Source organism: Rhamphochromis sp. 'chilingali' (genome assembly GCF_963969265.1).
Source record: "Rhamphochromis sp. 'chilingali' genome assembly, chromosome: 15".
Classification (NCBI taxonomy): domain Eukaryota; kingdom Metazoa; phylum Chordata; class Actinopteri; order Cichliformes; family Cichlidae; genus Rhamphochromis; species Rhamphochromis sp. 'chilingali'.
Window position 1 is genome coordinate 34,485,406 of NC_137942.1, and position 61,205 is coordinate 34,546,610.

Consider the following 61,205-nt stretch of genomic DNA (forward strand, 5'->3'; position numbering starts at 1 on the left):
TCAGACAGACAGGAGAATAATGGCTGCAGAGAGTCCTTACAGTCTAACCTCAGAGGGAGGTAGATCTGAATGTCATCAGCAAAGGTGTAGAAGGACACATTATGTTTGCGCAGCACATCGCCCAGAGGGAGCAAATACAGAGTAAACAGCAGGGAGCCTAGAATGGACCCCTGAGGTACACCACAAGTTAAAGGAGCTCTGGGAGATGACAGTTCACCGAGGTGAGCAGAAAAACTCCTGTTATCCAGGTAGGACTGGAAAAACTTTAAAACAGTACCTTTCAAACCGACACAGTGTTCTAGGCGGGATAACAGTATGTTGTGATCAACAGTGTCGAAGGCTGCTGTCAGGTCTAAGGTTACTAGGACAGCAGCACAACCAGAGTCTACAGTTAAAAGCAAATCATTAAAAACTCTCAGTAAGGCGGTTTCAGTGCTGTGACGAGCTCTAAAACCAGACTGAAACTTCTCATAGAGACTGTTGTTATCTAAAAATGACTGGAGCTGCCTGAGGACAGCTCGTTCCAGTACTTTGGACAGAAAGGGCAGATTGGAGATGGGCCTATAATTAGAGAGTATAGATGGATCCAGGTTAGGCTTTTTGAGGAGAGGTTGAACAACAGCATGCTTAAAAAGTGTTGGGAAACAACCAGAGCTGAGACAGGCATTGATCAGGACCAGAAGGACAGGTCCAACTGAGTCCAGGACCTGCTTCAGAAGACAAGAGGGGATAGCGTCAGTGGAACAGTTGGTAGACTTGACCTTGCAGACTGTTTTATGCAGCTGAGAAAGAGAGATTAGCTCAAACTGGTTAAAAGCAGATTGGCACGAGGGAGAAACACAGGGTTTGAAAGGTGGAGGTGGAATGACAGACTGCAGGGAGGAAATCTTATTAACAAAGAAATATAAAAAGTCATTGCAGAGGGTGGCAGAAGGTGTGAGGCAGGTGGACGTATGAGGATCAACAATGGAGTTTAAAACACGAAACAGAGTCTGAGGTTTATGGACATTACTGCATTACTGTTTAGCACTCGTAATAACACAAACACTAAATCCTGCTTCTCTGTGCTGTTGTGTAGCAGTGTGTACACCTGAGACTGCCACCTGTCTGTCTGTCCTGCACTCTCTCTCTGTTTCTTTCTCTCTGATTGTGGAATAAAAGTATGAACATGTGTTTATAAGTTACACTTGTGTTTGAATCCTGCAGCTTATCACACATTTGATGTCCATGTGTGACGACTGCAAGTGTCCAGAGTGAGGACAGACTGAGGGACCCACTGCTGCACATCATCTGTGAGGCTTTGCAGCCCTGATGATCCACCAGGACAAACTCAGCAGTGTGTGAGGAAGAGGAGGAGGAAGAGCCAGCAGCAGCTGACAGATGGAGAGAATAGACAGACTGTTCCCTGTTTGTGAAGGACTGCTAGGAAAGTTTAACATAACTGTCTGTGCTGAATCAGTCTTATTAGGTAATGTTCAAATAATGTGATCATCCCAGTGTTTCCAGTGTGGGAGAAAGTACTCAGAGTACTCAGGGCCTTCAAGTTACACACTATGAAAGGCAGCAACAAGTTTAATGTTCAGAAACCTAAAGTCTGTATCAGCAGCAGAATGGAGCTAAAAATAAATGTTGGTTTCAGTTCTATGAAGCTTTGAGTATTTTGGATCAGTAGCTGCTGTGTTTGTTGCATCATATTGCTGTAATTGTTTATATGCTTTATATATTCTGAGCTAAGTTGATCTATAGTGTTACATCATATTCTATAAGGATGTTATGTGTTTGTAGACTTTCTGCCCAGTTTGACCCATTTAGCAGAAGTCAGCCTGTTTAAGGCTCTGATATCTATTCTGTGTGACTTACAGCAGTTATGACATGGTCTGATTTTCTCACCCAATAAAGGAATATTTCATATATCAGTCTACTCTTCATTCTATCAGAAACAGTTATCACAGCTCGTACATTTGCTTTTTACACATATATGTAAGCAATGAGCCAAATTTAGTAATGACAACATGAAGGAACAACATTTGTCTCTTATATATGATACACCTATATATGCACTGTCAAAGATACTTGTCTTTGAGTGAAGATTTAAGGTGATAAGACATATAAATAAATGCAACTTGAATCTTTACTGAGGCTCAGTATTTGACACAGAGTTCATGTTCACTGCTGTAATAGCTAATAATGATTAATATAATAACTATAATATTGGCCATATTATATTTACATTACCAAAGTGAGATGACTTTAGTCTCATGAACAACATCTAATTGTTATTTACTAACTAATCTTAAATAACTGTTCAGTACAGAAATGAAGCCCAAAAATCATGTTTTACTGTCCTGTGGTCTCAGCCTCAGATACTTATCAAATCACACAAAGCTCTACTAGAAACAAACAAACAAATCAACAAAATATGTTCTCCTTCATTTCTGTCAAACAAAGTTGTATGACACATTTCCAGCGGTTAGTATCGTGGTTGCTAGGCAACCTGGGAAGCGTGATGGAGACTAGTCCCATACAGACAAACTTGCCGTTTATTTTGCAAATCGAGCTCAACACTGCCCCTAGCGTCCTGGAGCACTTCCGTTGTGTTTTGGAGTTTGCAAGTGTTTTGGAGTTTGCAAGTGTTTTGGAGTTTGCAAGTGTTTTGGAGTTTGTACGTGCTTTGTCTCTTGTACGTGCTTTGTCTCTAGGGGCCACCGTATCTCTCTGTACTTTTTGAATAAAACTACACCTTGAGGTAAGGTAACATATTAATTTTTCATATATCCAATTGTGTATTTCTTTATGAGCTTCTCTTCTTGAATACTGATGTAGCCGGATGGGCTACTCGCCTTTCTTTTTTTCTCTCTCTCTCGCTCGCTCTACTGCTCTCGCTCTCTCCTGTGCTTGCTCTCGGCTGTGCAACTAGGTTAATTGGGAACCCACCTGCATATTGATTGCAGGGTGGCGTCAGCCCGTATAAAGCTAAGCCGGTGTTTTTCTGGATCATTCCTCCTGTGCATTCGGCACAAAGCAGAAGTAAATGCTGGCACACTGCGACGGACTGATCAGCAAGCGAGTAGATCATATGACAGCTACAGTGCGGCAGTTTCTGTTTTATTCCAGCGTTGCAGGGAGAGGTGCTCGAGTTATCTCCACCAGTGAGAGTATAACGCCTCCGGTCCTGGGGGTTTGATCGCTGCCTTCACCTCTCCGTGGCAACTCACCCAACCTAGCCGCTGTTGTGAGGGCTTCTCCTCGGTGGAGCCTGGAGGACTGTTGCTTGTAACCACGCTTCTGAGATTGGACTGAAGCGATCCTCTGCCCGAGTGTCGTGCTGGGAACTTTAAATCGCCTCAGTTGCTGGTCTCAGCCTGTGGGGAGCCAGACCGACTTGCGATTGAGGCTTGGACAATTACCACCAGCACGAGTTGTAGTTTGACCCGTGGGGCATAAGCCTTCCAGTGTGGTGTGTGTGCGTGTGATTTCTTTTATAAAAGTTATTAAAGTTTGTTTATTGTTTATTGTTATTATTTTTTGTTTATTTTAAGTGTGAATTTTATCATTTTTTTTGTTGTATTTTATTTTGAAAACCCAGAAACCGGATCTCATTCTAGCATTTAGAAGCTGCTTCCGCTCCTCACAGCGCGCGTTTGCACTGTGAGGGTAAGTTCTGTAATGAAAGGCTCTGGCATTTTTATGATTTCTGGTGTGAATGTTGTTACATAAGTTGCACATGTCGATGTATATAAGTTTATATTGATGTAAGGATATTACTGTGTAACCGAAACAAAGGGTGATTGCTGTTAAACAGTGTTTCTGCCATATTCATGCTCTTTGGCAGTAAGCTTTTGTCGGCCCCCTAGTGGTTGCTGCGCATAGCAAGAAATGTGTTTGGACTTACTGTTTTTCTGTGCTTTTTGTGATGTTGCTTTACATTGTAGGAGCTACAATTGCTGGTACCATCAGAAGACACCTGTTGAGTGTGTTTTATATCTTCTGCAGGTATGTGAGCTGTTAACAGTCATCTTGTCTGTAAAGCACAAGCAAGTGAAAATGTAGTGCGCTACTGTTAATTTTCCACTGCAGCGGTCTCCAACCGTTTTTGCGCCACGGACCAGTTTATGCCCGACAATATTTTTCACGGACCGGCCTTTAATGTGTTGCGGATAAATACAACAAAAATAAAACTAGTACCGGTACCGAAAAAAAGAAGATTTATTCATAACACACGTGAAAAGACCCAGGAAAACAGAGTTAACGATCAAAACAATAACAAAATAATGCTGAAAACCGATAAAAACCCTGAAAACCATACATTTCACACCTGAGCCTCAACTCTCGGGGCCCGGTACCAAACGACTTACGTACCGGTCCGAGGCCCGGGGGTTGGGGACCGCTGCACTACAGTGCAATGTTTAGCCAGTGATACTGTTTACTGAGACTTCAGTAGAAGGTATCCAGCAATGGTATGTATTACAGTCAAGGCATGCTTATTGTTCACGGAGCTGTAAATGGGCTGCCAAAATTTAATGAGATCATTCAGCTGTGCATAGTTGAGAAGAAACTGTGTTTCATAGTTAGGGAACTATGTTCTTGGTACAGGGAGCATTATGGTGGATTTGAGCTGTCTACCCCATCCACTAAAGAGCTGGCCATAATTGAGCTTGGTGACTTGGAGGACCCATATCCCCTTGCGGACTACATTGTGGAGGGACTACGCTTCGTGCTGTTAAGGGTAAATTTTCTTCAATAACATAGCCTTTAACATTTCTTAAATTTAGATTGTAAAGATTCTTAAAAAAGAGCAGAGGGGTCTCTGCTAGAGGATGCCTGACCATAACCTCTGGCTCTGGAAAGCAAACTCTTTGAAGGTTTCGCTTATAGTTGTGTCTGGCATGGAACAGCCAGACTCTCCATTGTCGTCCTGGAAGCTTCTTTCAGCCCTGGGAGACCCAGCAGCACACTTTCTTAGGTGACACTGAAAAGTTAATAAAAATAACACTGCTGGGTGAGCATACCTGAAGAATCATACAACGGCGCGAGAAATGTATGTGGTTTTAGAGCATGATAATGATAAACCTAACTGGAATGAAAATCCCTCTAGAGCTGTATTTATGTTCATTTAATATGCCATCATTTGGCTGTGCTTTTTCTGTTCGAGAGTAAAGGTTGTCCCATAATGGCAAGCCCTGTTCTCAGAATCATCTTTGGGGATGTGTCAGATTCCAGGAAAATGCATCTGGACTCTGGAATTACAGCAACATTATCAGAACTCCATATGTTGGTGAAGACATTCTTCGATTTGAAAGAACACTTCCGTTTGCAGTACGTGGATGAAGACTTTAATGTATATATGAACTTAACTTCACGTAGACAAACAGCAGTGTTTACACTTGCCAAGGAACTTCCAGCCCTGGGCCTTCTTTAGTTTCATCCTGCAGTGATGATACCCTATATACATCAACCCCTCATTCATCACAGGAAGTTCAACCAACAAGACAGTTTTCCTTGCCCAATGTGTTTGTGGTCCCTAAATTCACATATGACGTGGAATTGGAACTCCAGCAGAAAAACACAGAATATGAAGCAAATGGCACACTCTTCAAGCCTGGCATGAAACTGAAAGGAGTCATCCTTGATGGATTAGCTCAAGAAATGCTGAAATACACAAAATATCCTAAAGACTATCAATGTGAAGAGGTGGCAGCAGCACTAACAAGGACCCATCCTTGTTTAGGATCTAAGACAGGATTCTGGGGATGGAAACAATCTCTGAAGTACAAAATGCAAAACTATCAAACAAAGCTTGGGCGGCTTGGCGATCCTGAAATCCGTGTGAGTTCCTTAAAGCACAAACTGCTGCCAACATCAAAAAACCAAGAAAGGCTGAGGTCTATTATGTCCCTTTACCCCCAAAAGGTGAAAGCACTGAAAGCTTAGAAACTGAAAGAGTGGCTCTATTCTCAGAAATCAAAAAGCAGGACAATGAAGCAGTGATAAAAGCAAAAATAGAAAGAACCTTCTCCCATAGACGACTAGAGATTGTGGAACAGAGGCCAATGATCAAAGACTTCATAAACAGATGGCCTGCCCTTTTCAAGGAAAGTGATGTAAGTAAAATGATTGTGTATCAACAAATTTAAGTATTGTTTGTTTTGTCAGAGCTTTTAACTATATTACAGGATATTTTTCTGTAGATGGACTGAAGATTTGAGCAAAAAACCCTTTTGTCTGTAGTTTAGCCAACTTATAATAAATTTAAACTAAACTTTGGTGAAAAACGTAGTGGTCCTAGTGGTAAGGGTGGTGACTTGAAGCCCTTTTTCCAGCAGCACTGCTCAGCCAAAAAAGCTCAGTACAGTGTGGGTTAGCACAACTCACAACAGTGTAGTTGGTTTTCCCTGCCAAATTCGTGAAAAAAACAACCAAAAAACCCCCAGCTCTAGTTAAGGGGTATTAGTTGCAGTCATTATCTTTATTGGAGACAGAAATAGCACAAGGTAAACAGTAACCAGTGTGAAGTATAATTTAGGAACACTACAGCACAATAATGGGGGTGATTTTCAACATGAACCACAATGAAGCAGGTACTAAAAATTTGGGGGGGAAATAGCGAATCATGCTATTGGAAAAGGCTGTCTAACCGAAAGGCTACCATCAAAGTCATGCTGAGTAGTGCTGTGTAGGGAAAACCCCTATAACGGTATTATAAGAAAAGGCTAAATTAACTGTGAATGCTGTTGTCATGGAAAAGGACACGTCAAACTTAAAATTCAGCTACAAACAGTTTAGGTCTTGACAAACTTCACGGATGGTTCAAATTTTCAGAAACTTTAAGTGTGTTGATTCAACAGTCTGTATTTAAACTTTTAGTTTACTATATTTATGTATGTTTTATTTCCAGGTGAATGCAGAGTTCGCGCAGATCACTACAAAACCCCTGCAGGCCACTTTTTCATTAATTTCATACATTGTTTTAGTAAGTATCCAAAACATACAAGTTTCATTATATAATTTTTCAAGGGATCTTATATCTGTTTTCACTCTTATATGCTTTTCATACCAGTTTCACACAAGACAGATACAAACTTTATAAGATTTATATATATCTTTTCCATATGGGTTGGCTCAGCTGGACAACTTAACAGACAAGCTGATGCAAATTTTTGAGGGCAGCAAAGGAGCAAAGGGCCAAAAGATCAAGGATATCATGGCAATCAGTAGTTTGGTCAGTACTAATGATAAACCCATCAATTAAATGCAATCAACCAATTACATTTTTTTTCACCCTTGCATTAGTGTGATGACATCGACTGGTACGCTTTATTTTCTAGCTTCAATTTGAGTTAGGTTCATCGCACACAACATCCTTATATATTCAAATAAGACAATATTATTGTGAAATATGTATTATTCTTAATAGTCATTGTTGAAACGTGTACTGGAGAGCACTTTTTAAGGGGACAGATTCAGCAAAAATTCAATTTTTCATTCCTTTGGTGCTGCCATGTAGGTATCTACTGCCTCTATAAAGACGGTAAATGTGAAGAAAACATTCATCAATTTTCTGTCAGTGTTTCAATTCAGTTTATTTATATAGCGGTATATCACAACAACAGTCATCTCAAGGCACTTCAGAAAGTAAACACTTTTAAAGTAAACAGTAAGTAAACACAGCATTTTACAGTGGCTTGCAAAAGTATTTTGCCCCCTTGAACTTTCCCACATTTTGTCTCATTACAGCCACAAACATGAATCAATTTTATTGGAATTCCACGTGAAAGACCAACACAAAGTGGTGCACACGTGAGAAGTGGAACGAAAATCAGACATGATTCCAAACATTTTTTACAAATAACTGCAAAGTGGGGTGTGCGTAATTATTCAGCCCCCTTTGGTCTGAGTGCAGTCAGTTGCACATAGACGTTGCCTGATGAGTGCTAATGACTAAACAGAGTGCACCTGTGTGTAATCTAATGTCAGTACAAATACAGCTGCTCTGTGACGGCCTCAGAGGTTGTCTAAGAGAATATTGGGAGCAACAACACCATGAAGTCCAAAGACCACACCAGACAGGTCAGGGATAAAGTTATTGAGAAATTTAAAGCAGGCTTAGGCTACACAAAGATTTCCCAAGCCTTGAACATCCCACTGTTCAAGCGATCATTCAGAAATGGAAGGAGTATGGCACAACTGTAAACCTACCAAGACAAGGCCGTCCACCTAAACTCACAGGCCGAACAAGGAGAGCACTGATCAGAAATGCAGCCAAGAGGCTCATGGTGACTCTGGACGAGCTGCAGAGATCTACAGCTCAGGTGGGGGAATCTGTCCACAGGACAACTATTAGTCGTGCACTGCACAAAGTTGGCCTTTATGGAAGAGTGGCAAGAAGAAAGCCATTGTTAACAGGAAACCAGAAGAAGTCCCGTTTGCAGTTTGCCACAAGCCATGTGGGGGACACAGCAAACATGTGGAAGAAGCTGCTCTGGTCAGATGAGACCAACATGGAACTTTTTGGCCAAAATGCAAAACGCTGCACATCACTCTGAACACACCATCCCCACTGTCAGATATGGTGGTGGCAGCATCATGCTCTGGGGGGGCTTCTCTTCAGCAGGGACAGGGAAGCTGGTCAGAGTTGATGGGAAGATGGATGGAGCCAAATACAGAGCAAGCTTGGAAGAAAACCTCTTGGAGTCGGCAAAAGACTTGAGACTGGGGCGGAGGTTCAGCTTCCAGCAGGACAACGACCCTAAACATAAAGCCAGGGCAACAATGGAGTGGTTTAAAACAAAACATATCCATGTGTTAGAATGGCCCAGTCAAAGTCCAGATCTAAATCCAATCAAGACTCTGTGGCAAGATCTGAAAACTGCTGTTCACAAACGCTGTCCATCTAATCTGACTGAGCTGGAGCTGTTTTGCAAAGAAGAATGGGCAAAGATTTCAGTCTGTAGATGTGCAAAGCTGGTAGAGACAGACCCTAAAAGACTGGCAGCTGGAACTGCAGCAAAAGCTGGTTCTACAAAGTGTTGACTCAGGGGGCTGAATAATTACGCACACCTAGGGATGGGTATCGAAAACCGGTTCTTGTTGAGAACCGGTTCCCACTGTTTCAATTCCTTGGAATTGTTTGCCATTTTTGCAAACGATTCTCTTATCGATTCTAGTCGCCCCGAATGACGTCACCACGTTGCGGAGCGTCATTTACCTGGCAGGAAACATGGCGGCTCAAACACTAAAAAGTTTGGTTATACTTTACGAGAATGGATGACAACAGGGCAACTTGCAATACTTGCAAAGTAGATATTTCATTTAAGGGAGGAAACACTACGAATATGCAAAAGCATTTGCTCACAAAACACGATGACCTTAAATGAATGTCGTGTTTTTAATTCCGCTCCGGACTCGTGAATCTCAACCCAGCAGCAGCGGTAAAGTTTGTACGTCCTCTCCCGTTAATACGGCAGGTAAATAATCAACTAACAGTGCATATTGTTTGTGTTATATTACATAACCTGCCATTACTGTGCGCTGCATTTAAGTGACCATGATGAGGGAGAGACAGTCTGGCTCAGATGCTGGCAGTATGAACAAAAGTGATCGGTTTACACCACGGTTGCTCATAATTTCATCTCTATTGACACCCTTTTCTCAACGAGAAGTCTGGGCTCGGGAGAGCCTGAGTGCCCTGGAGGGACTTTCCCTGCCGGATACACGATGGACGGGTGGCAGAACTGGAGGATCATGTGCCTGACGGGACTGTCGATCGAGGACGCTGAAGATATCTATCTATTCGGAACCATGATAACAGGGTTCATGCTGATCGGCGTTGGCTTAGCCCTGGTTTATCGGAGAAATAAGAGAGCGGAACCGGCTGTTCAAACCCCCCCAAGGCTGCCCGCTGGAATCGAAATGGAACGAGGCGCAACCTCTCACAACGAACGTAATATGGTCAACACCTTGGAGACGCTTGCAGCTGCTGTGAAGGCTCAAAACAACACCATTGAGCGTATGAGGGGAAACATCAGAGAGAGGCCTGCTCAAAATGAGACCCTTGAGCGACAGTTGGAAAACATCGCGGAACGGATCACTGCAGCTGTGAGGTCTCAGAATCAAAAGAACGATAACACCATGGAACAGAAGTTTGATACCATCATGGGGAGGCTCGCGACTCTCCAACGGGAGATCGAGAGGCCAGTGTCGGAGTGTTAAAGAGCAGCCTGAAAATTCTCCTGGGCTGCTCGCATGAAATTAACAAAACCAACATAAACATTGCGGATCCCCATCACGGCGCCAGCTGCAGGCCCAAGGCTGGAGCCGAACAATCACTCCCTGATAACGACTGTGTTACGGCTATTCTTCCCATCCCATGCAAGGACACCTGGATTGGCTGGAGGACTGTTTACTTAGCCTGATAGGCCGAAGGACACTGTCTCAGCTGAACTATGGACACGCACACACATACACTTACACTGACAGGCACTCACTCATCCCCCCTCCCTTTCCAACGCCTTCGATGCTTGTTTCCTGCGAGGGAACGCGGCGGGCTGTGTGCCGCGCTGGAATGGTAGCGCTGTGCAGGGTGGCTGCTGTGTTCGCTTCGGATTACTCCTCACCCCCCACCCACCCCTGTGGCTTGTCATCTCTTCACAATGTTGTGTTGAGGACATTTATGTGCTTTTTTTGTGCAAAGGAGTTTTTTTGTTTCCTGTTCTCATGCTGTCCTACCATGGAAGCACAGCATGAGTAGGGGTCTCTTTTTCCTCTTGTACTTTCCCCACTGTAGTGTACATTTCAATGTTTTTTTCTCTGATTCTACCAATCTCCGACCTGTATCCCCATGTAATGTTTGTGCCATATGTGTAAGGTCGGGGGGAGGGTCCCATTTCACTGCAGGGCAACCTGCATGTGACGAATAAAGCTTTGATTGATTGATTGATTGATTGATTGATTGATTGATTGAGTTGTCGCTGCAGTCTACCAGTAGTGTTTCCTTTCAGGCCAGGATAGACGAATGTCACCAAGCAGTGACTAAGTTTGTGGTCAAAGGTTTGCACCCATTTGCCACAGCAGATGATTTTCAGTAAGTGAATGTGTCTAATTGTAGGCAGGGACATTACTGAATATTCTTGTGTAATTGCTACAGAATAATTTATGTTATACTTTGTTATTGCTACAGAAGAATATTTATTTTATTATTTTACATTTACAATTTTTTTCCTGGGGACCCTGTGACACCCCATTGACCTTAGCCATTCTAAGGTCAGTGAATCCCAGGAAGGCGGCAGGTCCTGATGGAATACATGGAAAGGTTCTCAGAGCATGTGCTGACGAACTGACCGGAGTCTTCACTAAAATCTTCAACCTTTCCTTGTCATCAAACACCGTCCCACCCTGCCTCAAAACCTCCACCATCATCCCCATCACCAAGAAGACAGCTGTGGCCAGCCCAAATGACTACAAGCCTGTTGCACTTACGCCTGTAGTGATGAAGTGCTTTGAGAGACTGGTCTGTCAGCACATCAGGGCCGGTCTGCCTCCCTCTCTGGACCCCCACCAATTTGCCTACAGGACAAATCGATCCACCGAGGACGCCATCACCATAGCGCTCCACACTGCGCTGAGTCACCTGGAGCACCGAGGAAGCTATGTGAGAATGCTCTTTCTGGACTTCAGCTCAGCATTCAATCATATCATCCCGGAGATCCTGGTCCAGAAACTGTCTCACCTGGGACTCTCCACCCCCATCTGCCTCTGGATCAAGGACTTCCTGACAAATAGACCACAGTCTGTCAGACTCGGCCCCCACCGGTCCAGCACCATCACACTCAGCACCGGGTCTCCACAAGGATGTGTTTTGAGTCCCCTCCTGTTTACGCTCTACACATCCGACTGCTCCCCTACCCATCTCTCAAACACCATCATAAAGTTCGCGGATGACACCACAGTGGTTGGACTCATCTCAAGGGGGGAGGAGTCGGACTACAGAGATGAGGTCAACAGACTGACTGAGTGGTGTTCAGTTAACAACCTCCAACTGAACACCACGAAAACTAAAGAACTTATCTTGGACTTCAGGAAGGGCAGAGCAGACCCGGCCCCACTTTACATTCACGGAGAGGGTACACTCCATGAGGTTTCTGGGCGTGCAGATCTCTGATGACCTCTCCTGGACTGCAAATACCACGGCGGTGGTAAAAAAGGCCCAGCAGCGTCTCCACTTTCTGAGAGTGCTCAGGAGGAACAACCTGGAGGAGAAGCTGCTGGTGACATTTTACAGAGCCACCATAGAGAGCATCCTAACGTACGGCATAACAACATGGTATGCAGGGTGCTCAGCTGCGGACAGGAAAGTACTGCAGAGGGTCATCAACACAGCCCAGAAGATCACTGGCTGCTCTCTGCCCAGCCTGGAGGTCACTGCAAACTCTCGGTACCTCAGCAGAGCTGGCAATATCATCAAGGACCACTCTCACCCCAGCAACCAACTGTTTGAACTATTACCGTCAGGCCGACGGTACAGGTCACATAAAACCAGAACAAACAGATTCAGGGATAGCTTCTTTCCCAGAGCTATCACCGTAGTAAATAAGCACAAAAACAATTGAACCTGCTTAGCTATACCATACCGTCACTGCCATTATATTATGCTGCTATTCATACTGTCATTATATTAATGCTGCTATCCTGTATATATCGTACTTACTATTGTTTGAGTACTTGCAATTATTTTATTGTACTTTTTATATTTTACATTTATATTTATTATTGAAACTTGCACCAAGGGAGTGGCACTCCAATTTCGTTGTACTCTGTACAATGACAATAAAGGCTATTCTATTCTGTGGATCTCTTAAAGATCTCACTGTTGAGTTTGTAAGGCCATGTTACTCCTAAATTTCTATCTTGTTCAAAGAGAAGATATAAAACAAAGTTCTAAGCTAACCGACCTTAGTGTTCTCCTTTTTTAAATATCGATAAGAGAATCGATAAAGAATCGAATCGTTAAACCGAATCAAAAATGGAATCGGAATCATGAAAATCTTATTAATCCCCATCCCTATGCATACCCCACTTTGCAGTTATTTATTTGTAAAAAATGTTTGGAATCATGTATGATTTTCGTTCCACTTCTCACGTGTGCACCACTTTGTGTTGGTCTTTCACGTGGAATTCCAATAAAATTGATTCATGTTTGTGGCTGTAATGTGACAAAATGTGGGAAAGTTCAAGGGGGCTGAATTTTGCAAGCCACTGTATCTACAGCGTGGGCCATTTATATGGATACACCGTAATAACATGGGAATGGTTGGTGATATTAAAGTCCTGTTTGTGGCACATTGGTATACGTGAGGGGACAAAGTCTTCAAGATGGGTGGTGACCATGGTGGCCATTTAGAAGTCGGCCATCTTGGATACAACTTTTTTTCAATAGGAAGAGGGCAGCAATAGCAACACCGCAGGAAAAATGCCAGCACAGGCATCCAGTATCCGTAGTTTCAGGTGCTGCACATCTCGTATCTTCACATCATAGACAATGGCCTTCAGATGACCCCAAAGATAAAAGTCTAAGGGGGTCAGAGCGGGAGACCTTGGGGGCCATTCAACTGGCCCACGACGACCAATCCACTTTCCAGGAAACTGTTCATGTAGGAATGCTCGGACCTGGCACCCATAATGTTTCCAGCAAGATGGTGCAAAAACTCAAGGAACGTGCCAGCTTCAGTGCATAAAGAGGGAAACACATCATCATGTAGCAATTTCAAATATCCAGTGGCCTTGAGGTTTCCATTGATCAAATCAAATCAAAATTTATTTATATAGCACATATTAAAACAACAGTGTTGACCATAGTGCTTCATAGTCAGTAAAAGCATGAGACAATTAAAACAAACAATAAAACAGGACAACAAACAATAGGTAACAACACAACAAGCTAGAACAGCCAACTAGTTAGAATCAAAAGCGAAAGTAAAAAGATAAGTTTAAAGACGTGATTTAAAAGACTGGATAGACTCGGCAGTACGAATATGAACAGGGAGGTTATTCCACAGTCTAGGTGCCACGGTGGCAAATGCCCGGTCACCTCTCGACTTCATTCGAGACCTAGGTTGTGCTAGGAGCCTGTGATTGGATGATCTAAGTGCTCTGTTGGGATTGCGGTCGTAAACGGGACGAAACTATTGAGGAAAAACAGTCGTATATATTGTTTATCATGATTCTGGTTCTACGTGGCCTATCAACACAATTTAATTCAATTCAAGCTCAAAGTCTGTTAGTTGTCCTTCGTACAAGGCTGATGATTAGGGGGTGCAGAACCTTTTAGTCTGTGGGTCCAAGGCACTGGAACAGTTTACCATGTCAGCTCCGTTTAGCTGACTTTGTGGATTCTTTTAATAATCAGTTACAAAAAAAATAGTTACAAACTTCATTCAGGCTGTTTGTTGACATTCTTTTGTTATTTATATTTTTGTGGAAGACAACCTTTTTGCCGCCCTATAAAATTTTTCTGCTTTTTTTTTTTTAGAGCAAGGGATTTTCAAGAAGCTTGAAAAGAAAAGTGACTGGACTGCTTTTGATTTCTTGAAGATGTTTCACCTCTCAGCTGAGAAGCTTTATAGGTTGAAGAAGCTTCAACTTCAACAATCCCAGTGACATGCCTTCTGACCGATGTAGAGTATATTTTATCTGAGTCTGGGAACAAGGGGAATGACTTGCCTATCAATAGGGGCGAGGTTCCAAAATCCCCCGTCGTGGTACGTGCATGTGGAGGCTCAGCTCGCCCTTCGCGGTATCTCGGCTGACGACACGAAGTATCACCATGTGGTGGCCTTGCTCAACCTGCTGGCCACCCATCGCGTGATGACCCTTCTCCGGGACCCACCCACCCAGGGGAAATATGCCGCCCTTAAAGAGATGCTTCTTCGGCGCTTCACCGGTTACCTAAGGCCGCGCTCCAGGCTTCCTTAACAGGCGACGACTGGGTCGACCGTCTTCCGTGGGTTTTGCTGTGATTGCGTAGCGCGGTTAAAGAAGACCTCGGGGTTTCCCCGGCTGAACGGGTCCTGAGAGCCCCCCCGTGTTTCGATACCTCTGTCCCCCCCAAGGGACTAATTTTCTGTACCTGGCCCTGTGCACCACTGCTTGCCTGACACTTTTGTTCCGAGGTCGTTGGACTCTGCTCGTTTCGTTTTCGTCTGGCACAATGTCCATAGGACTCCGCTGTGTCCACCATATGACGGGCCGTACAGGGTTCTTAAACCGGGCAAAAAACATTTCATTTTGGACTTTGGCGGTCAGCAGGAGGTTATCTCTGTTGACAGACTTGAGCCTGCACGTGTTCTGCAAGATGATCAGGTGGTCCCGGCTCAGGCCCCTTGTCGCGGCCTGCTTTTTCCCCTAAGAGCGCCCCACAACCAATGCAGCCCGAGTTGTCTGCAGCTTTTTCTGACTGCCAGTGCCAGCCTTGCTCCCGGGCTGGGTTTCCTTCAGTCAGTTCCCCACCCCCCTGGTTCAGCCGTTCCGGCCGTTTGCTTAATCCCTGGGTCCTGGACTAGTTCTGCTGGGTGTTTGGGGGGGGGGGGGGATGTGTAGTGGACCACTAGAGGGCTCCACTCACACCCAGTGTTGAGGAAGTGTGTTGCTGTGTTTTGTGGCGCGATGTGTTCAGTTGAAGTATGGAGAGGAATAAAGGATGAGTGAGAACTAAGAGCTCCGTGTCATCCATGCTTACCTCCATATTATAGTTTTTATGGACAGAATTTCTAGGTGTAGCCTCAGAGTCTCATCTCTGTTTGTTGCAGAGGATATGGTTCTGTTGGCTTCATCGGGTGGTGGCCTGCAGCCCATGCTGGAGCAGTTTCAGCCAAATGTGAAGTGGCGGGAATGACAGTCAGCACCTCCAAGTCGAAGACCTTGGTCCTCAGCCAGAAAAGCTTGGAGGGCATACCACGGGTCAGGCTCGAGTTACTGCCCCAAGTGCACGAGTCTATCTTGTGCTTTTGTTCATGAGCGAGAGGAGACGGGAGCAGCAGATTGATGCTAGCAAGTGAAAGTATTATCATTTAATTTGTCACACATTTCTCACCATGAACTTAGTGACTTCAGTAACACTTATATCACAGGTAGGCTTTCAATTTTCAGTTCATTAAATATACTTGCTGAACCAATCTGGATCATTCACCTTATCATAACTAGATTAACCACCAGAGGGAAGAAGAAAACCACAAATAAAACAAAAGCGTTTCAACTTTGCCACTCACTTGTTTTCATAAGGCTCTTAGCTGAGTCAGTCATAACTGGTCAATTGCAACAAAGATTTGAAGATGATCTGTTTTTGTAAAGAAGTAATAAACAGTGCTTCAAATGCGATTTTCTCCCTCAGTCAACATGTGAGGCTGTTTAAGTTTAGTTATTCAAACCAATTTATAAAACAAAATATACAGAGGAAAGACTTATTTATTATTAGAACCACAGGTTTAGCTCAGGGCTGAGTAAAATTCAGTCTTTGCCATCATTATCCCAGCATGAAGTTTGGTTGGCTTAAGGTTTCTGGGAGTTAATGTCATCAGGTTTGTTGTACACACTGTTAAACATAGCATGCAGATGAAGCGTTAGGTTTTATTTTTAATTAATTCAAAATAAATGTTATAAATACATTTTTTTTAAAAAAGACTTAATATGTTTTAAGTTTTCATGGGCTCATTCTGACCAATCACAGCACATTTTCACACTTTAAATCTGAGCAAACATGTCTGAAGCAACCTCTGAACCTTCTCTTTATTTCCAGCCTGTACTGTTCTGGATGATTGACAGGGATATGTTAAACACAGAGTGTTTGCAGGTCTGCCCCAGGTTTGTGTCCCTCACAACTGAATTCTACTGATACACTTAAGTTGAACTAATTTATATACTTTGGTAACTAAAAACTCAAACATTCATATTGCTGAAGAGTTATTGCAGCTTTATTTAGTTCACAGTAGTTTCGTGCTTCTGCAGCAGGACTGAGGATGACACTGGGTCAGACTTTGGGAAATACCCCCTTGTGTCTCTGAAACTAAAAACAGCTAAAAATCTTAAAGCTATAAAATTGCTAAATAAATGGAAATGTGTGAAGCATATTGTGTGGTCAGTCAGCTGCTCTACTGTCTACACTCTAAGAAATAAAATGTTGCATTTACTCCACCCAGTTATGTCAACCGGTTCCACATAACTGGGTTAGTGAAATATAAAATGTATGATACTTAAAATTTGTTGTTCAAATTAAGTGTACATCTGTCAAGCTTTGGCTAATTAAATGCAAATCACAAGAATGGTGTTGTATTAACTAAATATCATAATGTTGATCTAACTAACATGTTGACTTAAATTGACAACACTAAATAAAATCTACTCAACCAAAACAAGCCCTACTTACTCTATAAAATAAGATGTTGCATTTACTCCACCCAGTTATGTCAACCGGTTCCACACAACTGGGTTAGTCAAATATAAAATGTATGACACATTTAATTTGAACAACAAATTTTAAGTACATCTGATAAATTGACTAACCCTAAACGAGCTCTACTGAAACTATAGGATTAAATTACTTACTCTATTTAAAGTAAAGTGAATAAATCAAACACAATTTTATTCAGTTAACCCAACTTTAACTCATTCACTGCCATTGATGTCTATAGCCGTCAATTGCAGTGAATGAGTCAATGGGTTTAACTCATTCACTGCCAATGGCTGGCAGTGAATGAGTTAATAACACTTGGTGTAAAATGTGCTGAAGCAAACTTTGAGCTGTTCAAAATTCTAGATCAATGCCTTTTTCCTAAACAAAAATATCTTCACATATATGCAAGTGCATATTAAGTTCAAGAAGACATAATACAGAATGTTAAAATCAAGTTATTAAAACTGGAAAGTGTTGTGATTCCAACATTTTTAACATTAACATGACTTAATTTAAACTTGCTTAGGGTACAATGGAAAACTCACAATACAGTCCTATAAACAACAAGTAGAAATGACTTTAGTGGCATTTTTGTCCATATTTAAAAAAACTTTTTTTTCCCCCAAAACTTAAAATGAAGTCCAAACGTAGGAGCAGTCCTGTTCAAAGTAGCTGGATGGTGGTAAAAGTTCAACATGAACAAAGCATGCCAAAAAGTATGAGGCCTTGCAGAAGTTCTTGCGGAATTCAAACTGAACAGTTTATAAAGTGCAAGGAGATGGGTTTGAGAATCTTGTAATCAGTTCAGTGTCCTCTTTAGTTCAGTGCAGGCCGTTTCACTCAAGCAGTTTGTTTTTCAGAACTTGCACATTCATGGATAGGTTGTTCCCATCCAACTCCATCAGCACCTTCTGAAGAAATTCAAATATGTATTTCAGGTGCTTTGGGTACCTCAGATTTAGACTGTAGATTAGTCCAAGCAGGAGGGCACACCCCTTTGCCACATCACTAAGAGCTTTCAGCACAGTGTATCCTTCTATGATGACACCAATGTCCTCAGGTGTATCTGCAGTCTGCTCCTTCATGTCTGACAACACAGACTCCTAAAGTCAGCTGCTCCGTTTCTCTTCTTGCACTAAGATCCACATCCTTAAAATGAAAACAAAGGGGGGAAAAGCTAATTGCATATAGATACATATGAATAAATGAGCCCACCTTCAATTTACTATTCCAAATTAAAAAAAACAAACAAACAAACAAACTGATCTTTCCCCTTTTCCAACTTAACAAGAATTCCTTGAACAGGTCATCTGGCTTTTTAAGTAGACAGATAGTTTTTAGGACGCATTCCCGTCGAACATCAATGCTGATATTCTGGTGGAGATAAGAACTCAATGTGAGACAAGATTTTGGTTCTTTTCCACCTCTTCCCAAACCAAAGTCAAAAATATTAACAGATGAGTGATTAGCGATGAGTAATTAAACAATGTATACACATCTCACATTAGTGACATTCAGTGAGGTTAATGATTGGTTAGGCACTGACTCTTCTGAGTCAGATCAACAAATATATGAACACAAAACTAGAAGCTTTTCAATTTTGACAATACATGAAAGCTTTCACTTTTGCTTTAATCAATTCTAGACTGTTCAACAATATAATTATTAATTGTACCCCTAAAAATGTTAAAATGAAATAGAAGATTAGAACTCGGCAATATGGATTCAAAATCCTATCACAATATTTTCTGGTATTTATTACGATAACAAGAGTTACAATAAAAGATAACAGTAACCACAACCACATCTGAGCCACTTTTGTTGCATCTACTGACAGACAGAACTAGCTGACCAACGTAAAATGAAGGGGGGACACACAAATTGTCACTTTGATAATCAATGGAACTGATACAAGGAGTTAAATGCATTACATATAGCTGTATTACACATAATGCTGCATTTTAATGACACAAGATAAATGCATGTCTTACACTTTAATCACTGATATTAACATTAAACCAGATATCAACACGGGGTAGAATTCCTTCAAACAATGTAGCAACTTATTTGATGCATGTTTCTAAAATACACTATACATATATTTCATTCTTCAAACGGATCGGATCGCTGGCGCTCCTGGTGCTCATTACTGACACCAGGGAGCATGCGCAGTAGATGTTGGGAGTAATTTTAAAGCTGCAGTTCTTAGTAGGCAAGTTGCAGCTTAACATGAATCGTAAAACATTTTGGGAAATTACACCAAAGTGGGCCCAATAATATTTGTTAAATGCCTGACTACTAACACCTGTGAGAGGCATACAAGCTAGAATGCTAAAAAAAATTACCAGACATCATTTGTTTTAAAATAAAACATACAGAAGTGCTCCCGAAAATGTCGGATGTTTATCATTTAGTACACATTAACCAAATTTGTCATCCTTAAATGGTCGTACTTACCAAATAATCCTCAAATGGCAATGGATTTTATCCAGGCTTCTGAGCATGATGCAAGTTTCGGTTGAAAATGGCGGTTGTTCAAACTTCCACACTGCACATGTGCAAACTGAGAAGTACGGAGAGCCTGTTAGGACAATCCTCTTCAAATTAAAGTGCTGTTCATTTTAAATGAACTTTTTACGTTGGATTTAATGTACTGCATTTTGTTGTATTGAAATATTGTGTTATTAATTAAAATCAAAACAATATCCTTGTGTTTAGAGTTAAAAATCAATTGGTGACATTAATTTTAACATAAAACGTTTACATAATGCTAGCAACATCAATGTATCATTTCTTAGAGTGATAGTGAGTTCATTGATGCATTTCTGCACTGAGAGAAAATGTGTATGAGAAAGATATTTTCATACTTTTATAAATGTGGCTACATTTCCCTATCAGTAGTGATATACCACTGATTCTGGTCCTGTGCCTGCAATTTGGCAAAAAGGAACTCTTACTTCAAGGATGGATGTCAGTTACATATGGACCCAGCAGACTTGAGTTTGCAGGATATGTCTTCCCAGCGTCAGTGTTATCCACACGAATCAATTTAAACCTAGGGTATTTTCTTTAACTTTCTGATGACTATGACCTACTCCCTGGTGTTTCCCGACACTGGTTTGTTAGCTTAAACTGTAACCCAGGTAAGAGCAAATCCGCCTTATGAGCAGTTTGGGATGGGCAGCCTGGTTAAAGAGTTTCTCCTCCTCCCTCCTGGAAGTCATCACCTCATGGTTGGACTGGTCCCTCTTTGCCAGTTATTGCTACAAGCTCTGAAAGAAGGAGGAAGTGGAGCTCCCACCCTACCCCTAATCCACACCAGTGGAGCTGTGGATTCAGGTGGTGGAATCCACAGCTCCACTGGTTTATGCTGACACCAGGTCTCTGGTGGAAACTTCGAGGATGAACGTTTCTCCTGTGCTCTTTATGAGTCTGGAGAAATTAAATGGTAAATGGCCTGTATTTATATAGCGCTTTACTAGTCCCTAAGGACCCCAAAGCACTTTACACATCCAGTCATTCACCCATTCACACACTGGTGATGGCAGCTACATTGTAGCCACAGCCACCCTGGGGCGCACTGACAGAGGCGAGGCTGGACACTGGCACCACCTCTGACCACCACCAGTAGGCAACGGGTGAAGTGTCTTGCCCAAGGACACAACGACCAACACTGTCCAAGCCGGGGCTCGAACCGGCAACCTTCCGATTACAAGACGAACTCCCAACTCTTGAGCCACGTTTGCCCCATTAAGCCTGACTATTATGAGGAAGGGTTTTGTGTTCCAGACCCGGCCACTGAAGCAGATATGCGTTTTGTTTCTGACCCTGCAAACAGTAGAAAACTGAGTTAAATGTTGCTGAGCCTACTACCTGCTTTTTGTGAGTCTGTCCCATGCTGAAGTTCATATCTCTAAATTGTGTAATAAATTTTGTATTTCCAAGCTGTCCGATAATTATGTAGCGAGTAAAAGCCACCGAGTAACCGCTAAGAGCCTCTATACTACTCGTGCAAACTTTCAGGCCCAAAGCTCTTACAGGAACGAGCCCAGAATAAACGGGACAAGAGGGTCAAATATCAGTCAGATAAATTAAAATTTATTATTTTAAAAGAAAACAAAGGGTTTGCAAAAGGCCTAAAACATCAAAATGGAAAAGGTCACTAACGACCACAATATAGTCTTATTGGTGCAACCTGCCAGCAATGCAACTTTCACCTGTGGGCTTGCTCTCCCTCGGCGGTCCCAGATGCTCGTTGCTTTAAAAGAAACAAATCCACCCCAAATAAATCCGAGCCCAACAGAACACTTATTGCATGCACTAAGTGTTTTAGTTCAGGGAATAAATGGTGGCACTAAAATCACTCTTAATAAAAGGTATTCACCACAAATCCACACAGAGCACCTCTAAAAGACCTAATTCCCCTAAAGTAAGAGCCCAGCTCAGGGATTGCACACTGCCCGACTAATATTGCACCAGCCCATTGGAAATAAAAACAAACCCAGCATAAAAAACAAACAGTTTTAAAAGGTGACCCTACTCTAAAACCAACCTGGGAGAAAAACTCAACGAAAAACAGGAGGAAAAAACAGTGACAAATTCACATGTGCAGCCTGTCCTGCAGGAGGAAATACAAAATAAATTAGATTGTAGCACATAAATATACTTTTTATTATGTCAAATATATTAAGTTAACATACCTCCAGCAGACAACTGTGTTTGCTGCACACCTGGCTTGTCTTCTAAAATCACTACTAGAAACATAAAATACAATAAACATCAAATACATTTCAACGAATTTAAAAAAGCACTACAAGATAGTGATGTGACGTTCTGCATCGAGGCTTCGAAGCGTGTGTCGAGTAATGGAGGGGGCGTTTCCGCGATGCGCGTATCGAGGCTTGCTTCATTTATGGGAGGAGCTGAAAATGATGACGTCCGAAGCCTCGCTGCCCGGCTGTACCACGTGACTGGTTCATGAAGTGGTTCGAACTTTGCTGCGAGATATGACAGCGATATAAACCCTCAGACTTCATTCAAAATGTGGGTGTTTGATGGAGAGTTGTTAGTGAGAGTTTGGAGACAGTTTGGAGGTTTATGAGAGTGAGGAGAGAAAGTCAGGAGAGAATGGAGCCAGCTAAGGAGAGGAGGATGTCCTCCCCTGTGTGGGAACATTTTGATCTCATTACTCCCAACAAGGTATGTAAATTTCTACAGAAGATGTATTTTCATAATACTGATGCTGCAATAGAATTAATGTTGAGCTGTCTTTACTTTTGTACAAGGTGAAGTGTTTGCTCTGTGCCAGGGAGCTGGGATATAACAACAACATCCATGCTTAGGCACTACAGAGCTTTGCATGAGAATAAGGGGAACAGCGATTGTGGAGCAAGACCAGGTGAGCCATCAAATGCCAGGATAATATAGCATGCAGTAATGTTACTAAATGATATAACAATATTATACAACTGTTATAAGTTACGTGTGTGATATTTATATTTGTGCTTTGTCTTTATTGTCTTTCCTCAGGAGAACAATCTCAAATAGATGAAGACCTGGTTACCATGGTGATTGAGCCATTTAGCATTGTGGAGGACAAAGGATTCAAAAGATTTGTTAAATCATTAAATCCTAGCTATGTTCTCCCCACTAAAAAGGTCATAAAAAATTTAGTTTTTACAGAATAAAATGTGAACAGGCAGGACTGAGGCTCAAAGCCTCAGTGTGTAGCTGTCCATACCTCAACGTTACAAAAGCACAACCACTGTCCACACCCCAACCACACCTCACCTCACAGTAAATGATCATTTCCATTTTAAGCATTTCCAAATGATCATTTTCCATACTGCCAGTATAAATATACACAGTATACTGCATCACTACAATATACATGTTTCACACACTCCTTTTGTTGTTGACATTTACAGGCTGTGTGCAAAATGCCACACTCTTCAAATTCATGCCAACTAATATTTTTACGTCCAGTAGGTGTCCTGCTAGAGCAAATGAAGCTTCAAGAAGCTTTGCGCTGGGGTGAACCAATTGGATGAAAAGCTTCAGTGCTTCATGAAGCTTCATCTGCCCATCACTACTACAAGAAAAACAGCCTGTACCTCGAACCTCTGCTGTGGAGGTTTAAAACAACCGTTTGTGTAGAAGACAAAACTTCTCAGGCTCTTCACCTACTCACACATCCATTGTTCACAGCCGCTCGTCAGTACAAATGAGAGAAGAAGAGCACCTGCTGCTACTTCCTCTTTTATACCCTCCCTTGGGTCCTCTGGGTCCTAAAGCCTTCCCATTACAATTAGAAGGAGATTGGTATTTCATGGACAGACATTAATGCTTATTCAGGTGGTTCTTAGGCAAGCAGTGATACCTAGTGTCTCCAAAGCCTCAATTAGTGACGTATGCGCTGGTGTATGTGCTGTTTCTGAGGCAGCTAGAAAAGAAACAATATTTTCAGCTTCAGAGCCGACAGTTAAAGGGATTTCGTTTTCTGTGGAGGAGCCCAGGCAGCTTATTCAGGGACAGTGTTATTCAGTGTTTTATGTGTTTCAATTGTTAAGCGGGCTCACAAAAAATATTTGTCTTTTGTTCCTCAGTGTAGAAACTATTAGTGAGATTCCTGATTGCCCTGGTTGCTCCTGTCCTGTTTTGGCCTCCTCTGCAAATGTTGACAGTGCATCTGAGCTGTAAGCTGTACTGTTGCCTAGCACGGGGCCCCTGCAAAGACTGTTTATTGTACTCCTGAGGTCACATTCTCTAAGACAGTTCGTATTCCTGAGGTCTACAGAGACTCTTGTTTGTGCTACAAAACTGGTTCTCTCAGAGTCTGTTTCTTTGCCCAGCGTCTTACTCTGGACCCCTGGAGGATTTTAAGCCAATACAGCCCCAGCCTCCAGTGTTAGCTGGGTGCTCTGCTGAGCCTGTGGTTATTCTCCTTTGCCATTGCCAGCCACCTATTAGCACACCTTTGGTGGTTTGATATCACCTTTGCCAAAGGCGGCCCCCCACCAAGCCTCCAGAGGTGGTCCGTCACCTCTACCTTCAGCAGAGTGTCTCTGCCACTTCTGGCACCCTGTCCGGCAGCTTGGTGGTCCGGCAACGTATTACATCACCTTTTTTGCCACTGTGAATATCTGGACTTGACTCCAAAGGGTCTCTGCCAGCAAAGTCAGCCTCCGTCCAAGCCTCCCGAGGGCCTCCGACGCTGTCGTCAGCCACCTGTTTCAAACTCTTCTGTTGGGATAAATCACAGTATTTGTTGAATAGTTGAGTACTTATGGAGATAAGCTCATCAATTAGTAATTAGTTACTAATTACTGATTACTTCTCCAATAAAGTAATCCCATTGCTCTACTGATTACTTATCATATCAAATTGAATTAAATGGAAAAGTCTCTTTTTAAAAATTGTTTTATTAGTTTTAATCTTTTAACTTCATGCACATTGCATCAAGCAAAAATTTAATTATATGTTACAGTCTTTCACATGAAGAAATTTACCATTTAAACCTATGTTCTGCATATTCCAGCATATCAAATAAAATAATGTTTTGTGTTTACACTCTTTCAAATAGATGCAAGTAAAACTCAGCAAATAAATGAATAAAATCAAAGACTCAGCAGCTCCTAAATCTATTGTCACCTGTTTAGCAGGAGTGGGGCGGGTGGAGGTTTGTCCACAGCACTCATGTCAGTGGGGGGATCTGGGGGTTTCTCTGTGAATGTCACGTTCCCGTGGCAGCGTGCTCGCTGCTCGCTCAGAAAGGAGTTTTCTTCCCACGCAGAGTAACAGCAGACGCTAATGTGTTGTCACTTTTTACAGAATCAAACTCAAAGTAATGTGAGTACGTCCAAGCTTTAAGCGCTGCGTGGTCGTACTCTCTCCATCACTCCATATTATCCATTGTTGACCTGCACACGTCTGTAACCACAACATGCTCGTGCGTCACTGTAATGACACACTGTCACAAACTAAATCACGGTTTAGTAATGCAGTAACGTAGCGTGCTTACAGGAAAGTAACAGTGGTCTATTTTCTTCCTTGCTATAGTAATCCTCACTTTAGTCGTTACTTGAAAAAAGTAATCGGATTACAGTAAAGCGTTACTGCCCATGTCTCATCATCCTGTTCCACCTGTTGTCCCAGTTTTTCAAATGAAGGCTGTGGGGACATTCTTACTTTCTTTGTGCTTTTAGAAAAAATCTGTAATATGAGAAATGTTTCTCTTCTCTGGCGTCTTGCAGTGTATTCTTACTCTAACTCAGTCTGGTATTTTAGAAAGAGATGGTCAAATTAATTGACTATGTGAAAGCATCCTTCTGCTCTCTGACATTTTACCATTGTTCAAAAATATCTTGCAGTCTATCAGTCCCTGTGTGCTCACCATAATCAGCACTTCACTGGTAGTCCCTGCTTATTTTAAGAACGGTTAAACCCACCTACTTTCAAAAGACAAAACAAAACATGTGTGTTTCACCACATGAACCAAGGTGTGGAATTAAGGCTTGGGTCATTATCAGCAGAGGTCTTGGGTAAAACCATTGTGAGACGTCTGCCATGTGAGGCAGTCCATCATGACTTTAAGAACTGAAGGTCGCCCCAGGAAATCAAGACCAAGAGTCCCTCTGCTGCTGAGGATACATTCATCCGAGTCACCAGCCTCAGAAATCACAAGTTAACAGCGCCTCAGATCAGAGCCCAGATAGATGCCACACAGAGCTCCAGTAGCAGACACATCTCTACATGTTCAGATGAGACTGTGTGAATCAGACCTTTATGGTCAAATAGCTGCTAAGAAACCACGACTAAGGAAAACCAACAACAAGAGGAGATTTGTTTGGGCAGAGAAACACAAGGAGTGGACATTAGACCATCTGTGCTTTGGTCTGATGAGTGCAAATTAGAGATCTTTGGTTCCACCTGATGTGTCTTTATGTGACGCAGAAAAGGTGAACGATGGTCTCTACATGCATGGTTCCCACTGTGAAGCATGGAGGAGGAGGCGTGATGGGGATTTATACAAAACTGAAGGTACACTGAACCAGCATGGCTACTACAGCATCGTGCAGTGATATGCCATCGTGTCCGATTTGCTATTTTTCCAACAGGACAATGACCCCAAACACGTCCAGGCTGTGTGAGGGCTATCTGACCAACAAGGAGAGTGATGGAGTGTTGCGCCCGATGGCCTGGCCTCCACAGTCCACCTGACTTAAATCCGTCGAGATGGTTTGGGATGAGATGGACTGCAAACAATGCTCGGCTCCACAAAGCAGGGTTTATCAGGGACTACCTCCAGAATGAGTGAGTGGAGAGGGTGGATGGGCTGCCTGCAGTCCTGACCTCAACTCCATCAACACTTGTGGGATCAGCTTGGGTGTGCTGTTCATGCCAGACTTATCAGCACGTTGGCGAGACAAGACCTTTGGTTTCTTTATTTTATTGTATTCAGCCCATTTTAATTAAACTTAAATCTCCTTGGATCTACTGAATCTAATTTAACTATTGGTTACTTCTATTATTTACCTTGTTGCTGTCATTTTTTGAAGTAACCAGCCGATCAGTTCTGTTAGCGTGTGTGCTTTGCTCTGCTGCTGCCATTCTTACAAAACACATATTTGTGGATAGCTGTGAAACAAGAGGACATGGATGTTGTGGACAGTGAAAATATGAGCACTGACACTTGGCAGCTGTCTGATACAGACCTGAAATCTTTCTGGCCCTGCCTTGTCATGGTTCAACTTTGAGAATGGCAAAGCAGACTCCACCACCAAGAGAAACAAGACAACCTGATATCATGGGAAAACATGTAATAGACCCACCGGGCCACTGTGTCCATTTCAGGCTTTGCCTCTCCAAAGCATCAAATAGACACCCATGCAGAAGTTGCAGTAAGCTGCAGTATCAGCAGAGGGAGATATTTTATTTCAAGCCAACATTGCAATAATCACAGGAAGGCGTTTACACAGACATTTGTAACACATGTACGCATAAATACTTGTTAGCTGCCTAGTGTAATCATTTCTGGTGATTAAATAGTTTTACATTTATTAAATATATATCTTCCCCTGCTGGTATTGCAACTTCTGCATGCAGTAATTGAACTTGTGCACATGTGTCCATTTGATGCTTTGGAGAGGCAAAGCGTGAAATGGACATGGGAGCGACATGTCTATGACACGTTTCACTGTGATACTGAAGAGTTTGGTCACAACCGTCTGGAGATGAAACATGACAAAAGACATTATTTGGAAGAGGTCACTGTGACCACATGTATAGCATCATGGAGAGGACATGGCAGATGGGGAGGATGCTGTTGGCAAGGCTTCACAAGGTCCAAAACACCCACAGCACTGGCCCAGTTCATACTGGACCAGGTGAATTAGATAAAGGTGGCCGGTAGCTAGATGGTTATTTTCCTGAGGAATCTCAGAGAAAGCCTTTAAACATAAAATAAATATATATAAAGAAATAAAGTATATATATTATATACTCTTTTTGCACTTTCACTCATTTTAGAATCCACCCAAATACTGAGCCAGAGACTTACATCATTTCTCAGTGCACACACTCACACACACAAACACACAACTACACAGTGGTCTGTTCCTCGGCAACTGCACAGTTACTAAGAGACTGAATGCAAAGAGGCAGTGTTTCCATGGCAATGCTTGTGGCTGAGTCATCTCCACTGCAGTACATGCTTGTATATGAGTTCACATATATTTGACTGTGATTCAGTGGACACTCATTTGTATGCGTACAGTTCTGAATACAATATGCAGAATGTTCAAACCCAGATTATGACTTGTGTTGATAATGTCCCACAGCACAGGGCTGTGGGCTGTACTGGACCCACAGCAGGCTTTTAACCTGAATTTGAATAAAGTGTAGGATGACCCAGGGATTAAAACACCAAACTAATTGCCACCACCCCCGCCCCTTTTTTTTTAAATACATATTTTTTGTTATATTAATACATTGCTGGTGAAAAAAGAAGCAACTTTCCTTTTTATTGGGTGAGTAAGCATTTTGTATTAGGCATGTGCATTTGAATACTGATTTTCAGTTTCTGCTGCCTATTTGTAAGGCAGAAGAACAGCTTGAGTAAACCTGTGAATGGACACTAAAGGTGACCTTCCAAGTGTTTCTGATAGAGTTGTAGCCCATCCTTTCATGGAGCAGAGTTAGGCAGCACAAATCAATGTTATTTAATTTAATCGTGTTTTAGATGAAATTTTGTGCTGATTCTTCAGGTAACTCATGAATTCACGAGAGCTTGGAACATGATTTGCCTGTGTGCTCCAACACAGTGGATTTGAAATGAAACAATCAAGATGTTGATGATTGAGGTGCAAAAGTACTCCTATTCAGAGGTTCAAGTAAGTGGGCAAACTAAAACACTTTTACATAAGATTGGTTTTAATAATGTGCTTTGTAATCAATCACTGCTCGAAGTCCAGAGCCCCTCAGGTGCTCTTCTAGTTTGTCTTCTGTAACAGAAAAAGCAGTCTTGACTGGACTGATATCCTGGCAGCTTTTATTTCACCAGCATCATGGAGGCTCTTTAAATGTTTGGTGCCACTCTAACCCGGTCTTTCTGTTCCTGAGTGTAATCAGTGCTCTGTGCTTTGTTGTATTAAAACATGACAACATGACAGTGATGGAGTCACAACCTTCAGAGACAGACAGTGTGTGTGTGTGTGTGTGTGTGTGTGTGTGTGTGTGTGTGTGTGTGTGTGTGTGTGTGTGTGTGTGTGTGTAAGGTGATGCCTTTCAGTTAAAAATGACACTAGTGTTTTCCCACTCACGATAAGAATCGAAAAGCTCTGTAGACTCTGGAACATTTCATGAATTTTGCCCATCCTGTTCAGCACTCGTGTAGTAGGAGTGTGGAATATAATTAATAGGACAGTTTATAACAACAATATGTTGTGATACAGTTTGAGATATTTTATACATGTAATTGGTTGTTGGAAGGTGTATATACTTTACCACACCACTGTTTTTCTTTAGACAACAACAATTTACTGGAAATCTGCAGAACACCATGACAACAAATCCATCTGACACTGACTGATATTTCAGACCAAAAAACTAAGTAGGTTTCAGAGCTCATCACAGCACAGAAACAGCTTTAGTGAAGGTTACAAATGATCTTCTTATGGCCTCTGACAGTGGACTCATCTCTGTGCTTGTCCTGCTAGACCTCAGTGCAGCGTTCGATACTGTCGACCATAATATCCTATTAGAGCGATTAGAACATGCTGTAGGTATTACAGGTACTGCACTGCAGTGGTTTGTATCATATCTATCTAATAGACTCCAGTTTGTGCATGTAAATGGAGAGTCCTCTTCACACACTGAGGTTAATTATGGAGTTCCACAGGGTTCAGTGCTAGGACCAGTTCTGTTTACATTATACATGCTTCCCTTAGGCAGCATCATTAGAAGACATAGCATACATTTACACTGCTATGCAGATGACACCCAGCTCTATCTGTCCATGAAGCCAGATAACACACACCAATTAGTTAAACTGCAGGAATGTCTTAAAGACATAAAGACCTGGATGGCTGCTAACTTTCTGCTTCTTAGTTCAGATCAAACTGAGGTTATTGTACTCGGCCCTGAAAAGCTTAGAAATATGGTATCTAAGCAGATTCTTACTCTGGATGGCATTACCTTGGCCTCCAGTAACACTGTGAGGAACCTTGGAGTCATTTTTGACCAGGACATGTCCTTCAACGCACATATTAAACAAATATGTAAGACTGCTTTCTTCCATTTGTGCAACATCTCTAAAGTTAGAAATATCCTGTCTCAGAGTGACGCTGAAAAACTAGTTCATGCATTTATTACTTCCAGGCTGGACGACTGTAATTCATTATTATCAGGAAGTCCTAAAAGCTCCCTGAAAAGCCTTCAGCTGATCCAAAATGCTGCAGCAAGAGTCCTGACAGGGACTAGAAAGAGAGAGCAGATTTCTCCTGTTTTGGCTTCCTGTTAAATCCAGAATTCAAAATCCTGCTCCTCACATACAAGGTCTTAAATAATCAGGCCCCATCTTATCTTAATGACCTTGTAGTACCATATCACCCTATTAGAGCACTTCGCTCTCGCTCTGCAGGCCTACTTGTTGTTCCTAGAGTATTTAAAAGTAGAATGGGAGGCAGAGCCTTCAGTTTTCAGGCCCCTCTTCTGTGGAACCAGCTTCCAGTTTGGATTCAGGAGACAGACACTATCTCTACTTTCAAGATTAGGCTTCAAACTTTCCTTTTTGCTAAAGCATATAGTTAGGGCTGGACCAGGTGACCCTGAATCCTCCCTTAGTTATGCTGCAATAGACGTAGGCTGCCGAGGATTCCCATGATGCATTGAGTTTTTCCTTTCCAGTCACCTTTCTCACTCACTATGTGTTAACAGACCTCTCTGCATTGAATCATATCTGTTATTAACCTCTGTCTCTCTTCCACAGCATGTCTTTATCCTGTCTTCCTTCTCTCACCCCAACCAATCACAGCAGATGGCCCCGCCCCTCCCTGAGCCTGGTTCTGCCGGAGGTTTCTTCCTGTTAAAAGGGAGTTTTTCCTTCCCACTGTTGCCAAAGTGCTGCTCATAGGGGGTCATATGATTGTTGGGTTTTTCTCTGTCTTCTTTGTATCATTTTAGGGTTTTTACCTTACAATATAAAGCACCTCGTGCACTACTGCTGCTACTATCTACACATGCACAAAAACGGATGGATTCCTTACAGAAGCTGCTGGCACTGGGAGCCCTTCCCCCGCTATAGAATACAATGAGTGTTTGTCAAATGCCTTAATTGACTTTGTGTGTGTGTGTGTGTGTGTGTGTGTGTGTGTGTGTGTGTGTGTGTGTGTGTGTGTGTGTGTGTGTGTGTGTGTGTGTGTGTGTGTGTGTGTATTTGTGTCGGTACGTTTTGTACAGTAAAATGGAACCTTTTGTGTTTTGTGCCTGAATGCGCACTGTCTACTGACGCTTTGTGTGCATCTATGTGGGTGTATCTCTTTGTGCCAAAGTGGGTGGGAGGCTGAACAGGCTTGTAGGACTAAAAATAGAATGCTCTCCAGCTCCCTGCCTCTTTGGACTGAGAGAGTGGCACAGCAATAAAGAAAAAGGGAGAAAATGGACAGATCAAACATAGGAGGAGAGTCTACCGTGGCGTCACTTCCTTATCAAAGCACGGCTTATAAAGAGATACATTCCCAGTAGGAAGTAGTTATTCCAATAAACTCTATAGGACCTGGCTTCTTGGTCCAAAACTGGAGTCAGTATTGAAGTGCTCTTGAATTTTTACCCGCTGTTTGTGACAAACCTCAGGTTTTATAATCAGCAAATGTATTTGCACCATATATTAAGAGTCAGATGTGATGATACTTTCTAGCACAGCTAGATAAATATCACTGAAATTAAGATATCGAATGTAAGGGCTCTGTGAACTGGAAAGAAGTCAGTTTTGCCGCCTGCTAATTTGTGCAGCAAGTGTGCTGGAATATTAAGGAATAAATCATAATATCATAGAAATGACAAAACGATCGATGCAATGGGCAGGAGTTTGCCCATTGGTCAGATAAGCTGTGCACCTTTCTTGCTACATTTTATTATAACTTCTAATGAAGGTGTATTGTCCCCGCTCTGTTGGCTTACTTTTCAAGTAGTTTTCCTTTGAACTAAGACTGTGTTGCTATAGTAACAAAGAGTTTTAAAAGAATCAAGTTTAAAAGTAGGACTGCATATGTCTGCCACTTTTTAGCATCCCTCTTCTGTTTTTCTTCTTCACCCCCTGTCCGTGCTGTCTTTGAAGATAATCGTTTTAGTACATCCCTCAGTGCATAAAGTAAAAACTTCCAAGGATCAGTGCATTTCCCAAAATCGGTGACCAGAAGACTGCAAAACGAGAATCTGCATATGCTGCTGACCTTACATCTGGATAACTGTGGCAGCCTGAACTCTTTCTTAAGGTCAAACACCAGTTTTTCACAGAGCATGTTTACAAATGCTGTAATAGTCGGAGCATGCGGAGTCACCCAGTTGGTGAAGAGTTAAATAACTCGCTTCTTTATTCATGAGCAAATTGTTTAATGTTGCTCCAACTTCTGCATCATATGAGCGGCCTACACACAGTTTTGTGTGTCCTCCACAGTAATGGGGGTTCAGTGAAGTTTGCTGTCTGTCACGAGTGGAGAATGACGTGCGCTGTTGCTTCAGGTAGCAGTCACATACACACACGGGCACAGGTAAAGCAGCTGTTGGTGTTTGGTTTTCGGGGTGTGCAGCATGCAGAAGCTGCTGCTCCTCGGGTTACATAAGAAGCAGACACGGTGGCTCTGTGCACGCCGCTGCTCCAGCTGCCCTCGCCTATCTCTTTAAATGAGACTGAGCCTCTCCGCTCTGCGTGTGTGCATGTGTGTGTGGAGGAGAAATTACGAGACAGAAAGGGCCACTGTAGGACTCGGCGATCGAAAACACAATAGACAAGCTCTTGTGCTTGGATGCGAACGACTTTGCAGAGGAGCCGAATGTGGTTTTCTGTCTATGGCGCATCTTTAGCTCGGCGATTGGACGCAGGACCAGCTCGTAATAATTATTTATTTCGCCCATTCTGCGCCGCACCGGTGGAAGAACCGTGATCGAGGCAGCGACAGCGACGTGCTGATCATGGATTAATGCCCGAGTGATTTTTCATCTACAAGGTAAACTGCGGAAAGGGCCGGCCGAGGGAAATGTGTCCGTGATCGCAGGGTGTAGGTGTGTGTGGCGGGGATGGATGGATGGCGTTACTTTATGGCAGCAGCATCCACGCCGCAGCTCCTCCGCGCACAGCGAGAAAGAGGAGACTGCAGGAAGAGGGTGATGTGGGTGAATGGCGGTGGATGTTTTAGTTCTTTGTGTGCACCGTGAGGCCTTCAGGAGCCGGAGCTGATCAACCGCATCGAGCTGCGTATTGTTAACAAACACAATGACGTCAACGTCTGTCAATGACGCACGCTCTTTCGTTCTTGTTTGTTTAACAGTGAAACAGGCTTTAGGAATCCATTTGGACTGCAATGTTTCCTTTGTGTTGCTGTTGTTCCCGGTTCCACCCATGATGCTCTGTCAGCTCTTCTTCATTCTCTGTGGGCCCGCTACGCGTTTCTGCGCTTCATATTTTAAAGGCTCCTTAAGTAGGTCAAATTGAGAAAAAGCAGTATGTTAGGAAAGCCTGCTACCAAGAGCTCGCTTCGAATTTAAATGTGTGGGACATCTTTTAATAATGCAGTTCAGGATGGTTGTTAGGTCATTCTTGGTAAAGGGCCACATCCTTTCAAATCCACACCCATGCAAGTTTTTCCACTTGTGTATGTTATCGAATAAAACCATCAGTGGTATCATGAGGGTTCACCAGAAAACAGGTTGTTTCGAGATGGCAAATAGTGATATATTACATGTAGTGATATACAGCCCGTTTCAGGCTGGCGCTCCTTTCCTTTAATCTGACAACAACTAAACCATTGCAGGCTTCACTGGGAGGGATTCTGCTGTTCAGGCAGGGGTCACTCCTGATGTGTCACATGACTTCATTCACACATAGCAACACAAAACAGTAGTTTTGTTAAGTTACGCTCATCATTGATAGAAATGTTTTGGCTATACTGGTCTTTGAGTTGTTCTTTTTCTACAGTGAATGCTCAGCACACACTTTAGACAGCGCTTAAAAATGGTAATTATTTGGTTTTCTTTTCCCATAAAGGAACACAAGGCCAAAGATATACAAAAATCAACATGCAATAAGAATTTAGTGGCACTGATTCTACAATGTCTGCCTCCTGGTGAAGTTCTCTTACTTTTCTCTGCATGAACAAATGTGAAAAACAGAATTGTAGGTTTACTCAGGTCAGCACGGTCTCAGTGTGAAGCTGCTATTAAAGAGTTGGAGGAGCCACTGGACAAAGGCCCAAACTGTCAGCCTCAGTGGAGAAGATGCTGGTTCAGATCCAGCCCAGAAACCAGTCTGCACATGCCAGGCATGAACTGGAAACATGTGTCACTTTCCACTGTCCAAGTTTTACATCACCATTAAATGAGAGGCTACCATCTAAAACTGACACTTTATAAAGTTTATAGGTGATCATGTGAACAAAGAAACGTCATTTTTGAAGGGAAGCTTTATGGTGAGAATGTTTGAAGGAGTCGAGGTGAGTCGTTCAACCTGGAGAAAACTGTACCGGCTGCTAGGCATGATACATGCATCAGCAAGGCAGAAACACCTGCTGTGGAGCAAGGCACGCTAAAGTTGTGGAATAACCTTTCCAAAATGAAACTGGTTGTGTAGCTCACAAGGTTGAGCAAGCGAGCTATATGCCACAAAGGTACAGCAGAGACCCGAGTTTTCCTTTCCTGTCCACTCTCAACTATTCTGTCGTAATAAAGGTTAAAAAAACTAAACCCAACAGTACTTAAAAAAATCAAATCTGTGCAGGGATTACAATCATTTAAACTGAACTAACATATCCAAAAACTCGGCTACTGAAAATGTATTTAGAGGGAAACTTACCAAAGGGACATTTGACCAGATCTAAGTTGTGCTTTAGAATAGAAGAATCCTCTAACTGTCCCACCGGGGGAAATTTGGTTGTAACAGCAGCAAAAAACACACGTAAACAAACAGAACAGGACACAGAACAGAAGCACACACAGTCTTTACATATTTACATCATGGACAATAGTTACCAAAACAGAGTACTGTACCGTTATTAAAATTAAAGAACAGATACCTGGCAAACTCAGGTTGTGGTGTGCAGACAGAGCAGGATACTGAAAGATGTTTAAATAGTTAAGAATATTTAGAATAATTAGAAAAGTGCCGATTGTGTACTTTATGCATAGTTTTGACCCTGCATGTATCATTTTTGTATTCATTTAAAAGCAAGCAGACAAAAAACCCCAAATGCTGATGGCAGGTTTGTCATCATGTAGCTCGAGGAAAAGTCAACCCCTTCTTCAATTCATTGGCTTCTAGAATTGAATGTCAAATCATTCTCCTCACATAAACTCTCCTGAGTGGGTGCGCCCCACCAGAATATATATGTTATTACTATATTACCCAAACAGAGCTCTTAGAAGCTTGTACTTATAGTTTCTAGAGTTCACAAACGCGCAACGGGCAGCAGAGTTTTCAGCCGGCTCCTGTCCTGCTCCAACACGCCGTCTCTTAGTTGATCTAAAAATGCTGCTATTGGCTCATGCCGCATCGGGAACTTCCCACCATGACTTCTCTTTATACCTCCCAGGCTTTTACATGCAGCTGTTGAATGTGATTGATTACTCTCTGCCATCACTTTTTGGTGTTTTTTCCAGTTTGATCTTTATTTCTGGCGTCTCTTTTCCAAGTGCATGCAGCAAACGGCTGGCTCTTCTTGAGCCCCATTCTACCTAAAAAACGTCCGACCCTTTGGTGGTCCGCTGTCTCTGTGCTGCACCTCTTTTGCCTGCATTGGTCTTCTGGCTGCCCATGTTGTCACAACTTTCAGATTGTAGTGCTTTTACCAGAGTTTTTGATAATAACATCCTTCATAACAAAAGTATTGCATTAGTCTATATATATGAACATGAGAGGAATGCAAACATACATATTTACATGGTGATGAAAGGTCTTAAGCCATTCATAGACCATTTGCCTCTGAATATGATCATGTGTATTCTTTTATATCGTAGCTTTTTGATCCAAAGCAGAATTAGCACATCTGTTTCCTTCTCTTCATATTAAAAGGTGAACAGCTATCTACTCTGACCAGTTGGCAGCTCAGAGGAAAGCGAGAGATAGAGAGATGAGGACACAACGCAGAGTGGAGAGAGAAGATGCTGAACTCATATTTTATAGCTGTTCACCAAAGCTCTCAATATGTGGTGAAAAGAGACGTCAGTGCTAAGAAGGCCATCACAAGAAATACCAACCAAAACTGTTAGAGAAATTCATGCCAGGTCACCAATCTGACACAGTCTTAAGAAAAAGAAATGCACAAAGACCACAGAAGATAATCAAAGTGAATGATCTCACACTTCTTCCCTTGGATAAGAAAACTGTCTTTACAAAATCCCAGCCAGTAGCACTGATCCATGTCACCATCAAAGTCTACAATCAAGACATGTCTGCATGAATGAAAGGCTTACAACACGATGCAAACCACTGTCAGTGCAGGAATGCCAGGATAGAAAAAGCATCTAACACTTCAGTGGACCTGGGTCACCAGTGTTTATTGATGAGTACTGATAGAAATAGCACGATGGATTCTGAGGTGTACATGGCTACAGTTCTGTGAAAAAGTCTTTGCCCCTTCCTGAACTTTTCTTTTTGCATGTTTGTCACACTGCCATGTTTCATGTCATCAAACAAATTTTAATATTAGACAGAGATAACATGATTAAATGAAACATGCGACTTTGATCAGCCGCATTGGAGGGTTTTCTCGCACGAACAGCCTGAGATGCTTTGACATCTCGATCAGATTTAAGTCTTTGACGAGACCACTCCATCAGTTGCAGCTAGCGCTCCAGCCCCAGACCATCACACTACCACTGTTGGCATGATGTTCTTTTTATGAAATACTGTGTGAATTTTACACCAGATGTAATAAGACTCAAACCTTCCAAAAAGTTCAGTTTCACTGAATATTTTCCCTAAAGTCTTTTTTTCTTTGGCAAATCTAAGATGAACCTTTGTAACCGTTTTTGGTCGTCTTTGTGCTTTGGGCTAAAATATTATCCTCGGACCTTAACTAAGACGAGTGAGGCCTGCAGTCCTTTAGATGTTGATCTGGGCTTTTTTAGGACTTCTTGTGTGATTTCTTGATGCGGCCTTGGACTGGTTTTGTTAGTCTGGCCACTTGTGGAAAGGTTCATCACTGTTCCAGGTTTTCTCCATGTGGTTTACTAAAGCCTTACAATGGTTTTATAACTCTTTCCAGACTTACAGATGTCAGTGACCTACTTTACTGTTCAGGCAGGTTGTATTTAAGTGATTTCTTGATTCAGCAGGTCTGACAGAAGGTCAGGCCTGGGTGTGGCATATGAAATTCAACTCAGCTTTCCAAAAAATGTGGTTAATCTCAGATAATTCAGTTCATTGATGACTCTGTTGGCTCTACCCAACAGAGTCATCGGTGACTCTGCATATAAGAACCAATCCATGGTAAATGGATTGGTTCTTATATAGTGCTTTTCTACTCTGTCTGAGCACTCTTTATACAACAAGCGCCATTCCCTCATTTGCACAAGCACTTTTTTCTACACCTAAGTGCTTTCTATCTAACATTCACAGTCATTCATACTCCAGGGATGCAGTTTGCCCAGAGAGCAAATATGAGGTTCAGTCTCTTACCCAAGGATATTTTGGCAAACTGAAGGAGAGAGACCACAAACAAGTGGCTGACAGTGGCTGCAGTAAAGGTTTAGCAGAGCATCTTAAAGGATTCAGCTGTATAAATTTTAAAAAAAAAAGTGTAAGAATAAGAAATGAAAACAAAAATATTTAGAAGTTTTGATAGTTTCTCTAGTTGTCTTGTTGCACGCTCAATCATGCAGGTAAGCAAAAAAAGTTGATTCAGTTCATCTGGATGTTTTCAGTGGGAGAAACGTTTCGTCATCATCAGGTGACGTCTTCAGTCTCAGCTGACTGCAGGTTTCAGTCTTATAAACAGGACATTTGCATGATGACTGAAACCAGCCCACTGAAGGAACAATGGGCTGGGAGGTCAGTCCCTTCATCATTAATATAACTCTCATGACCATTGATCAAAGCTCACTGAAAACGCCACGTCCAGATGAACAGAATCAACCTTTTCTCTAGTTGGTTTTGAGCCTCTGATCATCAGCAGTGTTTTTGAAAAATACGTCCTGAGAGAGGAATATATCATGTCAAACGTATCGGTCCAAGTACAGAACCTCGTGGACTCATTTACATGAATACACTGGAATTTATCAGTGCAATGAATTTCCTTTAATAACAGCAGTTTGTTTTAGTCATTAACGGTATTGAATCCTGCATCGAGGCCTAACAGGACCTCACCGCAGCAGAGACATGTTCACAGTTAGAGGCCGTAAGACGATCGCCCGTCGCCTGTACTCGTGTAGATTTCTGTAGCTGATTGACAGCAGCCGAAATGCATCTTTGATTAATTGGAAGATAGCTGGGACAAGTAAAGGCTTTTAAGGAATATTGTAATGACAACACCCTTAAAAGACTTCCACATAGACTAATAAAGAGAAACTGATCATATTTAATATTGAAGTAAAACTTCAATAACAAAGTTTAACGTGTTGTATGGACAGCTCTGATAGACTTGTTGAAACATGGTTTGAACTTTTTGAATATATCATAAAGTAGTCTGTAAGTCAGGCATGCTCTCCCTCTCAGAGCCGTCTGTCCTCTCCCCTTCATTCCCTGTTGGTTCCTTATAATACAATTAGATAACATTGACCTCTGTGGATTGTTTTCACTACAGCACAGAAAATCAGTATGAAAAATGCAAAAGATTCACAACTAAAATGACATGTACGGAAATATAAGAACGATTGTTAAATCATATCTTGTATTTTATAACATCTTCAGCAGAGATATTCATGACATTAGGTAATATTTATTATTAATCCCTTTTTAAACAGAACAGCCTTAAGATTAGCCCTGTGAGCGGGTTAGGGTCTCTGTCGGGAAGTGTTTGAACATATACACACCTGCCCGCTAGCTTAGGTCGGCCAATCAGCAGCTCGGCACCAGAAACTAAGTATAACTTTAGAGGTGACCGTGCATGTTAGGCAGGCCTTTGGCACTCTTTAAGGAGTCGACTGACTTTGTTTCAACGTGTTTGATTTTATTTTTCTTTATCCTGTTTGTATATGTACAGCACTTTGTGAAGCCTGGTTTCATGTTAACGTGCTGTATAAATAAAGCTGATCTGGTCTGGACCTGTGGCTTCATTTAAAAGCACACAGTTGGTTTGTTTTTATTAAAAAATAAAAAACTAGCATCAAACATGATTGTCCCCTGTGCCTCGCTCAGGACAATATTATCCAGTTGTTTATTTGTGATGTTGTGATAGTTTCCACTGTGGTAAAGCAGATGAATATAAAAAGGGCTTCGGGTCAGATTTGGGTATTTCAGGCTAGCTGAGTCAGAAGGGATCATCAAACCCTGTTAGTGAAAAGTAAATGATTATATATTCCCTATAGTGATACTCAAAGATAGGCATAAACAATATTTTGACTGACAGTGAAGTTTACAGTGGGTGTCAAAATGATTTATAACAGATATTTCCAACAAACAAACAGCTCCGCACCTCAAAAAAGTAACATAAAGGAAAAAAGTCAAACATTGTGATGGACTTTTTACATTTGTGAAAAAAATGTAAAAAGTTGTTGTATGGCAGTAATAAATAGACTGAAGTTACCAGAATCACTGGGATATAACAGATATAACTAATGTTAACGCAGGGCCTTTGTTTCCAGAAGAATATTTAACAATATTATATTCACTTAGTTAATTTCAGCACTTCCTTTTTGCTGCTACAGGATATTTTAGCTGAAAATAAGCAAGCAAGATGAACTTCTTTCTACAACAGCGTGGTGGAGCTGCACAGGTAGCCAATTAAATTAATAACAGTAACATTTATTTGAAGTCATTTTACTTTCTGTAAAGTCTCATTAAAATTATTATCAGTCCCTCGGTGGATAAAAATGTCTCATTTGTAAAACTGCTGTAAAGTTTTATATTTGTTGCTTATTATTATTATCCATCCATTTCCTTTTTTTTTTCTTTTTGCCTGTCCCATTTGGTTCTTTAGCCATCAGAATTGTTGTCTGAAGACCAACAAGGATACCCAATGGATTTACTTTGCCAAATGGATCATCGTGGCATTGCCGTATTGGTCCATTTGGTCGATCTTTGTTTTTATTATTTATTATATTTTATTTTCAGATGTTACAGACGGGACAGACATGAGTGAGAGATAGGAAAGGGAGAAAGAAAGAGGAAGGAAAGGAAAAACAGAAGGGGAGAGGGACAGTGAGAAAGGGGGGGAGAAAAAAAATAAAAATCTCCTGGATCACCTGTTGAGAGAAGAATAGAAAACAAGCAAAAAAAGACAAAAAAAACAAAAAACAAAGCAACATACTAAACACAACACCATCGCATTAATCTAGCTAAGTGTAAACAGCAGTAAATACTAAATATTCAATGTTGTTGTGCAGCACGCAGGACAGATGTGCTTCGAAGTAGCAGCCAAGAAAGGTGTAATTTGGGTCTACGAGCAGTGAACACCCGTGTGCATACCTGTGTGGATCAGCATGCTTGTATTCCAAAGGTTTCTCCATGTAACGATCTGCTAGGGAGTGTGGGGGGGCCACAGCCCCGTCCTCCAGGGTGTGAAGCAGGTATGGAGGAGATCAAAACTCCAGACATCCAGAGGCCCCCAGAACACAAGAAACCAAGGAAGACCAACAGAGGGGCAGCCGCGCCACTGTCCCAGAAAGAGCTGAGGAGAGTCCCAGATGAGGGCTCACTCAGCAGCCGCGGAGCAGAAGCCAGGGGGAGTTGCAGTGACGCGCCCGTGAGCTCCGCCGGCCGCCAGCTGTGCCTGAGTGACCGAGCCCCAGGCCGAGAGGCCGGGGGCACCCCACCCCCGAAGGGGCCCGAGCGAGCCCCAGGCTCCAGGCCCGGATAAGCGGCCGCCAAGGAGTGAGCCGGTGTGTACCTGGACGCCCACCCCCAGACACAAAGAACCACCAACGCACCGACACCTGAGGGAGTCCGCCACCGGCAGGGGAAGTGGTGGTAGGTGGAGATAGGCCTCCAAACCTTGGAGGGCCTGAGGTGTCCACAGAGAGGTGGCGTCTGATACCCAACCTGACATATAGACACAGACATACAGGCACACACAGACACAAACATCCATTCCCCCCCTCAGGCTCTCATATGCACTCACTCCACACTCAACCAACGTGGAGACAGACGATCACACTCCCCAAGCGCACTCTACAAACCGGGTCTAGGTACCCTTGCTCCTGGAGGGGGGAACTGCACCCAGACCCAGGTGGTGTTACCCTTTTCCCTGCGGTGGGGAGAGGCAGACCACCCCGACTCCGTAGCAGCAGGGAGGCCCCACACTCCAGACCGCAGTCGGACGGCCAACTCCACCTAGCCCTCCCGCTCCAGCAGGCCACAGAGAATGGGGGTGAGAGAAGACTCCAAACCTCCCTCCACCCGCTCATTGTAGTGTTGATGCATGTGTGTTCTAAGGTGCATTTAAAACCCAGGAGGGCATGGAGCTACCTGCCAAGGAGCAGCAGGTAAGCGCATAGTCCCTCCTGATAGCCCTCAATGTCTAAGTGTATTTAAAATTGAGAGGTGGGCAACGATGCCAGGGGTGGGGTGTACACCCTGATGGTAATTTGGACTCCGTGATTGTGCCCACCCCCAAGATCCTATATGTATGTGTAATGAGAGTGTGAGTAATGTGAATGTCTAAGTTGTGGGATAAAATTGAGGCAGAGGCAGCCAGAAGGGGACAGAGGGGGGGGGGGGGGGGGGGGGGGTAGCCTCCTCTGCACCCTGGTGACATACCCCTACTCCAAGGCCCTGCATGTGTGGGTGGTTGTGGTGGAGCGGGAAGAGAGAGGCAGCTGGAGATGGGGAGGGAAGGAAGGGAGGGGCAGGTAACCCCTCCCTGGGGCCAGCTCCCCCGCTGACCCCAGTAGGCACTCCCACACTCCGCGACCCGCCAGGGAAAGGGGGCCCAGGCCCATCCAGACCGGGGCCCAGTGCAGCAGCGCCTCCCGGCCCCACAGAGCCCGGGACAGTCCACCCAACCCCACCACAGAGAAAACTGCACCCACCCCACTATCCACTCATCTTCCAGACTACATAAGACAGTAAACGCCCAGGCTGAGATCTTCCTCCACCTCTCCTGTATCTCCCCCTCCTGCAGAGAGAGTTCCTGAAGAGAGGAAAGCTCCTGCAAGATGTGACCATCTCCCCCACCAGTTGAAGAGCCCCCCAGGTGGTTCGACGCACCGGCGGCACCCCGCTCCAGGGCCGGGCCCCCATGCACCCACCCGCCCACAACCCCGGCAACACACCAACCAGGATCCAAGCCCCCGAGGCCCGGCCCGGGCCCCAGCCCAGAGACGGAGCGCCCCCAGAACCTCACGCCCATCCCGGACCCACCCAGGGGCAGCCAGGCTACCAGATCAGTAACCCACGTCCGTCAGCACAGACCCTCCCCTAGCCCCGCTGCACGCAGCCGCGAGGAAACAGTCACCTGAGAGCCAACAGAGCCCCCAACCGGACATGACCGCTACCCCGGGTTGAGCCCCCCAAGGAAGATGCCTCCGGGGAACCCCCCGACGCCCTAAGCCTGTCCCTACCCCCACACCAATCACAACAGTGAAGGCGGGACCAAACTATGACCCCCCACCCCCACTAGGTGATGGAGCTGATCAAAGGAGCCCAGAGCAATTGATCTGATGTGGTGGCAGAGGCTGTATAAAGACTAATGTAATCTAATAGATAATTTCTATATTGGTTAGAATTAAGATTATTTTTATTTTTCCAGTTCATGAGGACTGTTTTCTTGGCTATGCATAGGGCAATGAAAACCATATGGGCTATATTCTTTTCTGTAGTGACATTATCTAAGCTGCCCAACAAACACACTAAGGGGGAAGTTGGAATGTTACATTTCAGACACTTCGATAAGTCTTCACATATCTCGCGCCAAAACTTTTGCACTGGTGGACAGAACCAAAGAGCGTGGATGTAATTGTCTGGTGTATTGCCTTGACAGTGTGAGCAGTTGTTGGAAGATGTAAAGCCCATCTTGAACATCCGATGACCTGTATAGTGCACTCTATGAAGTATTTTGTATTGTATTAATTGCAGACTGGGATTTTTAATTAATTTAAAAGTTTTTAAGCAAATCTGAGACCAGAAGTTTTGGTCTAAGCTGACTGATAAATCCGCTTCCCACTTTGCAATAGGAAGTGATATTGATTCATCTAATTTAGAAAGTGTTCTGTATATTTTAGATAATAATTTGGGGGATTTAAGAGTAAGAAAATGTGCCGCACTTAGTGGTGTTTGTAATTCAACTTGACTGAGGTTAAATTTATTTTTTACTATGGATTTAATTTGTTGATATTCTAAAAATCTTGTCTTGTTGATCCCATATTGTGCAACTAGTCTGTCAAATGGAATAAATTCTGTTCCCTCTAATATATGTTCTAAGTATTTAATTCCTTTACAACTCCATTCTGGGAAATTAATCATATTATTGTTTTGTAATATGTCAGGGTTATTCCAGATAGGTGTACGTTTGCATGGGATTAATGAAGACTCCGTTATTTTTAGAAACTCCCACCATGCTGTCAGAGAAAAGCTGATGTTGATACTTTTAAAGCATTCATGTCTTTTGATGTTTGAGCTAATAAATGGTAGGTCTGAAATCTCTAGATCCTTGCATAGTGCCTGTTCAACATCTAGCCAGGGCTCAACTAAGAAGGTATGTTTTAACCATTCTGAGATGAACTGAAGCCTGTTGGCTAAGAAGTATTGGTGAAAATTAGGCAGATCTAATCCTCCTCTATCCTTGGTTCTTTGTAGCGTTTTTAAGCTGATACGCGGGGGTTTATCTTTCCAAAGGAATTTGGAAATATATGAATCCAGAGATCTGAACCAATCTTGTGATGGTTTGTTAGGGATCATCAAAAATAAGTAATTTATTTTTGGCAAGATCATCATTTTTATAGTGGCGACCCTTCCCATGAGTGATATGGGTAAAGATTTCCATCTAGTCAGATCGCCTTCTACTTTCTTTAGAAGTGGGATGTGGTTTAGTTTAGTTAAGTCTGAAAGCTTAGGAGAGACATTAATACCTAAATATTTAATATTTCCGGATTGCAGTGGGGCAGAGGAAGAATTATGGAAGGAGCAGTTAATGGGGAGAACTGTAGATTTTGGCCAGTTAATTGAATAATCTGAAACTCTTGAAAACCAGTTTATTAAAGTAATTACCTCAGAGAGGTTGGTTTGTGTGTTTTGCAGAAAAAGCAACACATCATCCGCATAGAGACTGATTTTATGTTCTATGTTCTTACATTTTATGCCCTTAATTAATTAATTAATCCATCCATTTCCTTCTACTTCTTCCGGGGCCTCCTCCCAGGGGGACATGCCCAGAGCGCCTCACCCAGAGCGCCTCACCCAGAGCGCCTCACCCAGGAGGCATCCTTGGAGAGTAGCGACTCTACTCTGAGCCCGTCTCGAATGAAGGAACTTCTCCTATCTCTGAGGGGGAGGCCGGCCACCCTTTTTTCTGCCACTTATATCTGGGATCTCGTTCTCTCAGTCACTACCCAGAGCTTGTGACCATGGGTGAGGGCAGAGCTTTGCTGCCATGCTCAGCTCTCTCTTTACCATAAAGGACATGCAGCATCTGCATCACTGCAGTCGTGGCCTCAATCCAGAGCGAACTCGGCCACCACCCCATGTAGCCAACAGAACCACATCACTTGCAAAGAAATCCTGGCCACCAAAGTAAAGCCTTCCTGCACCTTCTAATTCTTCTAAAATTATGAACAGGATCAGTGACAAAGAGCAGCAATGGCAGAGTCCAGCTGCCACCATGAGTTTGACTGATTTCAAGCTTCTCAAATTGTTGTATAGGGAACGTACAGCTTGTAGCAATGGGCCACAGACCCCATACTCGCAAAGCACTGTGGTCAAATGCCTTCTCCAAGTCCAAAAAGCACATGCAGACTGGTTGGGCAAAATCCCACGCACCCTCAAATCTCCTTGAGAGGACAGAGAGTTGGTCCAGTGTCCCACAACACGGACGTATCTGAGGTTCGACTTATGGACAAGTTCTCCTTCCCAGTATTCTGGCATAGTCCTTCCCAGAGAGGCTGAGGAGTGCGACCCCCCCATGTACTCGGGGGTCTGGTCCATTCGAGTCTTGCCCCCCATCGCCATGCGATGTTATAGAGATGTGTCAACACAACAACCAGGGACTGAAATATCTAGATTTATTTTAATGTCTAACAACAAACAAACATAACAAAAACACACTAAGACAGTACACACTGTCATACAACCAAAGCCTTATTCGAATCTAAATTTTGCACTACTTTCCTTCAGCTCTTTGAATTTCTTAAAGCCTTTCTAGTTAAAGTCACAGTGCATACATACACATGTGTGCAGGTGCATTTAGCCTCTCCTGTGGCTCAGGGGAGTCCTTATAGTGTTCAGAGTTAAGCAGCACGTCTCAGCTCCTGCTGTGGTCGTGTGGGTATCACGGACAGTCTCAGATTACTGACCTGTAGCATCCTGGTCTTAGCTGATAGGAGTGGCATGCTAGCAGTTGTACTCTGACCTTTGACATCAACGAGACCTTTTCTCCCAGAGAGCCACAGCACTGGATATTTTCTCTTTTTCAGACCATCTCTGTGACGTCATGTATGTTTCTCAAACACCAGCCAACCACATTCACTCAAATCATCACCATTCTGGTCCTCAGCTTGAACTTCACCAGGTCACCTCGACCTTGTCTAAGTGCACTGACTTGTTGCTAGGTGACTGACTGATTAGATATATGTGTTAGTAAGCAGATGAGCGGGTGTACCTCATGGAGTATATGCTTGGCACATAGATTTATTCTTTAAAGGAAAAACAGAGATAGCAGCAGGACCCTCTAAGAAATGCAGCAACAGGCGGTCAGCCTGAAACTGATATTTGTGCCTTATTCCCAGTCATTTTGTCATGTATTAATATTTTTATTTACAGTGTAGTTTGGCTTTCTGGTTTCCTTCTTGCCCAGTCTTTATGTGCTCTGTCTGGCTTGCTGATTGGATGCCTTTGTATCACCCCTGCTTTTAATACTACTCCACAATTTGGGTTAAAGACATTTATTTTATTCTGTGTTTTTGCATGAATGCCATCCATCACTTTCTAAACTGATGGGCCTGTATCAGTGGTGACAGGGTGGAGGGTCGGGTAGACCCCGGACAGATCAGTGTGTGCAAGGCTAACAGGAGAACCCACACAGAAAGGCCCCGGCTAACTGATGGATAACAGGCTAACCACTGCTCACGTCAATTTTATTTATATATCACAAAATCAAACAGCTGCTTAAAAGTGCTTTATAGATTGCCTGAATTATTTCACACAAACTCTTTGCAGTTGTTTCAAATATACAATATTTCATGAACTATTATTTTTTTAATCAGCTAGCACTGTGGGAAACAGACTCTGACACTCCACAGCTGCACCCACAGTTCATAATGCTGAGTAAGAATCACATGTGAGGGAACAGACTACTGATATTTCCTGCTAATGACAATATTGTATGTGTACATGTGTTTCCTCTACTCGGGAATGTTGGATTTCATTGAGTGGTTTCCCTGTATTAGTTCTTTTCCTTAAACTTGTTACATCTGTAACAATGTGTTATTTAAATAGTCTGTTACAGTTACTGTCTTGGAGCAACTGTAACCCGCATCATTTCCTGTTCTGATTCTGATTTAGTGCTTAAAGAAAGAGAAGCCTGTAATATGGGACAAAAATCAAGACAATTTAATTCAGTTCAGTTTCATTTAAATAGCACCAAACTGTGACAACAGTCACCTTAAAAACATTTAATATTGTAAAAACTCCAATAACACAGAGAAGCCCCCGATAATTAAAGAACCCTCTGTGAACCCTCGGGGCCAAAAATCTCGGTTTTTTTACACAGACTTGGCTATTTCATGTGAATCAGCTAAATTGTGTTTAGCACTGCTGCTACGTGGCACAGCAGACTGTGTGTAGCATCACTTTGTGTTATCTGTGTAGTCTTTATGGTAAACTTTGCATCTGTGATATCAGAGGGACTGTTCCAGCTGTCTTTGCTCTGATGGGTTCTCCTGACGTTACTCTGAAGTGTTTGCTTTCTGAAACATTTCATTGTGCTCGCTGTAGCCACAGTTGCTGACAACACTGGCGTATTATGTAATGGATGAACCTTGTTTATGCTACTGCAGAGGCAGTGCCAGTCTGCTGAGGAGCTGACAAGACATGAAAGTGAGAAAATGCACAATGTGTTCATACTGAAAAGTGCCTTTGTTGTGCATACATGCACATATAGCATATAGCATCACATCTAGCTGTGTTAATAGAATTGGACAGGGAGATAGTGCTGTGCGTCTGAGCACCACAGTCACCATGTTATATAACTGAGTGGTTTGAGCTTTCATGCTACTGATACAGGGAGGGCACACAGAACAGGCCTCACTCCTTTACACTGTGCTGTCTTTTACTTCGATATCATGTCAGGTTCTTTTAACGTTAGCAAGAAGACCGAGTGTTCAAATAACGGGGTCAGGGCTACCTAACACATTCCAAACGATGCAACATGAGGGTTACTATCTCACACAAGACTACAGACTGGCAGCAGATGGGGTTTGAACCAGCAACCCTCTGATTAGTAGATGACCAGCCTGACCTCCTGAGCTACAGTTGACTTACCTCCAATAGCAGATGTTACAGTAATACCAGCCCTGGTAGGTTCTCTGATGGCAGACTGGTCCTGGCCAGCAAAGTGTGAATCACACTGAAACATGTTAACTCACCTGGATCCAGGTTATCCAGGCCCCACCCTGGAGCCTGGTCTTGGGGACAGCTACATGTGTCAATCCTCCTGTGGACCCTCCGCCCACAGAAAGGCCACGAGCTTCTAGTGCAGTATGGACTGGGCAGCGATACTTGTGGGATTATCTCTGGGTCTTCTTAAGCAGTGAGGGAAGGAGTGAGGAGCGCTGTGGACCAGCCTGTCATGGTGAACAGAGAACAAAGCTGTGGATTTAGCTCTTCAAATGTTGTGGGTACTGACTGAAAGAATGAGATGACAGATATAGGCCTCTGGTTTCTGAGCTCTCCCAGATACAGAGACACACTGAAAGGAGCCAGTGAAGTAAAGGTGTCTAACTACAGTGCCCCCAGATGGACACAACAGACGGGAAGACCAGGGTAGATGCTGAGATTATGTTATGATGTCCTGCCAGAGGAGCCAGAGGAGGAGGCTGGGGAGACGTAGGGGCCTGCTGCCTGGACCAACAGAAGGACTTTGTTATTCAGCTGCTGCTAAAGGCACAGCCTTTACTTTGAAGGTGAAGCAGCTCTGTTTCCAGCAAACAGGACTTGTAAAGAATTCTACATGACTCCTACATACAGAATGTGTGCCATTTTAAACACACAGCAAATTCAAAATATTGGACACAACAAGCTTCTGTTTATGAAAATTTACAACATCATGTGGGTAGAATAGCTTTCAAATAAGATGTCAGAGTTTTCACAGTGGACGCAGTTTGGTTAACTTTTATGGTAGCTACTATAATTTGTATGAAACGAATGTTTAGGAGTATAGCTGTAGTTACTGGCTTAGATCAAGAGCACGACGCCAAAGGAAACACACCTGTCCCTCGCACGCCTCAGCACCTCTGCTCTTCCTGGAAGGCCCAGCTGGAAGCACAATAAATGAAACAATATATTTAGACAAACAGCATCAGATCTGCTCACAGTGGTCTAATGAAAGTAGCCATATTTCTGATAGGGATAGTGAAGACTGACGGGAAAGAAAGAGGGGAAGACGTGCAGGCCGCGGGCTCAGCTGTGCAGCGTGTGGTCGTCTGCTCATTCCAGGAAGCTAAACCGGCGCCCATGAAAGCAGAGATTTAAAGAAATTATAAATCTGCAATATCAGTTTGAATAGTTTAAAATGACCTCAGATGTGTTAGTCCTGCAAATCAGCAAATTGTTTAAATCTAAATTCATAATCTTTTCCACAGAAATGTGTTAGAATAGTAATTTTTCATTCCTCTGTAAATTTGTCTCCAGTTTTGTCTTTCAGTGTTTAACGGCGCTCTTTGCATTTGCTTTCTTTCACCAGATTCCCAATGTTGAACATGTCCACACCGAGTGAACTGAAGTCCTCCTGTGTGACTCGTAACGGGATGGTGAAGCTGCCTCCCAGCCAGCCCAACGGCCTGGGCAGTGCCAGCATCACCAAGGGGACGCCTGCCGCCAAGAACCGCCTGTGTCAGTCCTCCTCTGTACCCTCCATCCTTCCTCCTCCACCATCTTCTCTATCCTATCACCATCACCACCTGGATGGTCCAGGTATGCCCCACGCTGCAGCTCCTCTCCTGCCCTCTGAGCCTGGGAAACCTCTGGTGGGTCTGAAACCATCTCTTTGCCAGCTTCCTCCTCTCACCCTGCCCAAACCTGTACTGCTGGAGCGCCAGCTCGTTCTGGATGAGAAGCTGCTCAACCGGCTGCTTTGGTACTTCACCACAGCGGAGAAATGTGTACTGGCGCAGGTGTGCAAGACGTGGCGCAAGGTGCTGTACCAGCCTAAGTTCTGGGAAGGAGTGACACCCATCTTGCATGCTAAAGAGCTGTACACCTTACTGCCCAATGGGGAGAAGGAGTTTGTCAGCCTCCAGGCCTTTGCTCTGCGTGGATTTCAGTCGTTCTGTTTAGTCGGTGTTTCAGACCTTGACATTTGTGAGTTCATTGACAACTACCCGCTGTCCAAGAAGGGTGTTCGGTCAGTCAGCCTCAAGAGGTCCACAATCACAGATGCTGGTTTGGAGGTAAGTCGCAGTGTGTTTGGAATAAAACGTTCAGTCCAAACCATACCTGCAAAAGCTCTTCCTCGCAGTTTCATCAGCAATGAAAGCACCACCATTGATGTACCAATTTATTATCACTATTTGTGGATCGAGCCATTAAGAATGTAGATTCTACTTCCCCGTGTCTTAAATTGCATTTGTGTTTGATCTTTATGAACTGCTTTTTCTTCTCCTCTTTTAGTTCATGCTGCACCCTTATTTGAAGATGAATACAGTTTTTGTTTCCAGACACCTGGTTTCACCTGTTAGCACGCACATTACTTTCATTCATTCATTGTTCTCATTTCTGAAGCACAGCGTGAAGCACAGAGAAACCACCTTTGGCTCACTTTCCCTGACACAAACCTCGTGAGTTTTTATCACAGTGAACAGTAGAACGTGTATTTTGCTGAGACAAACTGGTGACATGTAACCAGCAAAACAGAGATTTTAAATAACTGGCAGCTGTTGTACTTTTACCCAAACTGTTTCTGTCTTTAAATCAGTTTCAGCCCTGATATTTAAGGCATCACTGCTGATGACACTAATGCAGCAACAATATTATAAAAGTCTGTGAATTAGACTCTTTCTGCGGAAAATAAAAGGACATATAACCAGTGACAACTGTTGCATGAAACATGGGATTGATGTGTCAGTAATGAGAGCAATGATGGATTTTGCATAAAAATGTTTCAGTTGTATTTGCGTATATGTGTTAGCTCAGACAGCTGATTTGTCACCTTGATCACTGAAGCTTGATTGATCGACGGTCTTTGTCCTGCTGACAGAATGCCAGTTTAGGTTTCTGAACACAGAAAGTAGACAGCTGATCACTTCATGGTCAGCTTAGGTTTGTGCTGGAGCCTGTGCCAGCTAACGCGTGGGGCTAACGCGTGGGGCTAACCATACACACTCACATTCACACCTTTCACTGTCCTGTGGGAGGACCCCACAGTGATTGGATGATTACTAGATCTTTTAAAACTGGCTTTTAGATCAGAATTTATGGTTCTCCTGATCACTCTTATTGATTAGCTAGTCCCCACTGTGGCAGTGTGTCAGTAATAGCAATCACAGCTTTCTAACACATGGTATATTGAGAATGAAAGATTGTGGGCTTGAGTTTCTTTTCATCCATCTCATTAATCTGAGCACAGATGTAGATTGTATTATTGCAGGTCTTTACCTTATAATAAGAGCCTTGAGGCATCTGTTGTTGCCATTTGGCGCTGTATAAATATATAAAATGAACTGAAAGATTTGCATGACTGCTGGTGTCAGTGAGCTCACCATAAAACCTGTGGGTTTATTGCATGTCAGACACTACGTCTGATAGTGATGACCTCAGGACTTTCTCTCCTCGCTCTGTAGCCTCATACAATGATTTCATTCATTCATTTTTTTAGATAATATGTTGTCCAATGTTTGCTGTCCAGCACTGGCTCAGGAGACTTTACAGTGTCTGTGGGTATAATTACATTTCACATGTTATTTCTTGTGTTTCAGGTTATGTTGGAGCAAATGCAGGGCCTGATGCATCTCGAACTGTCAGGCTGCAACGATTTCACAGAGGCTGGCCTCTGGTCGAGCCTCAACGCTCGGCTCACGTCCCTCAGCGTCAGTGACTGCATCAATGTGGCGGATGATGCCATTGCTGCTATCTCACAGCTCCTGCCCAACTTGTCAGAGTTGACCCTGCAGGCTTACCATGTCACTGACACAGCCATGGCCTACTTTACTGCCAAGCAGGTAGGAAGTTAAAATAATAATGATATAAAGTGCTGCCTAGTTTAGCTGTCCTCAAGCTTTTTTCTATATTGGACTTCTTAGAATCCAAACAACTTTTTTGGCTTCATCTTTCTTAATTCCTTACTAGTTACTGACATAATTAAAAAAGTAAAATTCCTCCACAGGGCTACACCACCCACACTCTGCGGCTTCACTCGTGCTGGGAGATCACCAACCATGGTGTGGTAAACATGGTCCATAGCCTGCCAAACCTGACTTCTCTCAGTCTCTCTGGCTGCTCCAAGATCACAGATGATGGTGTTGAGCTGGTCGCTGAGAACCTGCGCAAGCTCCGCAGCCTGGACTTGTCTTGGTGCCCTCGGATCACGGACATGGCTCTGGAGTACATTGCCTGCGACCTGCACAAGCTGGAAGAACTGGTGCTGGACAGGTGAGTGTTCTTTGCCGTCCTGCGCACGTAGACGGAGTCTGTAATCAGGTCATATTCATACAAAAGGAAGTTACGATAATTAATCCGCTTCAGTGGCAATAAAGATACAACTCATGCTCATGCAGGTATTAAGGTTAGGGATAAAATGTTTACTGGGCAAAGGTTACAGATGTGGAGGTGTGTGCTGTGTTCTCATCCATCTAGCAGTGCTAATCTGCAGCCAGCATGAACTTATTTTGCTTAAGGTCACTTTAATACATGGAGGGCCTGCTGTCTGTGAGAGCTGAATAGTGGACAACCTGCTCTACAGCCTGAGTTGCAGCTGGTGTTTTATTGGTGCAAGAACTTGTAGACTTGGCCAATTTATCTTTAACACAGTGAGGATTTAGTGTGCATCAAGTGATTTTCTAATATTTAAGTGTCTATTTCAGTCCTCACATTTGAAGGCAGCACCTATGCGCCACATGTTAGTGTCCATGGCAAGGCACTGAGCTCCTCTGCTGTCAGTGTGAGGAGCGTTTGTCGAGTGCAGTAATGTTCTGGGACAGGAAGAAACATTTTCATTTAAGGCCTTTACACACTACACGCATAAAATCTATCTATAATAAAGCCACTCACACTGAATCTGCAGCTTTCATTTTTTAGAACTATAAGCATATCTGAACAATCTGATTGGGCAACAAGTGCACTTGTAATTTAAAACACACATTGGTACTATATGGAAACAGTAATCCTATTTTACGTCAGACACGCAGGTAGATGCTGCTCCGGGTCAGTCGGCTCTCTGAAATGATTTCTCTGCCTCCTCAGATGTGGTCCCAACTCTCCCAACAAGAGCTCACACTACCCCACTCACATCCTGAAATATGCACAAACGCAGTCGTGAAGCAGCTTCCACTCCTGGATCAAACCGTGAAATCCTCCCCGCTGCCGCCTTTCCTGGGAAATGGATGAACCGAGAATCTCACTCTCTTCCTTTTCTTATTCAGAAACACAGCTCATCATCGCCTAATGTCAACTTTGTTTTTTTCACAGTGTGTTTTTGAGGATGACGATTTGTAAGAACACTTTCAGTGTGTGTGTACACAACGCACTGAAAGTTTGCCTCTGAAAAATCAGAAGTTCTTCTCACTTTCCCCCAACATGCTCAGTGTGTAAACACCTTTACTCATTCATTATTCATGTAACAATGACAACATGTTGTTGCTGTTGTATCATAGCCTGCTGTAGTTAGATAAATAGTATTAAATATAACACAATTTCAGTGAAAACTAAACTTCAGTAACACAGGAAGTACATTTGGATTCCATCAATGTTCTGACTCAGGATGGCAGGGGGCCAGAGCCTATCCCAGCTGTATAGGCTGGACAGGTCACCAGTGTGAGCTTGATTATGTCATTGGGGTACTAATGTGTTTGTGCTGTGGGGCTTGACACTTCATGTAAGCTCACTTGTTATTTTCTAATTTAAATTCAATTCAATCTTATTTGTATAGAATCAACATTCTCCTCACTATTATTAGGTAAGACCCTACAATAATACAAATGACACCAACAGTCAGACAACCCTCTATGAGCAGCACTTTGGCGACACTGGGAAGAAAAAACTCCCTTTTACCAGGAAGAAACCTCCAGCAGAACCAGGCTCGGGGAGGGGCGGGGCCAGTTGGGTGTGACTGGAGGAAGATGGGATAAATAACACACTGTGGAAGAGAGCCAGAGATGAATTATAATGTATAACTAAATGCAGAGAGGTGTAAAAACAGACAGTAAGTGAAAAGATAGTAAGAGAAGGAGAAATGCTAAGTGAATCACAGGAAGCCAATCTAAGGGAAGATTCAGGCTCTAACTATATGCTCTGTCAAGAAGACATGGTGTCTGTTTCCAGAATGCAAGCTGCTTAGAGACCATATTTCTAAGCTTTTCAGGGCCGAGTACAATAACCTCAGTTTTATCTGAGTTAAGAAGCAGAAAGTTAGCGGCCATCCAGGTCTTTATGTCTTTAAGACATTCCTGCAGTTTAACTCATTGGTGTGTGTTATCTGGCTTCATGGACAGATAGAGCTGGGTGTCATCTGCATAGCAGTGTAAATGTATGCTATGTCTTCTAATGATGCTGCCTAAGGGAAGCATGTATAATGTAAACAGAATTGGTCCTAGCACTGAACCCTGTGGAACTCCATAATTAACCTCAGTGTGTGAAGAGGACTCTCCATTTACATGCACAAACTGGAGTCTATTAGGTAGATATGATACAAACCACTGCAGCACAACCATGGTTCAGCATTCTTTAACAGTCTCCTTTTACTTCGGTTGCTGTTTACACACAGTTGGCTGCAGCTTTCCCGCCACTAGCCACACACACTGACAGCAACAAACACAACACAGACCCTAGTCCCCATTCTGAAGCCGGCGGGGTCATGATTGCGGATGCCGTGCAGGTGCGTCCACCTTCCCTGCAACAGGATCCCAGACCGCGCCCTGACACAAGTACTTTTAATGCCTGCAGCATGCTCTAATCTCTGTAATAAAATGTATTTATTTAAATGTAACCATTCTGGACCACACACTCAGCTCTTCGTCACAGTCTCAGACTGTCCTGTGTGTTCTCCAGCTGGCCCATCATTCCACTCCTTGGCTGTGTTTTCTAACTTACAATATCCGTATATGCCGGATACCGTACCAAAGATAAAATACTTTCAGACTTTTGCAGATATAGATTTTCGGTTTGATGTCCTACAATTGCATCTCTTCCATAACATCCTGCTGCACCTCCAACTTCCTCGAAACAGCATGACAACAAAAAGGATGTAAATCCATCCCTAGTGACTTTCCCAGTTCTCATAGTGAATTACTGAGACACATCATCTCAAACTGAAAAAGTATTTCACATCTCAGCAACGAATGCCTCCAGTTGTAACTGATAAGTGCTTCTGTTTACATCGCGTCAGTGAAACAGTCACGCAGGGTCAGGAAGTGTGTTTACTGCTGTTTTGAGAAAGCAGATGTATCTCCATCCCAATCCCTAGCTGACTAGATTTTTGAAAACCATGACATCAGTCTTCCGACTTCAGTCTCACCTGTGACCTCTGAGACTGTCTCCTTCCATACTGGTAGGCAGGGACTCAAAGACAAAAAGACAAGCAAACATACAATCAAGCATCAGCTCTCACTGCCTGCCTTCCCTCACCACTGTCTGATGATCCTTCCAGTCTTGTAACTGCAATAATGTGCTCAAATCCTCGTCCCAAAATCTTTATTTTCTTACTAAGTTTCCTGTCATACTCACGATTAAATACATTCCTGTAGCCAGTCTGAGAGTTTAAAAAAGGATCCTCACGGTAAATAAAATACCTCAAATCCTTGTCAGCAAAGCAATTACAATGAAAATACTTTGAAAGATCCTGCAGTGATTCCAGATCCCAACACACTTGGTGGAATTCCACTAAAGTAAAAAGTCATATATCTGCAGATGTAATCAGTTTAAAACCTACATTCAGTTATAATTTTACAGTGACAATGTGAATTTGACGTTTTGAGGCCCTCCTCACCCTGATAGGACAGTAGAGTCATGGCACTGATGTTTGAGACCTCAGTAGTTTTTCTTAATGTGTAAAAACTTAAATATTTTAAATGTAATTTAAATGTAAGTGAATGGGTAACTATACACTGATATCCTCCCTGCTGCTGGAACATCTGGAGGGAACATTTGTGTTTGCAGACACACACACACACCTGACTTTGTTGGCTGCTGTTTGGTTGCGAGGACTGAAAGTTGAACCATGTGGTTTTCCAACATTATTCTAAACTATTTATGAAGTTTATTCACTCAAACACACTGTTTCCATGTGGTTTCCAGTTCAGAGTTTCAATAGAATCACAGTCAGAATTCAGTGTTTTGTTTCTAAATTCGATGGATTTGACAGATAGAGTTTTGCTTCTTTAAATTCTGCCAGGTTTCCTTTGTTTGGCAAATAGCATGAATACAAACGCTTCTTTCTGACCTCTTTTACAACCTCGTCAACATCAAAAATAAATGTCATGATCTGCTCTCTGAGAGCACGCTGTAATAAGAAAGTCCTGTGTAACCACGTCTACACACAGTCCTCCACTCAAACGTGGCGTCATTAGATGAAGGTGTAATGTTGCTGATTGTGTGTGATTTTAGGTGTGTACGGATCACAGACACAGGCCTGGGATACCTGTCTACCATGTCATCATTAAGAAGTCTCTATCTGCGCTGGTGCTGTCAGGTAACAAAAACATGACATTTATTGGAATTGTAATTTAAAAAAAGAAAAAACAAGGCAGCGTTAAAGATACAGCATCTGTACATGCTGCAGTGCAGCTATAGGAACAGACTGTAGCTGACACCATACAGATCTTACTTCTAACATATTATATCCAGGCTAAGCAGTTCTGGAATTTTGAATGTCATTTGTCGTTGTTGCAGGTGCAAGATTTTGGACTGCAGCATTTATTTGGCATGAGAAGTCTTCGCCTACTGTCTCTTGCAGGTATGATCATCTTGATCCATCTTTCCCCAAATAAAGTCCTTTATAATGTGGGTCTGTTGTATCTGAGTTAGTGACATGCTTTCAGCGTACAACCCTGTTTGTAATATAATATATGGAAATAAAACCAGAAGGCACTGATTTCCAAATAAAAAAGGATTAACCAGGCCTCCAGATTCCTTTATGGTTTCATCTGGTGACATTTCAAACACACCTGCTCTTCATCAGACAAGAAACATCGAGCAGCTCCATCTGAAATCGTGTGTGGGCAGTGGATGGTGAATGCACAGGTGCTTATACAGCACTTTTCTGCTCTCCCAGAACAACAGTTAGCTATTCTGTGATGGAGAGTTTATCAAAGAGTATTTAGACACTGAAATGGGTCAAAATGCATGATGTCTCATTATTATGCTAATTTCCTGCTGACCTCACACAGGCTGGCCAGGGGCAGCCAATAGGATTGGATGTGGCCGGCCAGCTGAACAACGACGGTGCCAGTCCAAAGTGTCTGAATGTGTCAAGTGTTTTGACTGACACTGTAATATTAAAAAAGGTGCAGAATCACACAGCTAGTTAAGTTGAGTGCAATACTCGGTTTTGTTTGCTACAGAGTCTTCTGAAATGAAATATATGCAGGGGTCACATATTTCAAGAACTTAGTTGCAAAGAAGTCGTGAAGTTTGTCATTTGCAGCACACAGACATGAAAGCATCTGTATGTTAGCGGCACTCTTGCAGGAGTAACTGGTGTACAGCTGTTCCACTCTTCTAGACTAAGAATCCAAATGTCCTCTCTGGGAGTTACAGTCCCTGGGAGGGCATGTGGGAGTCCTGTTACCACTTAATAAAAACGGAGATCTAAAGGACTAGCTTCAATATTATAACAACTCAACCAACCTCGATGTGTTAAGCATCTGTCGTTTATTATTCCACCAGAATGTAGCTGCCATCACCAGTGTGTGAATGTGTGTGTGAATGGGTGGTGACTGGATGTGTAAAGCGCTTTGGGGTCCTTAAGGACGAGTAAAGCTATACAAATACAGGCCATTTACCATTTACCAGAATAACCAAAGGACTAAATGAGGAAATATCCTTTAACAGAATAGGAGTGTGCAGCCAGTGCACACGTGCAGTGTGCTCCTCTGCTCTTTTGTCTGTATGTTGTTCCTGATTCCACATTTTGAGCATCTGTATGATTATGTGATCGTAAATGTAGGCTGTGTGCTGTCGCTGTGACATAACAAGCCATTAGAAAATATCATCATTTTCACTACTGACAGGCTTTTTATGGAATAAATATTAATCACCGGAGAGAAGCGATCAGTGCTTTTCTTTAGCAAGCCCACAGCTGAAGTGTTCTTCTGCTTTGTTCTCCTAGGCTGCCCCCTGCTGACCACCACTGGTCTGTCAGGCCTCATCCAGCTACACGAGCTGGAAGAGCTGGAGTTGACTAACTGCCCCGGAGCAACTGCTGAGCTCTTCAAATACTACTCACAGCACCTGCCTCACTGCATGGTCATCGAATAAGGCCCATGACTGACAGACCACCATACTTCCTGTTTTTCTCACTCTTATACTAAATGCTAACTGCTCCTCTTGTAACACTGTTGCTCATTACCTGACCCTACACCCAGCCCGTCTTCCTCCACACCACTCCATTGAGTAGACTGACCCACAGCTGGACAGAGAGGAAGGAACTCAGACGATGGTACGTGCCAGACCGGGACGATAATGGGATGGTATCTGAGGAGATGCTGGAGCAAAGAGTTTGATGTAACATCTCGTCTCAGAGCAAGTTTTTTTCCTGGCTGTTGTCTACAGAGAAGAGCGCATCTTCAAAGACTCTGATAGTGTTGACTTAATGGATACTGAAGCGAGTGACGGGCAGATGCAACACGGGAAATAAGAGAAATGGAAAGATTGATGTGTTTTAGCTGTTGGAACTTACATACGCGGTCACACGCCGTAAACATCCTGTATATGGTGAAAGCAGTGAGTGTAAGTCCTCAACACCACGAGGACTGACATCTCAGACTGAACCCATCAGTTGGTGTAATATAAACGCTTTATTCGTTCTTTTTCTCACAAGTATTTGGCGCTTCAGTTTTCTTTGTTTCGGGAAAGCCATATGTCATCGCACCATACACCACATGCCAGCTGGAAAAAACAAGACCAGTTCAGTCAGTGACGACAGGGATGGGAACATCTCTCTTTTTCTCCTTTGTGTGTGTCAAGTGTTCGTTGTGGACTTGGAGCGACCCATCATTTCGGAATAAAGTCACCACTCCTGAAAACTAAAGTAATAAGAAACCACAAACAAACAGTCACATCTGTTCACGTTTGGTTTGATTGGGGGGTTTGCACTCCGGTGTGTCCATTTGGTTTTGTGCTCCTTTCTACAGTTTTTGCACACAGGTGTAGTTTACAGGCCTGGAGGAGACACGCTGAGAGAGTCTGCTGACGATATGATGCTCGTGTCTGAAATGGTGAATAGAAGTGAATTACAAGTTCAGTAAAGGGGTTTGACTTCCTGAACTTTGAGTGTCACGTTTAGTGTCTGAATTTGAAATTGAGCTCACTGAAGCTACTTATTTATTGTGTGCAGTTTGCTAAAGCCAGGTTACTTTCAGGCAGTGAATGCAGGTGGGTTGCTGTTGGTGTTCAAATCAGAGAAACTATTCAAAACTACTTTAAACTATTAGAACAATGTCCAGTAGAAACAAAGTCTCATTGGTGAGAAATGTTGCCACTAAGCCACAGTCAGAGAAATCATTTGCTGTAAAAACAAACAGCATGAATGAGGTTTCACATTTTCAGTCCAAACTGGGCTCTAAGCTGCCTTCTTCTGGCCACTGGTTGTGTTTGTAAAATGACACTGGTAACCATGACATCAGTAACTGGGAATCCCGCGGGTCCCCTCCTAAAGACAGGAGCAGAAGCAGACAGGTGTAGGTATGCCGACCCTAACCAAACCCCGCTGACCCAGTCGACATCAGCTGTAAACTGTAACGTGAGCAGCATAACACTGACCAGGGCTGTGGACCGCTGAAGCGATAACTACTACAGTGTTTGATTCTACAGTACATACAGTAGGTAATAAAAGACAAAAGCTCCCCGTAAGCCAAAGAATCCGAGAGTCGTTTTCCACCCTGACAGAGAGCCTCCATCCTGCCTCGCTGGTTGAAGAGACGTATCAGCGTCAGCCACCGTTTGCTTGTGACAAATGTTGCTTAAATGTGGCTGCTTGTTTCTAAGTGACGACGGTGAAACGGACCGACTGTACGAACAATGTAGAGCATGCATGTTTTTAGTTGCCTTTTTGTTACAGATCGGTTCCTTTTAGGTGTTCTTCAGCATTTCTTCATTGGACATGAATACATTTATTTATTCATGTATTTATTTATTTATTTAAATCAGTTTGTGTCTGATGTAATTTATTTATTGAAGAGATATTCTTAAATCAATTTCGTGTTTGTTTGAGAACTTGCTTTTAATCTGGACTTATTTCATTTATTGCTGTCACTGCTGCGATGATTATTATAACCACCATGAACCACTGACATCAGTGAAGTGTCCGAATACACAGAAGCATCTTATTTTCATCTGTTCACTTCTGCTGACTGTGTTCCCCTTTCTTAAAAGTAAGGGAGCAGAAATTGGCAATTTTGTATCTATTTGTGATTGTCCTGAATATGGCAACAAAATTTATATACACACACACGCACATATATATATATATATATTTATTAGGGGTGCAACGATATTCGTATCGATATTGAACCGTTCGATACAGTGCTTTCGGTTCGGTACGCATATGTATCGAACAATACAAAATTTGTAATTTATTTTATCAACTTTCCTTCTGACGATGCTGTCTGTGTTGAGCGCTCAGTGACTCTGCGTTCGACTACTCCGCCTAGGCTCGACAGTGCAGCCTAGGCGGAGTAGTCGAGCGCAGATCCACTGAGCGCTCAACACAGACAGCATCGTCAGAAGGAAGAGCGCAGGGCAAGCTAGCGAGACAGAAGTTAAGCTCTCCTTGCAACATGGACCCCCCCCACCCTCATTCAGATCTGGCGTTTGGAATTATTTTGGTTTTCATGTGACGTATGACCCTGAAGGTAAGCGAGTCATGGACTAAAGTAAAACAGTATGTTGGATGTGCCACGCAATGCTCAATTACATAGGTGGGAACTAGTGTGTTAGCGCAGTTAGCTCGTTAACGTGTTGGCCGTCTAGCCCCATGCACGGGGCGATCGGCGGTAGCTCGTTAACGGAGATTTGCCGTGTTGTGGCGTTAAGGTCATTTCAACGAGATTAACCTGAAAGCACTAGTGGGAACACAACGAATATGACTGCACATTTACGCTGACA

General features: G+C 43.0%; 1 protein-coding gene and 1 long non-coding RNA gene across 7 annotated transcripts; both read left to right on the forward strand.

Moving 5' to 3' along the window:
- Positions 1 to 3,639: 3,639 nt before the first annotated feature.
- Positions 3,640 to 15,706, forward strand: LOC308410917. Of its 3 annotated transcripts, XR_013974295.1 has the most exons (5): positions 3,640 to 3,654; positions 3,933 to 3,993; positions 4,594 to 6,101; positions 6,896 to 6,970; positions 14,525 to 15,706. It is a non-coding gene; the product is annotated as an uncharacterized lncRNA (long non-coding RNA). The 3 variants fall into 3 exon arrangements; XR_013974297.1 differs by lacking the exons at positions 3,640 to 3,654; positions 3,933 to 3,993 and having other exon boundaries at positions 4,446 to 4,726; positions 5,160 to 6,101; positions 14,525 to 15,687; XR_013974296.1 differs by lacking the exons at positions 3,640 to 3,654; positions 3,933 to 3,993 and having other exon boundaries at positions 4,446 to 6,101; positions 14,525 to 15,701.
- Positions 15,707 to 32,719: 17,013 nt separating this feature from the next.
- fbxl16 (F-box and leucine-rich repeat protein 16) lies at positions 32,720 to 59,158 on the forward strand. 4 transcript variants are annotated; one of them, XM_080904581.1, is made up of 7 exons: positions 32,720 to 33,162; positions 49,417 to 50,122; positions 51,647 to 51,889; positions 52,054 to 52,319; positions 56,487 to 56,571; positions 56,772 to 56,835; positions 58,210 to 59,158. In XM_080904581.1, the coding sequence occupies exons 2-7, from the start codon at positions 49,424 to 49,426 to the stop codon at positions 58,356 to 58,358; spliced, it is 1,506 nt and encodes a 501-aa protein (XP_080760707.1). In that variant the 5' UTR covers positions 32,720 to 33,162; positions 49,417 to 49,423; the 3' UTR covers positions 58,359 to 59,158. The 4 variants fall into 4 exon arrangements, 1 of the variants encoding a protein (XP_080760707.1); XR_013974292.1 differs by lacking the exon at positions 58,210 to 59,158 and adding an exon at positions 53,130 to 54,808 and having other exon boundaries at positions 32,722 to 33,162; positions 56,772 to 56,807; XR_013974291.1 differs by lacking the exon at positions 58,210 to 59,158 and having other exon boundaries at positions 32,722 to 33,162; positions 53,130 to 56,571; positions 56,772 to 56,833.
- Positions 59,159 to 61,205: the final 2,047 nt, after the last annotated feature.

Coding starts and splice junctions, on each gene's coding strand:
- fbxl16 (XM_080904581.1), top strand. CDS start 49,424: ATGTTGAACATGTCCACACCGAGTGAACTGAAGTCCTCCTGTGTGACT. Junction 51,890..52,053: donor CCTACTTTACTGCCAAGCAG/GTAGGAAGTTAA, acceptor ATTCCTCCACAG/GGCTACACCACCCACACTCT. Junction 56,836..58,209: donor TCGCCTACTGTCTCTTGCAG/GTATGATCATCT, acceptor TTGTTCTCCTAG/GCTGCCCCCTGCTGACCACC.